We start from the raw sequence: 72089 nt of genomic DNA, 5'->3' as shown, positions 1-72089 counted from the left end.
GGGCTGTGCTATGTTTTGTCGGCGTACGGGCTGAGCTATGATAAAATGTGTAATACCGGCGTATGAGCCGATGATTTTCATGATACACGTATATATGCAAAATGATATGATTGATGTGAAAATTAATGATATGAGATATCCATGTATCACCATTTTAGAATATATTATATGATATCAGAACTTGGTTGGCTTGGTCTCGGCTAGCACTTGTACGGTACAGTTGCTATGTGTCCATGGTCTTCGTGATCATGTTATCTATGTTAACGCCGCTGTACAGAGTGGTGTTAGATTGGATGGTGAATGTGGTTTATAAGAAGTGTGCTGATCGCCCCTGGTGTACGAACCAGGTTTGACAAACCCATCAGACCTACAGACTACTATTTGACTTGGCAGTGGTCGGCCAACCATTGTCAAGTCCCGCCTTCGGGCCACACAACCCAGTCATGTGGGGTAATACATGATAACAACCAGCTAACCTACCAAGATTGTTTTTATGTTATTATTATTATTATATGAGATGAGATATGCTTATGAAATGCAGTATGTTCTGCCATGTTTTGATATACATATGTTTTCCCAAATTTGATAAACAGTACTGAATATGTTATATATGATATATGTAGAACACAGAATACTCATGTTGTCACAGACTGGTATTAGTTTATTTCCCTTGCAAAGAGGTGTCTCACCCCTAAGTCTTATTAACTTTTCAGGAGCCCCAGATAGGAGAGCGAGAAAAGCCATGCTGAGCTAGTATTATATATCTGCCCTCTGCGAAGGGTAAGTTTGTAGGGACAATTAGATTTTGTGGGAAATGTCCCTAGATACGATTTTGGTATGTATTTATAAAGAAATACAGTGGTATATTGACTCTAGTATATTGTAATGCATGTTATGATGAGATGTATATGATTATATGCTTTCTGCTGCTTAGGCTTTTGCTATATATTCTGTTAAAACCCTGGTACCCATGGGTCCAAGTGGATGATGACCTGCTGAGCTGGGATGTATGACGTTGATATTATTATTATAAAAACAAATTTGTGGAAAATTGGCAGGTCGTGAGAGAAGGTGCTAGGATTATGTATAATTATGCATGTATGCTTTGGGTTAGTAATGGATTCTAGTATTGTAATTGTGGATATATTACTTTATGCTTTCCGCTATATAGGTGATTTCAGGGGTATCAGACTAAAATGATTATCAGTATATTTTATATATTATAAAAAAAGTGGTATGGAATTTCAAGTTGTTACGCGCTCTCTCCTTATTTTTTCGATGAATTCTCTGCTGATTGGAGAATGAAAAATACCACCGGGTTCCTATCTCAGCAACCAACATTTTAATCAGAGTGGATTTGTGATTAAGGCATTGTAGGCACCACTCCTGGGATAAGGTAAACCCACACTCTCTCTTTAATTTCTCCCTAATATTCAGCCAAATTGACGATTGGAAACCACCATGTGGTTCTAGGGGCGATTCTCTCCAATATAATCGGAGTGGATTCGTGATTTGGGGTTCCTAGGCACCACCCCAAACTAGGATAAGGAAGTTTTTTTTAAGATTTATTAGCCATTTAATTTATGTGGACTTGGAAATGTTAGGGTATTAACAATTATGAGGTTAAAACTGATTAAGATAGGATTTTTGGAATACATGGTCTCGTTTTTCGTTTGGTATGCGCCTTGCCAGTTGTTGTTAATTAATTAATGAATATATTTTGTATCTACTAAAAACCCTTTTGTCACACACTGTTATAGTTTACTTCTTCCTTACTGAGAGGTGTCTCACCCCCAGCATATTATTATTTTTTTAGGTCCTTCAAGTGATCGAGCTTAGAAAGCTCTTGGGGCAGGGTTTAGAATTTTGGTAATATTAAGCCATTAAAAGAACAATTTACGTTTTAGAATTTCTAGTTATGTAATATATGTGAATGGATACTTCTTTTTGGGCTATATATAGTACTCTGGTCTTTTATTTGGAGTATGTTTAATTATTTTTTGCTACCTGAATGGTATCAGAGACGCACGTGAATTGTCTCATCACACCCCGGGCCCCACCTGGCGGGTTCGGGGCGTGACAATTCAAGTCATCAAATTTACTTCAATATAACCAAATACAAGACATAAAATACCAATTTCTACTATAAACTAACACAAATTTCAACTCAAATTTCAGAATTTCAGCTCAAATTGCAAACAAAAAGAACTAGATTTAAACAACTTAATGTAGGAAAACATACCTCATTTCCATTCCTTATAGTATGTCTTCCCAACGTTCGGATTGTACTTTGTGGCAGAACAATCAAATTGTACAATCCAAACCCAATTTTCACTTGCAAGACCTGTTTCACGTAGGTTGGCACCCCCCTCTCGGCTCTCTCTGCTCTCAGCCTCTTTTGTGAATTACAGACGAAGAGGAAGGAGGAAGAAATGATATAAGCAAACAAAAAATGTTACTTAGGATAATGTTTTTTAACCACCATGTGTTAATGGGTGGTGACTCGCCCAAACAAAATATGCTAGAAAAATCCAATGTTTTTTATTTAAAAAATGTTGGACCATCTAATATCTGTTATTTAAAAAGCACTAACCCATCGAGCATTTTTTTTAATGCATCAATTTTGAAAATAAATCTCACTTTGCCAAATAATTTTAATTAAAATAAATTTAAACTTGGAAAAAGCTAGCAGTTTGGCACCTTTCCATCTTCCTCCATCTCCAACTTTCTACTCTCAGCCTCTTCTGTGAATTGCAGACAAAGAGGAAAGAGGAAGAAATGATTTAAGCGAGCAAAAAATTGTTACTTGGGAATGTTGTAAAACGTGTATATTATACATGTGGATGACTATCTTGAGAATAGGTTATAACTTTTGGTATGCCCATATAATGATTCATTATGGAATTGACCTTTGGGATGCAAATATAATCTTTACCTATATAAGGACATGCTTTACAACCAAAATGAATATAAAAATATGATTAGCAACATCTAGTTCCTGAAGAACTAGACAGCAGAATTTCTACAGCTCCAAATTTCTTTACTTTAATTTTTTTATAATTCTCTTTTTATTTCATTTACAACACGTTATCAACACAATCAAGTCTCCAATGGTATAGCAGAATCTTTTAAGTTTCGTTGGTATTATTCCAAGGTAAGAATCTTGTTTTTTTTTTTTTTTTTACATTTGTTATCTATATTACTTTAGTTTTTTTTTTTTGTCAAACTATATTTATATGTTAACTATATCTCTTATCTTGAATATGTGTACTTAAATATTTTTATGTTGAAATATATGTGAGAATAACATTTTCATTTTAATATTTACCTAACTTTGAATTTTTATTTGTTTTTAAAAATGACTTTATGATGTCAAACCTTAGAAAGCTGAATTCGTTGCCCTTGATATTTCTGGAAGAAATTATCTACCATGGGTACTTGATGCTAAGATTCACCTTAATGCTATGAATCTTGGTAGTACAATTGAAGAAGGAAATCAAGCATCCTTGCAGGATCGTACAAACGCAATGATTTTCCTTCGACACCATTTGCACGAAGAATTGAAAATTGAGTACCTTACTATGAATGACCCATTAGTCCTTTGGAACAACTTGAAGGAGAGATATGAACATCAAAAAACGGTAATTCTTCCAAAAGCTTGATATGATTGGATACACTTGCGATTGCAAGATTTTAGAACTATAAGTGAATATAATTCAGCCTTGTTTAAAATTAGTTCTCAATTGATGTTATGTGGAGAAAAATTACTAATGATGATATGTTAAAAAAAACATATTCGACTTTTTATGCCTCGAATGTGCTCCTACAGCAATCGAGAGCATAGATTTACAAAATATTATAAGCTAATTTCTTTTTTACTAGTGGCTGAACAAAATAATGAGCTTTTGTTGAAAAATCATCAATCTCGTCCAACTGGTTCAACACCATTCCCCGAGGTGAATGTGGCTTTTTCTCAAGGTCGTGGACGAGATCATGGGAGTAAAAGGGGTTGTGGTAGGAAAATTTGTTGGGTCTGTGATGATCATTCTTCAAAGTTTGAAAGCAAAGGTGCTGAAAAGGCTTAAAGGAAATGGGCAAAGAGTAAAGAAAGTTCTGAACAAAATAACAAAGTGCAAAATAATGACAATATTTGCTATAGGTGTGGAACAAAAGGTCATTGGTCTCGAATATGTCGCACTCCTAAACACCTAGTTGATCTTTACAAGGCATCGTTAAAAGGAAAAATGAAAAATGTTGAAGTGAATTTGTCTAAACCCATTGATGCTAAGTATGAGTCTCCTTTGGATGTTGATTTTGATGTTTCTGATTTTTTGGAGGGTCCAAGTGGCAAAATTGATCATTTAATTGGGGATGGAAATGTCTGCTATTAAATTATCTTCACGTTTATGTTATTTTGAAAAAAATAATTTCTGTAATTTTTAAAAGTTTTACATATTATATGCTTGGTAATATTTTGTTATCTTTCTTAAATTCTTAAATTTTATTTTTCATTTACTAGATCATACAATATAAACTTGATAAAATGGAGGATGACATGTGTTTGGTGGACAGTGGCATGACTCACACAATTCTTCATGTTTAAAAATATTTCTTGCAATTAACATTAGCTAAAATTAATGTTAATACAATATTTGGATCTTCAAATGTAATAGAGGGCTCTGGAAGAGTTCATATTATGTTTCCAAATGGGACAAAATTGTATAATGATGATGCGTTGTATTCTAGTAGATCCCAAAGAAATCTACTAAGTTTTAAAGATATACGTCGCAATGGATATCATGTTGAAACAAAAAATGAAGGAGATATGAAATATATTTTAATTACATCTACATTTTCAAACCAGAAGATCATATTGGAAAAATTTTCAAGTTTTTCATCTGGCCTATATTTCACAAAAATAAGGATGGGTGAATCAAATTTTATGCACTGGAAGTGCTTCGAGCCTAGAAGTTTTATACTTTGGCATGATCGTCTTGGCCATCCTGATTCAACTATGATGCGACAAATCATTGAAAATACACATGGATGTCCATTAAAGGATTAGGAAATTCTTTTACCTGGTGATTGTTTTTGTATTTCTTATGCTCAAGGAAGCCTACTTGTTAGACCTTCTTCATCTAAATTACCTTCAGAGTTTCCATCTTTTTTGCAAAGAATACAAAGAGATATTTGTGGCCCAATCCATCTATTTTGCAGACCATTTCGATATTTCATGGTTTTAATGGATGCTTCCACTTGATGGTCACATGTTTGTCTACTTTCAACTCGTAATGTTGCTTTTGCTAAATTTCTTGCTCAAATAATAAAGTTAAGATCAAGTTTTCCTGATTATCCCATTCACACTGTTCGTTTAGATAATGCAAGTGAATTTACTTCAAAATAATTTTATGACTATTGCATGTCAATAGGAATAAGTGTTGAACATTCTATTGCACAAGTTCATACACAAAATGGTTTAGCGAAATCCTTTATTTAGCGTTTACAATTTATTGCTAGACCTATGCTTATGAAATCAAAGCTTCCTACATCTACTTGGGGTCATGCTATAGTGCATGCTGCGTCTTTGATTAGAATTAGACCAACTGCATATCACAAGTTTTTACCTTCACAGCTTGTGCTTAACCACCAACCTAATATATCTTATCTTTGAATTTTTGGTTGCATAGTATATGTTCCTATTGCACTTGCGCAACGAAGAAGATGGGACCACAACGTCGGCTTGGTATTTATGTTGGTTTTGATTTTCCTTATATCATTAGAAATCTTGAACCACTAACAAGTGATCTTTTTAGAGTAAGTGTTGGTTTAGGTGTAATCTCAAGAGGGGGATGAATTGGGTATTTTAAATTCTTTGAACCTATTTACCACTTAATCCCTATTTGTATATTTAACAAATCAATTTCAGGGATTTATGACAGAATTAAAATTATTTTATCAATGAGCTCTTTTTACCCAATAAATTGTGTGTAACATTAATCAACATACACATGCAATATGAACAAATAAAATGTAGTATGGAAAGTACAGAGTTAAGGGAAGACAACTCCCTCCTACTCCGCTGCTTACAAGAGATACGACTCTCCTCTCAAACCCCGGTTCACACACCGAACCATGAATATAATGAAATCTGTAAAACACTCAAAATTGCTTCCAAACAAAGCTGGTGAGTACAATTCAAAATCCTAATACATTACCATTTGATGAAATTTGAAGCTCAGAATGTATGAAATGATACAATTGTTTATGAATGATATGCTTCAACACACAAACCCCTTTTTATCAAATCTCCCAAAAGTTTTTGTATAACTCAATGCTTTGAAAAACTTAGGTTAAATATTTGAATACAAAAACACTTTGAAGATTGCAAAGATGTTAAATACACTTTGTCAAAAACAATATTTCTCTAAATATTTCAATCTCAATGTGATCTTGGTAATATTTGACTTAATGTGTATATATATATATATATATATATATGTATCTATATGATGAGAATACCAAATATCAACACACTTACTATATGATTTTTAGAAAATATCCTTCAATATATATGTAGTTATAAACATTAAGGATCTTCAAATAATTAGATTTATTATATTGAAAATATCAACTCTTTAAATGAAAAACTCACTTGAACAAAAAATATTTAATCAATAACTATAGCTCTTCTCAAGTGGTAATCTTCTCAAAAATGATTTGCTATATGCACACACAAGATCAACCTCTTATCAAATATTCAAAAGTAGATTTTGCAATGATCAGCTCTATGAGAAAATAGATATACTCTTGAATCAAAAACTTATTCAACCAATAACTAAAACCTTTCCCAAGTAATGAACTTGTCAAAATCAATCTTTATATGAATGTGAAAAACTCAATATCAAAGTTCTCTAAAGATGTTCAAAAACAAATGTTGATATGAGAATTTCTTAATAAAACTAAATGGATTAATCAAACCTTAATACCAAGTTGAACAAAAAATGTATGAGTGAGATCCCTTTTGGTTTTCTGAATTGATTTGCCCAAAGAAGATGAATGAAGAATGAAGTGCAGACAATTGTAGAGTCAACAGTTAACTTTAGTCTTCTGAAGTTGCCACTTTAGACGACTGACTATTGACTTCGGTCTTCTGAAGTTCCTAATTTCTGAAATTTTCTTTTCTAATTTAAAAACCTCCTTTGCTCTCTTTCTAGACTCTTTTATAAAAACATTTTCCGTGGTTTTGACATTATTTCAAAGTCCATGAATGTCCCTTAATGATGTTCATGAAATGCATGAGTCCTAAAGTCATTCTAAGATATGATTTGAGCCTCAAATTAAATCATATGAAAATGTAAGTATATGAGGTCTAAGTACCCATTCCCATAACGTTCTTGAACTTTGCCGCTTGCATCTTGATTCTCGTATTCCTTGACTTCCATGTAATGTGCCAAGATATGTAAGCTTTAATCTTCATGGCTTCCATTACTTGTTATCTTTCCGTGCATGCTTAATATTATTCCTGTTCACAATCTCAATTGTACAGATCAAATACCAAGTGATTTGTCATTATCAAAACAGGATTGGACTCGTAGAGTCAACAGTAAGATTTCTAGATTGTCAATTTGATGAATCAATTTTCTCATCATTAGGAGAAGGAAAAGGTAAAGGATTAAAAACACAAGAAATTTGTTAGAACACACCCACTTTGTCTAATCTTGATACATGCACAAATCAATGTGAACTTGAACTGCAAAGAATAATTCATTTGCAGAATGCAACAAATCAATTTCTAGATGTTTTTACAGACACCAAAAGGGTCACTCAATCACATGTTCCGGCCACAAATATGTATGCTAAATTGATTGTTCCTGAAGAACACCCAATGGAAATAGCATCTAATGAATTTAAAATGCGCCAAAAGCGTGGTAGACCAATTGGTGCAATGGATACTGTTCCTCGAATGAAAAAGGAAATGAATAAAAGTGACACTCCAAAATTGGTCATTAACACTCAAGAAGAGGTTAAAAGAAATATAGATCAACAATCTCATATTTCCATAGAAGCAACACCAGAAGTGTTTCCGATACCGAAAAATTATGAGATCTCATTAAAGTTTGGAAATTTGTGGAGAAAAAAAGAACTTGTTGTTGACAATGTGTTTGCATGTGCAATTGCTTCAGAAAATATTAATGATAATGAGCCTGAACCTCAAACGGCAGAAGAATGTCAATATCAAAATGATTGACCAAAATGGAAAGAAGCAATACAGGCTGAGCTAGACTCATTAGCCAAACGTAAGGTATTTGGACCAGTAATACAAACACCTGAGAATGTCAAACCTATTGGGTATAAATGAGTTTTTGTATGTAAAAGAAATGAAATGAATGAAATTGTGAGATACAAGGCGCGTCTTGCAGCAAAAGGTTTGTGATGCCCCAATTTAAATACCATTTTTTCATTAAATAATAAATTAATAATACTCAAACATTGGCCACTTCAGATTCTCTGATACCGTTTAAACATAACTCGACCCTAAGTCAAATACATATAACATCCTATCAATGGAAGTCAATATATACACAAATCATCCAGAATACAAATACCTAGAGTACTAAACATCCATACACATATACATATCTAACACACTCCAAAAAATCAATCAAAACTCTAGGGGATAACATACATCATTGAGTGAGACACATCTCAGTAAGACAGAATAAATTATTTACAATGTGTGACAATATGAGTTTCATTATATTACAATATATTCATTTCGGTGATATTACCTTCTGAGAAAAATATACCAATTCCACATTCATAATCATATAGATATACAACACAAGCTTTTATAAGCTTATTCAATTTCTCAAATTCATTCACATGCAACCCATATTCATCAACGAAGGTTCCCAAGGATAGGGTAGATTACACGCCCATACATGTAACTTCCCTCTACTCTGATATCGTTTGTAACCCTACTCGAATAACTCAGGTACAACTACAACTGATACTTATCACGGCACTCACCTTACTCAGTAAGCCCTCAAGCGGAGAGTTTTATTTCGCACTAATTATTTATGTTATTAAATTCATGCTCTTTCATTTTTCATTTCCTTTTTTCCATTTCGATTTTCATTTCCATTTCACATCTAGCTCATGAGTGTCCTCGATAACCAATACATGTGCGTCTGTAACTCATGGATGCCCTGAGGATATTCTCCATGCCATGCTTCACCCCATGGTCGAGGTTATGCTACCTTGCATATATTCTCCACGCTATGCTTCCCCCCATGGTCGAGGATGTGCGGCCCGAAGGCTGGATCTAACCGCAGTTAGCCTACCTGGTTAGATCAAAATAGAAAATCCATCTATAAGTCTGTAGTACGATTGGCTTGCCATAACCCTGGTCTAGACCCCGGGGTAAAACTACCCTTCTCAATGGCTCAATCAACTACCCACACTACACTCATCACGAGACCGTGTGGTAGCACTAACACCTCACTAGCAACGGTACCGTGCTCAATATCAACAACCATCCATCAGCGTTCTCATTTCCACATTCCATCATTCACATTTCACATTCACATTTTCAGTATTCATATTGCAGTATTCACATTGCAATATTCACATTTCATATTCTAATTTTAGTATTCACATTACAGTATTCTCATTGCAATATTCACATTTCCAGTATTCACATTTCAACTTCCATATTACAGTATTCACATTTTCATATTTATATTCCAGTATTCACATTTTCATTCCAGTATTCACATTTCCACATTCATATTCCTATATTCATATTTTCAGTATTCATATCTCATCATATCAATGATATTTTCAGTATATATATATATATCTCATTTCACTTTATTCAACATTTTTCAATAAAGCATTTCCATATTTCATATTTCATCATTTCTCAGAAGATACTCTTTAGTACATATCACTTTCAATGTTTCTCAATAAAACAATTCTCACATCTTTACAGTTCAATATATAAGCATCACTGGGTTTCTCTTATATTCATTACTACACAAAACATTTCCATATATGTTTTTATCATATTCTCATTATTCTCCGTGCAAATTACACAATCCAATTTCAAACATGTTCTTAGTATAAATCATATGCCACACAATTTCTTCTAATATTCATATCATAATATTCGCAGATAAAACCTCATATTTTTCTTTCTCACATATTCATTCAACCAGTAAGGTCAAAAAATACTGTTATAATTTATTCCCCTTACCTGACTTACTGAGAGGTCCACAACACCCTAAATCTCACGCTCCACGACATTCACAGTTCAAAAGCCTAAAATTGGATTAACCTCAGATTATTCAACTCAACTCCCAAAATATTTATCATTCAGCAATCCCTAGACTCTATATACTCTAAATTAACATCAAAAACTCTAAAATACCCCACTTACCCTAGTATTGGGATGGTGCCCCGGAACCCCAAATTGAAAATCTGCTCTAATTAAGTGTTAGAGAATTCTTCCATGAACCTCATGGTGGTTCCAGATCATCAATCAGGGCTAAAGTCGGAGCGAAATCGTAGAGAGAAGGGAGAGAGAGCCGTAGGTTTTAGAAAGAGAGGAAGAGAGAGAGAGAGAGAGAGAGAGAGAGAGAGAGAGAGAGAGAGCGAGGCAGTGGTTTAAGAAAAGAGAGAGAGGGGAGAGATGGAGCAGAGGAAGAGAGAGAGAGAGAGAGAATTTTGTTTTGTTTAACAAAATCAGCTCGCGAGACTTTCTTATAATCAGCACTGCAGAGAAAACCGTCGCCGGTTTTCTCAGGCTCTCAGGAAACCGTCATTGGTTTTCTCTTTAACTAGTCCAATTTTACCGTTTAACCTGTTACCGACACACGGTAAAACCATATAACTGTCGATAGTTTTCTTAATGCTCCAGAAACTGGTTTTCTATTCACCAACCCAAAAATCCTCTTTCTCAAATTATTTTTTGACTCACTTCTAAAAATGAGTAGCACTAAAGCTATCCCAAGTATAGGAATTATGTCGTGTAATATTCAGCCCAAGGGCTAGATTGTCTCCACCGGGAATGCAGATTAGTTCTAAACTAGCACGAAATAGGAGAAGAAAAAATGAAAACAAATTTTTGTGAACATGGTTCAGATTCGAAATTTTGGGCTTTTGGAGAATTTGTGATAAAATTGAAATGACGCAAAACCTAAACTAAAGATTTAACACGCATAAAATCAACCAAACAACTCACTAACTAAACAAAGATAAACTAAAATTAAACCTCATTAATAACTTAAGATTAAACACCCAACTCAACACAATGATAACTTGACCCCCCCCCCCTCCCCTAAAAAAAAGCAAACAAAACTCATTCAAAAACAAACTAAACTCAATATGATAATAACCTAAATAAAGAAATAAAACAAACAAGATCTTAAACAAAAATAAACTAAGCTATTTGACAAACTTAAACAAATGATTAAATAACAACCTAATAATACTGAAACAAAAAGGCTCACTTCAATAGCTAACCCAAACTAAATATTAAAATAAGTGCGGCAATGATAATGAAGTAAAATGCAGCAAGAAAAACTCAACACATAATCTAAGTTAAATTAAATTTACTGACATTAAATAAAAAGGGAAACAAACTGACTTTAACAATAAGAACAACTCAAATAAAATTTCATTCCAACAAAGATTACAAATAAAGAAACAAACTAAACTTAATAATAAATATGAACTCAACCAAACACTTAAGATTCAAAACAAAAGAGACAATTAAAGTAATTAATATAAATAATTCAATTGAAATTTAAACTCAATGGTGGCATTAAATAAAAAACAACAACTAGATTTAATAGTGCTCCAACATGTATTGAAATAAATAACTCAAAGAGAGAGAGAGAGAGAGAGAGAGATCAATGGAGTTGTGGCAGCAGCAGAGGGCCGGGGCTAGTGTGATGTTGTTCTGGTGTGGGAGTCTGAGGAGGAGAGCTGTTGGAGTTGGTGCTCGGATTGCTGTGGACTTCTCTGCTGCCTGTTGGAGGAGGCTCGGGTGGTTGGTGCTGGCAGCAGGTGGCTGGCCGTGGGTGAAGCTCCGGCTGATCTGGTGGAGGGCTGAGCTCTGCTGGAGTTTCTGGTTTGCAGAGCCGAGGGGAGAGAGGAAAGGGAGAGGGGAGATAAGGGAATAGAGGAAAGGTAGAAGAAAAGGGAAAACAGGGAGGGAGACCAAGAGAGAAGGAACTAGAGAAGAAAGAAAAAAAAAAAGAGAAGAAAAGAAAGAGAAAAAAAACTGGAGGTTGTGCGCAGGGAAGTGGGGTTTTGAAGGGGAGACTTATTGCCTTACCTGGATAGCTTGACCCATTTAGAGGACCCGACCCGGCCATGCATGGTCGGGTCACATCAAACTCTTATTATTTTTTTCTTCTTTTTTTTTTTTCTTATTTTTGTTCTCTGCGAACACGGTCCATTTTGACCTTCTTAGAGTTCGTTTCTCTCAAAACTCAAAACATGGAAATTATAGATAATCCTTTCCTCTTTCTATAAAAATTTGAATCGTATCGATCGAAGCTTGGACAAGAAAGTTATATGTGATTTATGAACTGTTGCTAGTTTTGGTTCCCGAGAATTTTCTTAGCAATAAAAAATTGCCAAAAATTCATAAATTGTTCAATAAAACTCAAAAATGATAAATACGGTACTTTATTAAAATATTTGATATAATTAGACATTTAATTAAAAATAGAAGCCATAATGTCCGGATTATGATGCCCAATTACGCAGTTTTAGCACGTAATCACACCCCCTAACTAACGTTTTGCAAGTCTCTAACAAATGACGTGAATGAATTTCGGGGTAGTGCCCATAACTACGAACTCCAGTGAACATGAAATTAATGCACATGTGACACAACCATACCGTTTCACATACAGGAACATAACTGAATTTCACACTAACCCGTTCATATTCAATGCACACAACTCTGAAGCACGTCACTCATGTAATTTTCATCGTTTATATGTCTTTTAAGAACAGTATACTCACATGAAGTTAAACAGAAGCACAATTTAGAGTTAATGCAGTCATATAAGTTTGAGTATAAACAGGTGAACTCTTGAGGTGTGCGTGATGTGTGTGACTTAGTACACCTAGGATACCAGTGGACACCTACAAAACGGTCGCTTTGATTCGGCCTAACTAGTATACCCTCAAGAAAACTCAAATAAAATGGGTTCACTTGTCATATATGAGGAGGAGTGTCATGATCAACATCTCATATACTGAAAGGACAACGCTAAGTATATGGAGTGGACTAGTTTAAGAAGGATCTAGCCTATCTATGAGGTGTCGGGTCCTTCACCCTTGCATCTTCTCATCTACTCGACATATCCAACCGAGACCACCTTAGATCAACTTATTCACAAATTGGTTGTGAATACATCTGAGGCATTAACTAGTCGAAAAATCTTCATATGTGGAGAATATGTGTCGTGTCCTTGAATTTTTATTGTGGTATTTCTATGGAGCAGGCATTAACATTTCATTTCATGCGCATATTTATTTCTTATTCTTTCTTCTGCTCATTCTTCATTTTCTGTCTTTTCTTGATCAATTAGGACAATCTTTACACTTCTTTTATTATCTTCATACCATCAATGGGAATTGAGCTCGAATAGTGGTCCATGAACTAAGTCTATCTCTAGGGGTGGCTCAGCCTTAACATCTTGAGTAGGCTACAACACCTAGGTTTCTATCTCCCCCCTAGATGTCACCTCTAGGCTAGCAAATCAAAAACAAAGACTAGTGTACGAGGAATCATCCAGAAGAAAAGAGAATTGAGTTCCATGAACTCTGATTTGATGTTAACGCTCAAAAGGACGATAAATAGCTCAAGAATATCTCACAAGGTGTCATAGTCGCCACAGGTGTTCTCTAAATTCTCATAGGAAACCCTAAGTGCAATGAATCACGTGAATGTGTCTATTTAGCTTCATGAGATACCGCGTAGATACAAGAAATTATATAGCCAGATTAACACGAGTGTACTATCAATCAATTCTTCATGGAGTCATAAAATCATATAAAGAGAAACTACACATGATTGACTCAAGTGTGTAATTCTTAAGTTATATGCAAGTACGTGAAGAGTATAAGTCAGTGTTAAGCATGGTATAATGCAGTGTAATTCTTCAATGCTCTTCCTTTCTGTCTCTCTTTCTTTTTTATTTTTTTTAATATAAAACCCAGTACGTATACGTGCACAGTGTCACATGTGAATGCTCACCCTCCAACTAAAGTGGAAGATTGTCCTCAATGTGAAAGCATGGGGGAAGAAAAAAAAAAACTATGCACGGGAAAAGTAGGGCGTACCTGAGTGGCGGGGTAATGGAAAAGAAAAACTGAACTACGAGAAAATGAACCTAAAAATTAACTAAAAGTAAAATAAGATAAAATAAAAAGAAAAGAAAGGAAAGAAAAACATCACAACTGTCTGGCGGAGGCTTAGGAGGAATTTTGTCTGGTGGGTGCAGGTCTATAAATTGCATTGGCGGATCTCCAAATTTGAGCCGCCACAATGGATCAGTCTTCATACCTGCACGAAAATCAGCCTCAAATGAATTAATACTCGTCAATATACCAAACAATACGTGTGCAGATCGACCCTCTTGTGTTGATAAGAAAGGGTCTTTATTCAACATCGTGTCCAGCAAATTTGCTTCTTTACGAACTAGTGTTTGATAGAAAGTTATTGGAACAATTACCTCTAGTTCTTCAAAAGCATTAACATTAAAGGTTTTACCTGATTCCTTGAAAATTAGACATTCACCATTCTGGTCACCCTCTTTATCAGGTGTACATATCATCTAACCACTGTAAGGATTTGTTTTAGCATTGGGTTCTTTGACATCAGATTCAGTTGGGAGTGACGGTTCCACAGTTTCCAAGCTCTGAGTATAAGGTACCATAGGTTGGTACTCCTTATTGGTATCAGTCTCCTCATTAACTAACTGCTCCGCTTCTAGGCCCATTTCCTCTTATTTTTTTATTTGAATTTATCTATTTCAGCCGTAACTTCCGGTGCTGGGACAACTGGTTGTCCTTCGATGAGCATCTCAGGTTGGGAAACTTCTTTCTTGCTTCTTGAAGTAGTAGCGGTTTTTGCTGTTTCAAGAGAAACATCGTGTATTTGTTGTTGTGACTGCTGGTGCTTTTGAGGACTAGGTTGATGTTCCACGAGCAATTCCTTTTTTTCTAAGATGTCCAATTGCATGCTGGTCGCATTAATGGTATCCCTCAATTCATTATGATGATCAACTTGAGTTTGCATGAACTGTTGCATGTTCGCCATTTGTGTCATGCTATCCTCAAGAAGTTCTAACGGCGTATAGCTCTGAGGGATCTGTTGTGGCTAGTATTGAAACAGAGGACTATCTGGATAGTATGTTGGCTCATATGACTCTCTACCACTGATTGTGCTGATAGGGTGTACAGTCATGGGTGCCTGATTGTATCGTGTATTCAACTATGGTACACATTCAGCTAAGTAATAAAAAACGATAGTACCTGATTTGGATCCTTACTGAAGAGTTCTCCATTACACATGGTCTGGACAAAATACTTGCAATCAGGGGTAAGAGCAGTATAAACAATCAATTAACCTCCCTGAGTCAAACCCGTGATATGGACAAGTACTTAACAGATCCTTGAATTGCTCCCAGCAAGCCCGAAATGTCTCATCACCCTGCTGCACAAAATGAATAATCTGTTTCTGCAAAAATTGAGTTTTCTGTGAGGGACAAAACGCATGCAAAAATTCACGCTCCATATCAGTCCAATTAGTGATAGCGTGAGGTCTCAAGGAATGAAACCACATCTGTGCCCCATCTTGTAAAGAAGCAATAAATAATTGCAGTCTAGTAGATTCGTCAGTTCTAGCATGAGAGAAAAACATGTTACAGGTTAACTTAAACTCTGCTAAGTGTTGGTAGGGGCACTAAGATTTCATCCCGTAGAACTCGAGTAGCAGTGACGTCCTCTCGCACTGCATCATGAAAGCAAGTTCTTCATTAGGCAAAATAGTGGAAGAGGATGCAGTGGCATATTCAAGCTGCAAAAAGTCCATTATCGTGTGCGGTGTAGGTGCAACCATATTCATGTGTTTTTTCTTTTTCAAAACTCAATTTTTTCTTTTTTTTTGTTTTGTTTTTTTTTTTTTCATAAAACTAATTAAAATGACGAGAAAAAATGCTAATTTGAGACTAAAACCGACATTTCCCGGCAACGGCGCCAAAAACGTGACTCACTTCTAAAAATGAGTAGCACTAAAGCTATCCTAAGTATAGAAGTTATGTCGTGTAATATTCAGCTCAAGGGCTAGATCGTCTCCATGAGGAATGTTGATTAGTTCTAAACTAGAACGAAATAGGAGAAGAAAATAAGAAAACAAATTTTACTGAACATGATTCAGATTCGAAATTTTGGGTTTTTGGAGAATTTGTGATGAAGTTGAACTGACACAAAACCTAAACTAAAGATTTAACATGCATAAAATCAACCAAACAACTCACTAACTAAACAAGATAAACTATAATTAAACCTCATTAATGACTTAAGATTAAACACCCAACTCAACACAATCATAAATTGACCCCCCCCCCCACAAAAAAAAAAAAAAAGCAAACAAGACTCATTCAAAAACAAACTAAACTCAATATGATAATAACCTAAATAAAGAAATAAAGCAAACAAGATCTTAAACAAAAATAAACTAAGCTATTTGACAAACTTAAACAAAATGATGAAATAATAACCTAATAATACTCAAACAAAAATGCTCAATTCAATAACTAACCCAATCTAAATATTAAAATAAGTGTGGCAATGATAATGAAGTAAAATGCAGTAAGACAAACTCAACACATAATCTAAGTTAAATTAAATTTATTGACATTAAATAAAAAGGGAAACAAACTGACTTTAACAATAAGAACAACTCAAATAAAATTTCATTCCAACAAAGATTACAAATAAAGAAACAAAATAAACTTAATAATAAATATTAACTCAACCAAACACTTAAGATTCAAAACAAAAGAGACAATCAAAGCAATTAATATAAATAATTCAACTGAAATTTAAACTCAATGGTGGCATTAAATAAAAAAAAAAACTAGATTTAATAGTGCTCCAACATGTATTGAAATAAAATAACTCAAAAAGAGAGAGAGAGAGAGGAGAGAGAGAGAAAGAGAGAGAGAGAGAGAGTGAGAGAATGAAGGAGAAATAGAGATCAATGGAGCCGTGGCAGTAGTAGAGGGTCAGGGCTTGGGTGATGCTGTGCTGGTGTGGGAGTCTGAGGAGGAGAGCTGCTGGAGTTGGTGCTCGGATTGTCGTGGACTCCTTTGCTGCCTGCTGGAGGAGGCTCAGGTGGTTGGTGCTGGTAGCAGGTGGCTGGCTGTGGGTGGAGCTCCGGCTGATTTGGTGGAGCGCTGAGCTTTGCTGGAGTTGCTGGTTTGCAGAGCCGAGGGGAGAGAGGACAGGGAGAGGGGAGATAAGGGAACAAAGTAGAGGTAGAAGAGAAGGGAGAAAAGGGAGGGAGACCAAGAGAGAAAAGGAACCAGAGAAGAAAGAAAAAAAAAGGGAAAAAAAACTGGAGGTTGTGCGCAGGGAAGTGGGGTTTTAAAGGGGAGACTTGCTGCCCTACCTAGATAGCTTGACCCATTTAGAGGACCCGACCCGGCCATGCATGATCAGGTCACATCAAACTTTTATTATTTTTTTTTCTTCTTCTTTTTTCTCATTTTTGTTCTCTGCGAACACGGTCCGTTTTGAAATTCTTGGAGCCCGTTTCTCTCAAAACTCAAAATACAGAAGTTGTAGATAATCCTTTCTTGTTTCTCCAAAAATTTGAATCGTCTCGATCAAAGCTTGTACGGGAAAATTATGTGTGATTTATGAACTATTGCCAATTTTGGTTCTTGAGAATTATCCTAAGATAAAAAATTGCCAAAAATTCATAAATTGTTCAATAAAACTCAAAATGATAAATGCGGCACTTTATTAAAATATTGGACATAATTAGACATTTAATTAAAAATAGAAGCCATAATGCCCAGATTACAATGCACAATTACACAGTTTTAGCGCGTAATCATTTTTATTATTATATTTTTCGGGTATCTACATTCTCTCCTCCTTATAAAATTTCAACCTCGAAGTTTGTCATCTATCACATTTCCATTCTTAAGAAGAAATACCACCATTTTATTAATTACCCTCATTTATGGCGAAGGAATACCATGGTTACAAAGGAGTGTTTTGGGAGATTACAACCATTCAAAGAAAATTCTCCCCAAAACCATTTTTATCCTAAAACCAAAAACACTATCTATCCCACACAACATTGTACAAATCAAAATACATACCTTTAACCCTGAGTCCCACTGAACAGGTGTGGGTATCTCTGGCGCATTTGTTCCTTTAATTCCCAAGAAGCTTCCTCTATTGCATGATTGCGCTATAACACCTTTTCCAGTGGAATGCTTTTCGTGCATAGCTCTTGCTCTTTCTGATCCAAAAGCTGCACTGGCACTTCTTCATAAAACAAAGCATCATCAAGCTTCAGTACCTCATAACTGATCATATGGAAGAGATCTGTGATGTATTTCCTCAACATGGAAACGTGAAATACGTCGTGGATTCTAAACAGGACTAGTGGTAAAGCTAACTTGTAGGCAACTGGACCCACTCTTTCAAGAATCTCAAATGGTCCAATATACCTAGGGCTCAACTTACCCTTCCTCCCAAATCTCATAACCCCTTTCATTGGTGTCACCTTCAGAAACACATGATCTCCTACGTCAAACTCCAACTCTCGTCGACGAGTATCTGCATAACTCTTTTGCCAACTCTGTGTTGTTCTGATTTTGTCTCTGATGAGTCTAACTTTATCTTGAGTCTGCTGTATCAGCTCTGACCCCAAAATCAAATTTTCCCTAATCTCATCCCAGTACAACGGAGATTGGCATCTCTTGCCATATAATGCCTCATATAGTGTCATCCCGAAGCTAGCCTGATAGCTGTTATTATAAGCAAACTTGACTAGTGGCAAAAACTTTATCCAACTACCTCCGAAGTCTAATACACAAGCTTGCAGCATATCCTCTAGTATCTGTATAGTCCTCTTCATCTGCCCATCCGTCTGAAGATGAAATGCTGTGCTGAATGACAATTGAGAACCCATGGTCTTCTGCAAACTCCTCGAAAAAGGAGATGTGAACCGTGGGTCTCAGTTCGATACAATGGACACTGGCATGCCATTGAGTTTAATTATCTCCTGAATGTACAACTCTGCTTGTCTACTCAAGGAGTAGTTGACTCTGATAGGCAGGAAATGGGCACTGGCATGCCATTGAGTTTAATTATCTCCTGAATGTACAACTTTTCCAGTCTACTCAAGGAGTAATTGACTCTGATGGGTAGGAAATGGACAGTCTTTGTAAGTCGATCTACAACTACCCAAATGGCATCATGTCCATGTAGTGCCGATGGTAATCTTGTAACAAAATCCATCGCTATATGTTCCCACTTCCACTCAGGAATGTGAAGTGACTGTAATGATCCTACAGGTCTCTGATGCTCAGCTTTTACCTACTGGCATGTCAAATACTGCACTATAAACTCAGCGATCTCTTTTTTCATATTGCTCCACCAAAAAGACTCTTGAAGATTCCTATACATTTTAGTGCTACTAGGGTGTATCGTATACAGGGATCGAAGAGCTTCCTCCAAAAAAACTTTCTTAATCTCAGGGTCAGCAGGTACACACAGTCTGACACGAAACCTCAAGGCTCCATCATCTAAGAAACTGAAATCTATCTCCTAACCATCCTGTACTTTATCTATAAGCTTTACTAACTCTGCATCACTCCTCTAAGCCACTTTAATTCTTTCTTCTAGGGTCGGCTATAAAACCATATTGGAAATAAATGTCTGATGATCGCCCTTTACAAGTTCCACACCGAGCCTTCACTTGAAGCACTATCCTCAGATGTTCCTCGTGCTCCTTTGGGCCCTTTGAATATACCAGTATGTCATCAATGAATACCACCGCAAATTGATATAAATACTAGTGAAATACCCTGTTCATCAAATCCATAAATACTACAGGAGCATTTGTCAGTCTAAATGGCATAACCAAGAATTCATAGTGGCCATACCGAGTCCTGAATACTGTCCGTGGAACATCCTTTATTCTAACCTTTACATGATGATACCCAGACCATAGATCTATCTTTGAGAAAATCGGTGTCCCCTGTAATTGATCAAATAAATCATCAATGCGGGGAAGCAGGTATTTATTCTTGATAGTCACTTTATTAATTTCTTTGTAGTTGATGCACATTCTCATCGACCCATCTTTCTTCTTCACAAACAATATCAGCGCTGCCCAGGGCGACACGCTGGGCCGAATAAACCCCTTATCTAATAGTTGTTGCAACTGTTCCTTTAATTCTTTCAATTTCGCTGGTGCCATTCTGTACGAAGCTTTCGAAATCGGCGTTGTCCCCAAAACTAGATCAATAGCAAACTCTACCTTTCGATCAGAAGGTAGTCCCGACAACTCCTCGGGGAAAACATCAGGAAAATCCCTCACTATCGGGATATCCTCTACCCTCAACTCCCCTTATGATATCTCTTTCATACAAGCCAAGTATCCTTGACAGCCTTCTAGTAACAATCTCCTTGCCTGAATGGTGAATAACAACTGTGGTGGGGTGCTCGCACATGACCCCACGAATCTATACTCTTGTCCTTATATAGGTCTTAATACTACCTCTCTCTGATTGCAATCAATACTAGCATAGTGGGTAGCTAGGCAGTCCATCCCCAAAATTACCTTGAACCCAAGCATCTCTAAAATCACCACATTAGTCGATGAAGACCTCTCCTAAATACCGACTGGACAGCTCTTGAGTACCTTCTTACATATCCTTACAGCTCCTATCGGCGTATCCACTAACAAACTGACATCTAACTGTTAAGTTTCTAACTCACACAACTTAACAAATTCTTGGGCGACAAAATAATGAGTCACCCCTAAATCAAACAAAGTGGTAGCTATATATGATAGAATTGAAACAATACCTGTCACAACATCTCCTGCCGCCTTAGCATCCCCTGGTGTCAGCGCATAGACTTGTGCTGGGGTAGTATTCCTCTGTTGTCCAGCTTGGGGTGCCTAGTGACCTCCACAATATAGTCTAAGAGTAGGTACGACAACTAGCGGTGCTTGACAGTCTCTCGCCATATGTCCAAGCTAATGGCATTGATAACAAACAATCTTCCTAACCTGACACTCTCTCAGGTGTTTCCTAAAGTATATGGTACGAAGAGGGGACATTTGCTTGCCCTGTACTGCCCGATCTCCCACTCCCTATCTCCATCATCCTCTGTTATCCTAGCTCCTCCAAGGCCTTTAGCTAGACCCTGCCTAAAAATCTGGAGGCACGGGCCTCTTTCTTTGGCTCTGCACTGCAGCGCATCTCTATAGGCCACTCTCGATCACTACAGCTCTGTCCACTACCTTTGCAAAAGTCTGGTTCCGCAAACTTATAACCTACTCAAACAAATTTTGTCTCAGGCCCTCTTCGAACTTTCTCGCCTATTTTTCAACAGCTTGATAAATCTAACTGCATATTTTTGTATTGTCATTAGCCCCTGCGTCAAGTGCAAAAACTCTGCTGCCTTCGCACTTCTAACAATAGCTGAAAAGTATCTCTCGAAAAAGATCTCCCTAAAGTGGCTCCATGTCACTGCTACAAGGTCAGGTTTCTGCTCCTCTAGTAGTCTCCCTTATCTCCACTAGCGTTTAGCTTCCCCAGTCAACTTAAATGTCGCAAACAACACCTTCTGCTCATCTGTACACGAGAGAACTACCAGCATGTCCTCTATATCCTGGACCCAATTCTTAGCTACTAGTGGGTCAACTTTTCCAAAGAACAACGGTGGTCTCATACGTGTGAACTGCTCAATCGTGCAGCTCCACTCCCCTGAACCTCTAGCCATCTCTGCCATCACCTGCTGGGTGACGCTACATAGTACTGCATTAGGGTCTCCACCACCCACATTGGAGGGCCCTGCATCATCTCCTCTAGCCTGTGCTCTACTACTCTTTGGATCCATCCTAAAAATGGTATAAAATAATCTTAGAACTCTATCATCTCAACATCACTAATATACCCAACAAACTAATCTCATAAAATATTCTTCTATAGTCATCCATCTCCAATATCTTCAATCCTAATTTAAGATTCAGTCCTACCACTCAGAAACAAGAACCAGCAATAGTATCCATAGTTTTCCTGAAATCGTCACCCCAAGAAAATCATAAAAAAAAACCACAGAACTCCTGCCTTTAGGTCGCAAGATAGAATCCTAAATTCCCAATTTCATCCTTTGATAATAACTGATTCATATCTCAACCAACAAATCCCCTATTCTCCTCAAAATGCATTCCTATACTATGGTATTGTATTCTACTGTTTGCTAAAGTCTGTAGAACCTAGCAACCTAGGCTCTGATACAAAACTGTGATGTCCCAATTTATATAGAATTTTTTTCATTAAATAATAAATCAATAATACTCAAACATCAGCCATGCCAGATTCTCTGATACTGTTTAAACATAACCCGACCCTACGTGGGTATTGAGTAAACAATTATTCTTATATAACAACCCTATTAATGGAAGTCAATATATATACAAATCATCCAGAATACAATATACCAGAGTACTAAACATCCACGCACATATACATATCTAATACACTCCAAAAAATCAATCAAAACTCTAGGGGATAACATACATCCCTAGGTCGAGCACTCACCTTGGCTATCAGGGTACCGACTCCACTCTATCTCAGAGCTTTATCACCTAGTCTTTCTCGATTTCCTAAAATATTTAAATGATTGGGTAAGACACATCTCAGTAAGACAGATTAAATTATTTATAGTGTGTGACAATATGAGTTTCATTATATCATAATAAATTCATTTCAGTGATATTAAACTCACGCTCTTTCATTTTTTATTTCCATGTTTAATTTCCATTTTTCTATTTCCATTCTCATTTCCATTTCACATCTAGCTCATGAGTGTCCTCAATAACCAATACATGCACCTCTGTAACTCATGGCTGCCCAGAGGGTATTCTCCACACCATGCTTCACCCCACGGTTGAGGTTATGCTCCCTTACATATATTCTCCACGCCATGCTTCCCTTCACGGTCGAGTTTGTGCGGCCCAAAGGCTGGATCTAACCGCGGTTGGCCTACCCGATTAGATCAAATAGGAAATCCATCCATATGTTTGTAGTACGATTGACTTGCCGTAACCCTGGTCTGAACCCAGGGGTAAAACTACCCGTCTTAATGGCTCAATCAACTACCCACACCACACTCATCACGAGACCGAGTGGTAGCACTAACACATCATTAGCAACGGTACCATGCTCAAAATCAATAACCATCCATCAGGGTTCTCATTTTCACATTCCATCATTCACATTTCACATTTCATATTCACATTTTTAATATTCATATTGCAGTATTCACGTTGCAATATTCACATTTCATATTCTCATTTCAGTATTCATATTGCGGTATTCTCATTGCAATATTCACATTTCCAGTATTCACATTTCAACTTCCACATTACAGTATTCACATTTTCATATTCATATTCCAGTATTCACATTTTCATTCCAATATTCACATTTTTACATTCATATTCCCATATTCGCATTTTTAGTATTCATATCTCATCATATCAATGATATTTTCATCATTTCAATACACATTTCATCTCATAATAACACACACACACACACACACACACACACACACACACACACACACATATATATATATATATATATATATATCTCATTTCATGTTATTCAATATTTTTCAGTAAAGCATTTCTATATTTCATATTTCATCATTTCTCATAAGATACTTTTTAGTACATATCACTTTCAATATGGAAATGCTTTACTGAAAAATATTGAATAATGTGAAATGAGATATAAAACATTTTTATATTTCATATTTCATCATTTCTCATAAGATACTTTTCAGTACATATCACTTTCAATGTTTCTCAATAAAACAATTCTCACTTCTTTATAGTTCAATTGGGTTTCTCTTATATTCATGATTGCACAAAACATTTCCATATATGTTTTTATCATATTCTCATTATTCTCCGTGCAAATTACCCAACCCAGTTTCAAACATGTTCTCAGTATAAATCATATGCCACACAATTTCATCTAATATTCATATCATAATATTCGCAGATAAAATATCATATTTTCCTTTTTCACATATTCATTCAACTAGTAATTTCAGAAAATACTGTTATAATTTATTCCCCTTATCCGTCATACTGAGAGGTCCACTAACACCCTAAATCTTACGCTCCACGACGTTCACAGCTCAAAAGCCTGAAATTGCATTAACCCCAGATTATTCAACTCAACTCCCAAAATATATATCATTCAGCAGTCCCTAGGCTCTATATATAGGCTCTATATACTCCAAATTAACATTAAAACTCTAAAATACCCCACTTAACCCTGGTTTTGGGATGGTGTTCCGGAACCCCAAATTGAAAATCTGCTCTAGTTAAGTTGTAGAGAATTCTCCCACAAACCTCATGGTGGTTTCGAATTGTCAATCCGGGCTAAAGTTGGAGCAAAATCATAGAGAGAAGAGAAAGAGAGCTGTAGGTTTGAGAGAGAGAGAGAGAGAGAGAATTTTGTTTTGTTTGACAAAATTAGCTAGCAGGACTTTCTTATAATCGGTACTATAGAGAAAATCGTCGCCAATTTTCTCTTTAACTGGACCAGTTTTACCATTTAACCTATTATCGGGCCGCGGTAAAAGCATATAACCGTCGATGATTTTCTTAATGCTCCATAAAATCGTCGTCGGTTTTCTCTTCACCATCCCAAAAATCCTCTTTTTTCAATTATTTTTATTATTATATTTTTCGGGTCTTTACAAGGTTTCTCACAAAGGCCTGGTATAGATTATAATGAGACCTATTCCCTTGTTATGGTTGCAGTTACTTTTAGATTACTGATTAGTTTAACGGTTTCTAAAGGACTTGACATTCGCCTCATGGACGTAGTAACAACTTACCTGTATGACTCATTAACTTGACATTCGCCTTATGGACATAGTAACAACTTACTTGTATGACTCATTGGATAATGACATATATATGAAAATCCTTGAAGGACTTAAAATGCTTGAAGCATATAATCCAAAACAACGGCAAAATGTATTTTGTTAAATTACAAAGATCCTTGTATGGACTGAAGCAATCTGGACGAATGTGGTACAATCGTTCGTCTAAGTGAATATTTGTCGAAAATTAGATATGAAATAATCTTATCTATCCTTGTGTTTTTATTAAGAAGATAAATTCTGAATTTGCTATAGTCGCAGTTTATGTTGATGACATAAACACAGTAGGAATTGCAGAAGAGATCTCAACTACTGCTGATTACTTAATGAAAGAATTTGAAATGAAGGATCTTGGGAAGACAAAATTTTGTCTTGACTTTCAAGTAAAAAATTTAACAAGTGGAATTCTTATTCGTCAATCATCTTATCTAGAAAAAATCTTGAAACAATTTTATATGGATAAATCTTATCCATTAAGCTCCCCGATGGTTGTTCGTTCACTTGATGTGAAAAAGGATTTTTTTCGTCCTCGAGAATATAATGAAGAAATTCTTAGTCCTGAAATACCCAAACTTCCTCTTTTTTCAATTATTTTTATTATTATATTTTTGGGTCTTTACAAGGTTTCTCACAAAGGTCTGGTATAGATTATAATGAGACATATTCCTCTATTATGGATGCAGTTACTTTTAGATTACTGATTAGTTTAACGGTTTCTGAAGGACTTGACATTCGCTTCATGGACGTAGTAACAACTTACTTGTATGACTCATTGGATAATTACATACATACGAAAATCCTTGAAGGATTTAAAATGTTTGAAGCATATAATCCAAAACAACGGCAAAATGTATTCTGTTAAATTACGAAGATCCTTGTATGGACTGAAGCAATCTGGATGAATGTGGTACAATCGTTCGTTTAAGTGAATATTTGTCGAAAATTGGATATGAAATAATCTTATCTGTCCCTGTGTTTTTATCAAGAAGATAAATTCTGGATTTGCTATAGTTGCAGTTTATGTTAATGACATAAACACAGTAGGAACTGCAAAAGAGATCTCAACTACTACTGATTACTGAATGAAAGAGTTTGAAATGAAGGATCTTGGGAAGACAAAATTTTGTCTTGACTTTCAAATAAAACATTTAACAAGTGGAATTCTTATTCATCAATCATTTTATCTAGAAAAAATCTTGAAACAATTTTATATGGATAAATCTTATCCATTAAACTCCCCGATGGTTGTTCGTTCACTTGATGTGAAAAATGATTTTTTTCGTCCTCAAGAATATGAAGAAGAAATTCTTGGTCCTGAAATACCCTATCTTAGTGCAATTTGAGTACTCTTGTATCTTGCAAATTGCACTAAACCAGATATAACTTTTGCGGTAAATTTGCTAACAAGGTTTAATTCTACACCAACACAGAGACATTGGAATGGAGTAAAACATGTTCTTCGTTATCTCCGTGGCATATCTGATATGAATTTGTTTTACCCAAAGGGAGTAAAGTCTATGTTGAAAGGATATGTTGATGCAGGATATATTTATGATCCTCATAAAGCTCAATCACAAACAGACTTTATTTTTACATGTGGTGATACTGTTATCTCATAGCGATTTGTAAAGCAAACGATCATTGCTACCTATTCAAATCATTTAGAAATATTGATAGTTCACGAAAGAAGTCGTGAATGTGTATGGTTAAGAACTATAATCCTACACATTAAAAGGACAAGTGAATTATCATTAGAGAATGATAAGCCAACAATATTGTACGAGAACAACACAACATGTATTACACAAATCAAAGATGGTACATAAAAGGTGATAAAACTAAACATATTTCATCAAAATTCTTTTACACTCGTGAACTTCTGAAGAAAGGAGATATTAATATTTGCAAAATTCGTTTAAATGACAACTCAACACATCTATTCACAAATTTTCTTTACTTTAATTTTATAATTTTAAATTTCTTTATTTTAATTTTTTTATAATTATCTTTTTATTTCATTTACAACCTACATCATGACCCGTCACTAATCCGGACATCAAGGTCAACGTCTTTTATATAAAAAACGCAGATCCATCCCGCTGTCTTTTGTCAAATAATTTTAATTAAAATAAATTTAAATTCGGAAAAAACTCGCAGTTTGGCGGCTTTCCGTCTTGCTCCTCCTCCATCCGCTCTCCCTGGCCTACTCCATAGCCATGCTGCTCTGCGAGTGCAACATGCGAGTTCATTCCGGGTGGCTAACTCATCTTCACTCTCTCATTCTCTTTATCGGGCGGATCTTTCCTCTCTCCTTAAATCTCCATCCTCGTTCTCCTCTCCACATCGACAGGTACTGCCAGCCCTAGCTTTGTGCTGGCTTTCACTACTTAGTCTCTTCAAAGTCAAAAGCACCGTTGGTCGATTTTTGTCGAGGGAAAGAGGCCAACCAGGAGTAGCAGGGAACCCTAGGTAAGTTGGGCACTAGGAAACCCTATATATGCTACACGAAAATTTTCTTGTTGTAGGTTTTGATCATATCTTGTCTCAATTTGATTTGTTATCTTCTCTGTTATCTGATACTGGATTTTGCAATTTTTTTTGTTTCATTTCTTGTGGCAATTTAATTTAACAGCTAGTGAAAATCTTAGTATTGTCTGGTTAGAAATGTAATGGCTGAGTACATTCTAGATTGTTAATTATTAGTGACAAGAAACAACCGTACATAATTTAGTTTAACAGCTAGGGAAAACCTTGGTATTGTTTGGCTAGAAATGTAACTGCTGAGTACATTCTAGATTGTTAATTACTAATGCCAAGAAACAGGCATACATAATTTTATTTAACAGCCAGTGAAAAGCTTTTGAAGTTAGATTTTGTCCATTTGGCTTCATCAGACAGCTGAAATTGGAATTTTATATCTTCTAATAATTCTGCCAAATATAATAACAACTGAACTTGAAGGATCTTTCAAAAAATTTTTGCTAAAATAGATCTTTACCTTTTCACAAGAAAAATATGCGCAGTCTCAAGATTGGATCCATCTAAAGAAAAAATATTGGACTTTCCCTTGTTACTTGAATACCTTCAAGCTTCAAAATGATATTGTTAGATAAATTTCTGGTAGTTGTTGAACGGGGATTTTGTTGGAAAGCCTGCTCTGGAAACTCCCCTTATCTAAAGGCCTCAACTTTTGACCCCAAGAAGAGGTGTGGACTAAGTTTCCCCCAGAAGGATCTAAGGAGAGTCCACCTCTCCAGTTATGTGAATTTAGGTCGAAGGGTTACCGCCAACTGGTTTTTAGGTTAGGCTTTGAAATAAATTTTGTTTGCAATCAATTGAACTCTTTGACTGGCTTACTGTAAAGTACTTGATGTAGGTTTAATCACTGTAGCTCATGATAACTTGTGCGTACATGAAAATGTAGATTGCTTGCTGTAGCTTCCAGATGACTTGAACACTTTGATTTGCTGATTCTTACATGTAAGAAGCACCCTCATATCCATAGGCCAGCAATTATTGTCTGTACAGCAAGGACTGGAAAAATAGTATGGATTGGGGGTTAATTGAAAATATACATTTTTTTTACTGGAATGTTTAAAGGTATTTCGGATTGAAATTTTGCAAATTTACTGAGGTGCTGATTGCTGTAAATGTCTACCCATACCTGCGAAAGGTTGGTGGCAGGAAAATGACAATGGTGAACCTAACAGGTGATGCAGCTGACTTCCAAACATTAGGGCTGGGCATGGTTCAGTTAATCAAACCATACCTCTTGAATGATAACCAAATTGAAATTTTTGTTTTGCTAGAAAATGCTAACCATAGCTGAACCATTTCAAAAGGTTTACTGAAATTCTGTAAACTGGTTTTTGGGCTAATGTCCCACGGTTAACCCAACCGAACCTTTAGGTCCAATTCAAAATTTTAAAGTCACTATAAGTTGATATTTTGTTCCCCCATTATTATCACATGTAAATTTTAAAATTCAAACATTAAAATGCAAGCACCAATAAGATTTAAAATTTTAAATTGGCATCCTACATAGGCTTTAAAAAATAATCCTAGTCAACAAAATCCACAATCCATATTCCAAAGCTAGAAAAATAACATAAAAGTAACCAACTTAAGTTTTAAATTGTTTTTTTTTGGGGGGGTGGGGGGAAGGTAAGAGGAAACTTTATTAGCACAAAGAGGAGGACAAAAGGAAGAATATAGAGAGTCAAAAGAAAGAGAGCCCAAACGTATTGGAAGCATTCTCCATGCAGTTTGTAGCTTACATCTGTAGTGATAGATTGAACAATGCATCTATGTTTATGGCAGTCTTCTCAAAAAGAAGGGCATTATGGGCCTTCCTATTTCCTACTGTGGTATATAACTGCATCCCAGAGGATCTTTATGTCTTTGTTCTTTGCCTTTAAGGAGGAGGTGAAGGAAATTTCTTTAGTCCAATCTGTGAAGCTTCTGGGCATGCTTATGAAAGCAAAAACCTTGCAAGATATGGCTCTGGAGATCTCAAACCTGAAAAAGAGATGGTCTTTGTCTTCATTGTATTTTTTACAAAGAGGGTAGCCAACATATTGAAATTTACCCCCCACTAATGCAGCAGTTTATCCAGAGTGTTTTGTCTGTTGAGAAATGTCAGCTAGCTGATTAAGGAACGTTTTGGAATGTTAGAGCTGAACCAGATGCTAATATGCAATTTACCTTCGGGCTCTTCTCTCTCATGAGATTCCAGGCAGAAAATTTTGTTGGGGGTATGCGCCCGCTGGATAATGCCCTCTTGAGCAGGATTAGGGGAGAAGGAGATATTGATCTTGAGATTTTCCACTCTGCTCGACATTTTTCTTGGCCACTGTCAGTTACCATAGAGAATTAGATCACTGACCTTTGCATCAAGGAGCAGGCCAAGATAGTTTGAGAGATGAGGACCATAATGCTAAATTAGAGGGCTTTCTACATGCCAATTGTCAGAGAGGTGATAAGTGTTCATACCATTTCCTATTTTGTGCTTGATACAAGGTTACATTGCTTCCTGAGCTCTCGTGATTGATTTGCAAGTAGATGGGCACGCTGGGGGAGGATTAACAGCCCACATGATTCTACTTTTCAGCTTGTAATCCAAGATCCACGCGATGACGGTTTTTTGGTAAGGATTGCCCACAACAGCTTCAAGGCATTAGCATCATCCCACTCAGAGGAGTAGATGTTCAAGCCTCCTTCTGAGAAAGGTTTACTGACGTTTGGCCATTTACCCTTGCAGCCTGAGGTCTTTCAGTCATTTCCTTGCCACAGAAAACTCTTCAGTTTTTGGTTTAGCTCTTTGATAACTGATTTGGGTAAGCATAAAACTGAGCTCCAATATGTTTGGATGCTAAGGAAAATTTACTTGTTGAGCTGTAACCTTCCTGCATAGGAAAGATATTTACAAGTCCAGCTATTTATTCTGGCAGAAATCTTCTCTGGTAAGGCCAAGTAATCAAGCTTGTTGATCTTTTTTGTTACCAATGGAAGGCTAAGGTACTTGATTAGGAGCTTCCCTCTTGAACCCCAAGGTTTTGAAGGATTCTGTCCTTCTCAATACCATTGATGCAAATTTCAGATTAGAGCAATTGATATGAAGAACTCACATAGAGTGGAAAAGGGTAAGAGCTTTTTTAATGCTGGCTGATGAGTTGGCATTGCCATATGTGAAAATGAGCAGGTCTTCTGCAAATGAAAGATTAGTGAGATTAAGATTTTTACACTTGGGGTGGTAGCTGAGTTCACCCTTTGAAGCTGCAATTTGGAGAATTCTTGTTAGAGCCCCCATTACCATGACAAACAAGTAAGGAGAAAGAGGGTCTCCCTGCCTGATACCCTTCCTGGCTTTAAAGAAACCTTTAGTGGGAACCATTAATGCAAAGGGAAAAATTGGTAGTGGAGATGCATCTCCTAACCCAAATAATAAAGTTCAGAGGAGTACCAATAGCTTGGTGAACTTTGAAGTTGAAGTCCCAATTTATAGAATCAAAATCTTTTCCGAGGTCCACTTTCAAATCCATTTTCAGGGTTGAGATGGTAGCTGTGCAGGAGCTCCTGAGCAAGAAGGATATTATCCTGTATTGATCTACCTTTGGTGAAAGCAACTTGGTTATTGCTAATAAAGCAAGGGAGGCAGCTTTGGAGTCTATTCACCAAGACCTTGGAGATGATTTTATAAAGATGTTGCAGCAAGAGATGGACCTGGAGTCAGAGGGGCTTGTGAGATTTTTAACTTCTGGAACTAGGATGATAAGAGATGCATTAATCCGCTTGAGGAGCTTAGACTCTCTGAAGAATAAGGGCACAGCTGTTGCTAAGTCATTGACAATAATGCTCCAACAATTCTTGCAGAAGTTAGCATTAAAATGATCCGTTCCAGGAGCTTTATCACCAGAGAATGTAAAGTCAGCTTTTTTTGATTTTTTTTCATTTTGAACAGAGAGAGAGAGAGTCTTCAGGGTGTGGTGCAGAGACAAGAATGGCCCCTGTGGTTGATATTTTTGGGTCATTTATGTTGCACTTTTTTGTTCAAGGTAATTTATGCCTTATGTGTAGCGTATTATTGTTGTAGGGAAAAGCAAAGCACTCAGAAAACAGTAGCAATTGTGGTGGGAGTGGCTGCAGCTGTGGAATTTAGGGTTGGTTTTTGACGTTTGCTAGAACAATGCACTAGATAAAATAATGTAAGCTTGGAAAGACTTGAATCTTGTTCTCTATTTTAAGCTATACTTTTTATTACCAACACTTTTTTTCTATGGAATGCAAATTTTTTCTTATTGCAACTGTGGAAGCCATAAAACTATAAATTTCGGCTGAGTCAGTAAATTTCTACCCTCCCTTCATCATCTTCGTTGCTATTTCCTGATTCCAAAAGCCTGTCAATTTTGGCCAAGTCGGTAAAAGAGTTGGAGCTCCTCCCTTGTTAAGGTTTGGTTTTACAGGTGAGCTTCAATTGCCTGCTGAGGTGTGATTGAAAATTACTTACTAGGGAAGTTTAGAGTGATTTTGTATTTCTCATTTTTCTATGGGTCAAGGTTGATGTTCTGTAGGTTTATACTGGTGTAGGGGTTGAGCTGATTTTGTGAGGCTATTCAAGTGATGGAAACAGTCATTGAGCCACACAATTTATGCTCATTGAAATTGATCTTTTATAACTTTATGCTTGTTATAGCTTTCTTACAGTCATTAAATTCACTGTATTCTTTTGTTTCGCTTTTTATTTTTCTTATTTAATATCTTGGCCGCACCCCCTCCCAAACAAATGAGTAAATACATAAAGCAATGCTATGTCCAGTCAATCATCAGTCACAACCTCACCTGCAGATTTGGAATGCAATTCGTAATGGGTTGGTGAAATGAGATGTCAAGCCTGATGCTAGTAATCTGTAAGCCATCAATCTGTAATGCATGCAGCTCACTCCCTTAAACAGAGGAAAGAAAAGGGCCTTAGCTTGTGATTTTGTTAATTTCTTGATGTACAAAGAAAAGGGCGCCGAGCTTGTGGTTATGATCACATCAACCAATCACCATTAGAAGGGTTTAATTTGTTTTCTGACTGATGAGTTTTCTTAGTAAGGAAAAAACTTTGTTAATTGGTTAGATGATGATCTCAGAGTTCCCAATTTTAATAACAGTGTTTGCAGAATTCTGGTATATATGTATTTATAAAAATATGTATCAGGTATAAATGCCGCAGAATTTTACCATGTCTGTATTTTTCTGCTGCTGTATTTTTCTATATCTCTATCATCATGCAGCAGAGCTTCAGGCTTTGCTGCTTTATTTTGTCAATACTGAAATCATTACACCAAAACACTCACCAGAAGTCAGTATAATTTTGTTCTATCTACAGGTTGATCTAAGAACCTCTTCCTCCATACTTTTTTTTCATAAAAAAATTTCTTTTATGTTGAAGCCGGCAGAGGGAATGGGGACTTGCTTTGCATGTTTTAGATCTTCTGGCAATCAATCAATAGGCAGGGTTCATGATATAATTTTCTAATCATTTCACAGCAAATGACCGTTTATTTGATTCTCATAGTCGTGTTGTTTTCTTATCATAATAATTACAAATTACAATGTCCCATGGTTTTGAAATCGTTCAATAGAAATTTAAAAGTGAAAAAGATAAACTTAGTTAACTAATTATATGCAGATTGTAGGAAATAACATCAAGTTAATTGGTCCATTTATGCCCTTTTGCTACAACCTTTTGTGGTTTATGCAACTTATGTGTGAATAACTCATTTTGAAACTAAATTGTAATTTCACATTTCTTTTTAGGAGAGACCTTGAAGAAACTTGTGGTTTGGGTAAAAATAAAAGATTGTGGGCCAAAGAAGAAGATGAAAAACTAATTGAGGCTTTTCTTGATTTTGCTCAACACTTGAAAGTATAATGCTGGTCACAGCTTCAAATAGGTCATTGTCGAGTGGTGTGAAGCAATAATAAAAATTGGATTAGGTCGCACACTAATTAAACTTTTTTCATCTGTTGCAGATAATTGAAAAAGAAGAATGGGTGAAAATTGTGCTTAATTTTGTGGATGTAAGCTTTATTTGACTCATTGATGAGCTTTTTAATAGATTAGGGGACTTTTTTATGTTTTAATATGCACTTCAGTCATATGATATTTATGAGGGTATGGACAATTAGTTCTTAAATAGCATGATTTGTCTTAAACTAGATTTACCACCACCAAGTGACATTGCTCTATTTTTCACATAGTTATATGAAATTGTTGTCTGAATCCTTGTTAGAATTCTGCATGTGTATCATCAATTAATTTTTTCTTCCTAGCTAAAAATCATACTTGAAAGAGTTGAAACTTTTTTTAGAATTTGATAGATTTATTTATTTTAATGTACTTCTTAAAAAAATAAAGCATTCCATTCTGTTATTATATATCAAACATGGGAATCGAAATGAGAATGGAAATGTCCATTCCATTCTAGTCTCATTCTATGTTTGCAACCAAACGATGGATGGGATGGTCATTCAAATTCCATTTTCCATTTTCCATTTCATTCCATTCTCTGTCCATTCCATTTCTGTTCCATTCTATTCCTGTGTATCAAACATGGCCTAAATGATGTTGCTTTAAAGAAATGCAGGAGTGTAGAATTGCAATTTCGGTGTTGGGGTAGCAGCCAAGACTGGAAGGGGAAAGAAGCAAAGACGAGCTGTGCATATGAATTAGGCCTCTTGTTGGGTTTTTGGAGAAGCCATGTCAAGGGGTATATGGTCCAGTAGATCACTTTCCTATTGGTTGCGATTCACTCGACGCTTATCTTCTTATTCTGGATTTGAATCCCTCCATCCGCCTCCTCCCCTTCCTCATCGAAGAGTGGTCATCACAGGTGCTTTCTCTCGCTCTCTCTCTACCCCTCTCTCTCTCTTGCACGCACAGATGGAAATTCAAGTTCTATCTGAGCTTGGAATTGTATTATTTCCAACTGAATCCTTCCAATTTATCAGTGTCAAGGTTCAATTTTAGCTTTATTTGCATTGTTGCAACTTCTCTCTCTCTCTCCCACACACACACACACAGAATACACACATTTTTGCATTCTTGCATATTGAGTTCTATGGTTCTATTCATGATGCAGGTCTAGGAATTGTGAGTCCACTAGGTTGTGGGATGGCAACAACATGGAGGCATTTGATAGAGGGGAAATGTGGAATTAGGGCTATATCTCCTGAAGATCTCAAGATGAACAGGTTTGATAGGGAGACACAGCTATATACGTTTGATCAACTGACATCAAAAGTTGCAGCAATAGTGCCATGTGGAACCAAGCCTGGTGATTTCAATGAGGATTTGTGGCTTAACTCCAAGGTAATTGTCCTGCAATATTCTGAGGTATTTGTGCTACTATGGACTGTTGCCTTATTGGTATTTCATAATTAGGTGATTTTTTTTTTTTTGTTTTCTTCTGGACAATTATGTGGATGCTTACCTTTGAAATGTTTCTTTTTATGGATGTATTCTGCAGTTCCTGATGCTTTCTTATGGTAACATTGTGATCTAGTGATTTATGATATTTGCATCTAGGAGCATAGGTCAATCTCAAGGTTCATAGGCTATGCTCTATGTGCAGCTGATGAAGCTCTCAGAGATGCAAATTGGCTGCCTGCTGAGCAGGACCAGAAGGAAAGGACGGTAATACTCTATTTTGCAGCCATTGAATGGAATTTATTTTACTCTGCTTTAGAGGTGGCCAGGGGAAGTTTTCAATTCTTTGGTGTTATCTTCTTTTCTAACTTGAAAGCCATCAGGGTGTCTCCATTGGTGGGGGAGCTGGAAATATTACTGATATAGTGGATGCTGCACAAATGATTTGTGAAAAGGTTCATTGCTGCTCCATTAGATCTTTGATATATCTTATTAATAGCGCTCCATCATTGCCATGAATAAAGTTTCTTTTTCTTTGTCATTTTCTCCTGATGCTTTCAGCTTCAGGCTTGAATTTGGCTTTAGAAAGAAAGTAATAATTCCTCGCTTTGTTAATGCAGCGGCTTCGTCGGCTTAGTCCATTTTTCATCCCACGGATCCTGGTCAACATGGCAGCTGGGCATGTGAGCATGAAATATGGATTTCAGGTACATAGATAACATCTGTAAATTTATTTGTATGGGAAATATATGACAAGTTTGCTTGGACCATGGGCTATGTTTGTAATTACGTCCCTCATCTGGCCTCACAGAATGATTTGTAGTGCTGGGATGCTGTTTCTTCTCCCTTAGTGATCCTTAATTGGTAAGATTGTTGTGGAAAACATCTGCTAAGTAAGCTAGGAATGTGGAGCAAACATTCCAAAGAGCTAGATGGCTGAAAACCTTGTTAGTCTTCTCCTACATCATACTTATGCCACATTAAAGATAGGTCTAAACTAGCTAAACTATAGCAGGGGGAAGGAACTGTTCAGTCAAATTAAGTATCAAGTGTTGATCATTGATTTGAGATTTGAATGTGGAACAAACATTCTAAATAGCTAGATGGCTGAAAACCTTGTTAGTCTACTCCCATAGTCATACTTATGCCACATTAAAGATAGGTCTAAACTACCTAAACCATAGCAGGGGGAAGGGGCTGTTTAGTTAAATTAAATGTTAAGTGTTGATCATTGAATTGAGATTTGAAGTGTGAACTGTTCCATGAACTAATAAGAAGTGCATTAAGTGAGATGGTAATTTCTTAGCAATTTAGAGTTATTTAGATGTGCAATTAAACACCTACAGTGAATTGGTTCAAAAATTAAGCGACCAGTGTCTAAATGGCAATTTAAGTTCATACGAAGACCCTCCTTAGTCTATCTAACACAGGTGTTTTTTTTTTGGGTAAATGAAGGGGGTTTATTGAAAAGGCATCAAGGGGATCGTGGCTCAAGTTACAAAAAATCCCACCCAAAAGGGTGTCACAAAGATCAAAGATTACATTAAAATACAAACAAAACATTTCCACTATGCCAGCTAGGAACTGCCTTTATCCACTGCTCTTTGCTTGTCTGAAGCGCTGTGGTTGAATTATTAATTGCTCTCTTGTTACTGTCTTTCCAAACACACCAGAAAATTGCAAGGGGAATGAGAGACAAAGCCTTTGTCTTCCCTTTTGGTGGTGACCCAACCTTGTCCAATCAAATCTGTTCAACTGATTCAGCATTGGCCATGCAAAGGGGATATCTATTGCCGGCGGATAGGCCATTTCTCTGCAAGTTATCCAAAGTCAGGATCTTACTTTGAGTTGCCTCCCAAGCGAGGAAGACAACTTTTGTGGGGGCATCTGGCTTCCAAATTTAAGTCTGAAAAAAACGAATACTGTTAGACTCCGAAGGTCATAGTTTCCTGTAAAAGGATCTAACAGTGAAGAACCCCTTCCTGTCCAAACTGGCTGATTTGTGCTATTATGATGCTGGAAATTGTAAAGATAGCTGTAGAAGTCTGTGAGCTGGCGGAGTTCCCAATCTTCCACATTTCTAAGGAAGGGTATGTTCCAAAATAGCTGTGGATCTGAGGTTTGGAGGTTCTGGCTAATGCAGGCATCTTTGTCACGAGTGAGGTTATAAATGACTGGAAACAAGACGCTAAGGGCCTCCTGGTCGTGCTACATCATGCCAAAAATAAATGTTGTCCTTGTTTCCCACATGGAATCTAATGCAGGAAAAGAAATCATCCCAACCTTTTCTGGTGGAGTTCCACACCCCTACATCTTCCTTTGCCAGCCTGGGAGGTCCAATCATTATGATCAAGCTTGTATTTCGTGGAGATGAATGAGGAGAAAATTTCTAGTCTGTCCAGGCTTATGTTGTTCTTTACAATGACATTTGCAAAGGAGTGCACAAAACCAGGCGTGTGTCCCATTCCAAGAGATTCTTGCAGCCGATCTGCTCTTGGGATCAGAAGAAGGGTTTGCCACAGTTGGGGAAGGCGCAATGAGAGCAAGGCTGAGCTAATGCAGGCTTTGGAAGGGTCATCGAGGTTGTGGCAGGGGCTGAGGTTTGCAAACCCTCCAACTCAACATTGGAGGGTAAGGGTCTGTGTGCACATTGGTAAGGGGCTTCCAAAAAAGGTAGGAGCAGATGTTGACCCAGTTCAGCTGCAGATTCAGATATTTTGAGTCAACCATTTGAGTCATAGCCCTTTGAAAACCAAGTGCCTCTAGCCATCACTGTGGTTTCCAAAAGGGAGATGTATCTGCCATGCTTGTTCCATTTCAAGAGAAGTGACAAAGCCTTCTCCTTGTTTCTCATCCTGCGAGGCCATGAAGGTTAGGGGGTTGTTCTTTTCGAGCTCTAGAAATCTTTTCAGGCTCAAAAGAACCAGGCAAGGTCTTCGATCTCCAAAAAAATCGACGCGCGACGTCCCTTGTGGAGTTCCATGAGCGTCAGGATGTCGGTGTTCTCACCTATGGACAAAGTGAAAGATTTCCTCTCTATCCACATTGAATGCTTTGCGTCTGCCATGGATGAAGGCAGGAAGTTGATGGTGAGGGAACAGCCACGATTGCAGAAAACGAAGAAAGGAGCAGAAGGCAGAAAGGGGCAACAAGGTTAGGTTTAGGGTTTTTGGCAAGAGGAAGGGGTGAGGGCAGGAGATAAAAAAGAGGTTTAAGGGCTTTCAGTTGGGAAAAATTGGGGTTTTCGGGGTCGCGAGAGGCTGTGAAGAGCTGACCTTCATTGTTGCACAGCAGGGGGAGGGGTTGGTGAGGGAAGACAAAGGGGAGAGACATTGCACAAAAAAGCTTTCATGTGCACATTATAAAAGTAACACTGATTTAAGAGTGGTGTGCGCCATACTGTTGCAGAGCTAACTGCCTTCAATTGGATTAGATTTTGATTCGTGATATATTTCTCTCATTGCTATTGCCTTAATGGTGTTATCTTTGGTGATTTGAAGGACTTGCTTATCAGTTATTTTGAATTATACAATATTGTTGCATAGTCTAGTCTTGTTTTTGAATCTAGGGACCAAACCATGCTGCGGCGACAGCCTGTGCCACTGGGGCTCATTCTATTGGTGATGCTGCAAGGATGATTCAATTTGGAGATTCAGATGTTATGGTGGCTGGAGGAACAGAATCAAACATTGATGCTTTATCAATAGCAGGGTTTTGCAGGTAATGATCATCAATCAATTTGTTTACCTCATACATGTGCAATCTATGTTAGAGGAGGTCTGTTCTGCTGCAGTTTTGTGGCATTGTTGAGATCTAGCAATAGTTTTGAGAAAAAAATTATAAGAAACAGATTGAAAAGGAAAAGATCTAGTCAAGCAATTACTTGAGAAAGGAATTGATAGTATCATACACCATTTTAAGTTTAAATTGATTGTTTTACGTTAATCTCTCTCTTTTTTCTTGGAGACAAGATTTAGGAACTTCAGAATTTTGTAGAATACATATTTAACTGCATATGTCAGGCTGCGCAGAACTGAAGGGTGTTGAGTGTTTCTTGTTGAGGGGTGTGCTTATTTTTCTCTTTTCTGATTTTCTACACTGTTTGGCATTGATTTTTCTATATGTAGGTCAAGGGCTTTGACTACAAAGTACAATGCCACGCCAGAAGAAGCTTCACGACCTTTTGATTGTGAACGCGACGGATTTGTGTACGTAAATAATTGTAGTGTGTTGATCATTTATATGCTACCCTCGTGTCTGAATCTCTTTGTTGTTGCTTTCAACTCAGGATAGGTGAAGGCTCTGGTGTATTGGTGTTGGAGGTGAGTTGTGAGGTGTTATGTCTTTCCTTTAGAGTATCTGAATTTCTGATCCAAATATGGAGGAATCCAGTTCCCTTGTCAAATTTTTTTTTTGTTTTTTGTTTTTTTTTTTTCTCACTACATTTTTCAAACTGAAGATGTTGGTCATGCAATTGGTATGAGTAGCTGATTGTAATTATGTTGTTTATAGAGCATGCCATAGTTGAATAACATATTAGCAAGCAGCCTACATGTTATCTGGGGACAGATGATTTGATTTTGAAGCAGGACAGCCTACCTCGTGCTTGTTCCTTTCAACTTTCCTTGATCAATGGCTATGGTGATTGTACTAGGCTGTTTGATGTGAGGAAAAATCAAGTATTAAGATGCCGCACGTCTAATTTTAGAAGGAATTTCACAAATAGACAGGCATCTTACTGAATTGTGATGCTACCAACTCATATAGCAGGCTTGCATTTGTGCAGAGCTTGCACCTTTTCCTCGTTGGGGGACACAGGTTGTGTATTGTGGCTTAATATTTGAGGCCCAATTTTTATAATGCCCTAAAATTGCCTGACTGGCCAAAAGGCTATGATACTTGTATCAATTCGGCTTTCATTATTGGAAGGGTCAAGGGTAGAGCTACCTTGCCTCAAAAGGTAGGCCACAAGTATACCTGCTGCTGAATTGCATAGGAATCTTTCCTTCAAGAACTAAATACCTCATTGTGTCGTTATGGGGTGAGGGTGACATATTGTGCATTTGTAAATAATATATTATAAATTGAAAATTTTGATACTTATGTACCAACATGGTCAGTTCATCTACTTTGTGTGTATGTTATGCCAAAAGAGCTATTCAATCATTTCCTTTGTGGTTTTAGCATCCCATATGCTAGGGCTATTCTATGGGAATCACCTAAACATACTTTTTTTTTTTTAATTATAGAAAAAGAAAATTATATTAATGAGAGAAGAATTTATAAGAGGGAGAATTAGACATCTCCCAAAGAAGATCTGGAACAAACCACAAAAAACAACTTAAATCTACATAAGGAGAAAATCAACAGGCCATCACATTCCTCCAATCTCTTTGAATCTCCTGGAAACTATTTCCTCTGAAAAACCCATATCCAACACATCACAAAGATGCTAAATACTGGATTTTATCCTAGATCAGCTCCTAAATTAATCTTTTCCTGGAGAATATTTGTGCATTGCATTCCATCCATATCCCCCATGAAACTGCAAATAAACAACACCTCCATATGGGTGCCCCATCCTTTGTTTTACCAAAACCTGTAAAAGAAATGGCTAGTGAGTCTTCACCGATACCCAACTCTCCCCGACAATACTAAACAGCTTAATCTGAGTCCTTAAAGCTAAATTGCAGTGTAAAAGGAGATGAGAAGCTATCTCAAGTTCTTGAAACAGAGCACACAGACATCAGGAGAAAGAGCCTTCAAAGGTCTTCTGATTTGCAACAAGCTTTTTGTATTTATTTTATTAAGCATAACCAACCAAGTCAAAGTCTTACTTTTTGAGGGAGCTTTGGCCTTCCATATAATAGGAAAGAGCGGAAATGAAGAATTAGAATAGATCAAGAATTAAAAAGAAAAATATTTTCTAGAATACACTCCTTACTTATCCAAGGACCAAGATCGAACAGCCCTCTCGACGAAAAGATTACTTCTGTACAATAAAGATAACAAAGAAGACGACTCCTTGATCTCCCTATCATTAAGAGGTCTCCTAAAATAGAGATTCCAAGAAATTAAAGGACTACATAGATCCCCAACAAAAAAAAGATATGGCTATATTTTGTTCAGCATTCAATCGAAAGAGACGAGGGAAATAAGTGGACAAAACAACATTACTCAGCCAAGGGTCTTTCCTGAAGTGGATATGTGACCCCCTCCCCAACACAAGTTTGGTGTGAGGGGTAAAGGAATGATAAATCTGAGGAATGGACCTCCACAGACTCCCCAAAAAACATCTTAAATTAATAGTGGTATCCCACCCATTTTCATCCAACCCATACTTTTTATAGCTCTATGCTAAAGGGAAGATTCTTCTAGAGGGAAGTGCCATAGCCATTTAGCTAAAAGGGCAGTGTTTTTAGACACCAACTTACCTACACCCAGCCCTCCCTCCTTTGGCCGACAGACCTCATCCCATCTAACTAAGTGATCCCTATGACCCCCTGTGCCAGACCGCAAAAAATCTGTCATAATTTTCGATCCCCATTAGAATATTAAAAAAAGACTGAAAATAGAGTGAGATGCAAAAATAGAGTGAGATGCTAGAAAGACAAGCCTGATTAAGTAATTCCTTCCCCTAAAGAGAAGAGAGCCCCCTTCCATCCATCTACATCTTCAATCACCCTTTCCACCATTGGATTCCAAAACTCTGCTGCTCTAGGATTCCCCCACCCCCCAATGGAACTCCTAAGTAGGTCAATGGCCAATATAGAATGCCACACCCCACTTCTGAAGTTTTTGTGGGTCTATGCTATCTCTCTCACTGCCCTCAAAGCTTAAACCACAACACTCCATTCTATTAGAGTCTTCCCTTTGGCATACAGTTTCCGAAGAAAGAATATGTTGATTAGGAAGAGGAAGGATTCCTTTACAAATAAAAGATGTACCAGGATCCTCCGTGAGCGAATCACCCTTCCCAGATTCATCCACCCCAACGCCAATAGAAGAAATGACTGGATTTTTTTTTTTTTTATCAGTAAGGGTAAAACTATATTGACCAAAATGGTTATGTACAGAATACACTGGGCATACCCAGGCAGAGGGGACCCAACTCCCCATCCAAGATGCAGAACAAATCAACAAGATACATCAAAAGCCTTTATCAAGGCCAAGTCAATAATCTAAATGACAGATCATCTGAAAGAAAATTATCTTCCAGTAATATCAATCAATAGTATGAAGGCCAAACCTGTCAAAGACCTCTCTGTAAGTGTGTCTCTGAACCACCTGGATCAGCTCATCGGCGGAAATAGATTTGCCTTTGAACCTCCTCTTGTTCCTGAAGTGCCATATAAAGTACACCGTGGTTGCCATGCAGATTCGCTTTCCCACAGAATGAATCCCAGATCCCTTTGCCTCTTTATGTAGCCATTTCAGAGCAGCTTTCAAGGTTGTCATATCTCTCCTCAAACCCAGCCACACTCTAATCTGATCCCATACACAAGAAAAGTTGCATTTAAAAAAGAGATGATCTATAGTCTCCGATTCCATGCCACATAGAACACACGTTTGATCAATGTCATCACCATAAATCTTGTCACTAGTGAGCAACTTGCCTTTGATGCCTAACCACAAGATGAAGGCATACTTAGGAGTACAACTGCTCTTCCAAACCTCTTTGAACCAGGGAACTTTGACTTCTTTATTTCTCCAGAAATCATATCCCACGGAGGGCTTTCCCCCATTTTCTCTCAACAGTCTATCTGCTTCTGATTGATTCCCACAACTCTGCAATATCTGGTTTTTAATCTCAATCATCTTTTTAAAAAGGGGGGAGTCTTCGTGTTTAGAAGATACCGCCCACAGTAGATCCCTTCAAGTAATAGTGATGTACCCATTTAGACCATAATGAGTCCTTATCATGAATATTCCATAAAGCACAAGAAAGAAGTGCCTTCTTCCAAGCTTTAATATCAAGTACTCCCAGCCCACCTTCAGTTTTAGGAAGACATACCTCCCTCCATGCAACAAGAGGCTTTTTCCTACCACCCCAAAGAAAGGTCTTGCAAAGTTTCACAACATGCTCAAAGACATTGTTCGGGATCGGGAAAATTGCAAGCCAAAAGCACTCCACCCCTTGGATAACTGAATTGATAAGTTCCAATCTACCTGCATAAGATAAAGTATGACCAGGCCATCCAGAAAACAAGTTGGCAATTTTATCAATAAGTGGAGAGTAATGCATAGCATTTAACCGAGAAGCTGCAAGAGGTATACCAAGATACCGGAATGGGAACTCCCCAATATTGAAACCAGTTGTTTGTTTGATACCTTCCAATTCATAATCCTTAACTCCAGCATAGAACAAATTGTAGGAGAAATAGAAATGACTGGATTACTTTTAGGAGTAATATTCAGCCCAAGGCCAAGGTCAGTAGACAAATGCTCCTCATTATTTAAAGCTATCACATGATCAATATTATGATTAGTAAAATATATGCCTGCTTGCGAATTCTCAGGATCCAGCTGAAGACAATCTCTGTCCAATTCTTGTGAGATTGTTTCTGAACTATCGCTTTCACGCTGCCTTTGCCTCTCTAACTCTCCATTGTTGCTTTGGAAGAGCTGTTTTAATCCCTCCTCATCTGCATATTCAAGGTCAGCTCTCACCTGATCAACTAGTAATTCTATTTCGGATTCAGTTTATACTTCCCAAATCTTCTCCAGGTCGTAAGATAAATCATCTTCAATGTCCCTTCTTGTCCCATCATCATCTCCTCTCTCGGCACTAAGAACAAAGGAGGGAACTGGTTGCTGTTTTCAGTTTGGTCCCTTCTGGTTTCAATTTGATCCCTGCTGTTCGCGGGGATCTCTACTCCATTGTAAGCACCCTTTTGGCCTTCACCATCTGTTGAACTTCCTTGATCTCCTGAGCTCTGCCCAACCGAATTACATGAGCAGCTCCTGTTCTGGCTCTTTCCACTTCCACCAGAGGCCCATCATGCTGAAGTTGAATTCTTATCAGCTTCCCCAACTGGGCCGGTGCTTTGTTTTTTGATAACCCAGATTGCCTTATGTTTTTAAGCCCATTTGAATTGGGCCTTTGAGTGACTGACCCAGCCATGTCCATTTGACAGTGATTCCTTACTTCCCTGCCACCTTTTTGCATGAATTCGGAATTCCTATAAGGAAAAGAACTTCCCAATTCCTGGAACTTTGAATGATTGCCTTTCCTGATTCATACCTCATCACTGGAGCTGCTCTGGTAACCTCGGCAAAGGAGATATTCAGAACGATTCTCTGGAAAACACTTCTCTCTACACTCTGACATAACATTCGTTGAGCCACAATCAGACATATCCAGCTGCCAAAGTTAGTTTTTCTGGATTCGTTTGTGGGTGACGAGAGTTCCAGCAGTGCAGCGAGAAAAGCCCTTCATCAGTTTCTCCGGACTCCTTTGGGGATACTCACTGCATTGATTCTTCCTTTGTTTTCCTTCCTCAAACAAACATATCTGCCTCTGACATTTTCTAGAATCTGAAAATTAACTCTGTTGCCTGATTTGCTGAAAGAAAGTCCCCTTCTATCCCCTTCGGTCTGTCTGCTATTTTCACATGTTACGCCTGTCAGTTTTGTAGCCCACACAAACTCCTCTTTCTCTATCTCAACAAAAGATGCATGTTTCCCTGCAAATTCTGTGATAGAGTATGTAGAGGAAGCCAAAATATTTAGAGAGACTACCTTCCTTTCAATTTTGAAAGCAGCATAGCCTCCCATCTTTGCTGCAATAGCAGGTCGGGCAACCAGGGTTCAGGCTGTGAGAACCTTCGAAGGTCATTTTTAAAGGACTAAGTTGTTTTGGTGGGGGAAAGAGATGTGGAAAAGGGTACAGTTGATGTGTGACCCTTCAGAAGGACGAAGGTGAAGAGAAATGAGGTTTGGGGTTTGGTATTTAATGGACGAGTTTGTCAAGGTGTTTATCAAAGCTTCCCAAGGTACTCGATGGTGCGTGAAGGTCACCTCTGACTTCGGGATTCTGTGCTTGAAGGACGAAGCTTTTGTGGAGCTCTTCAAGGGTTCTGAGGGTGCACGAGGGTTCGTGAAGGTCACATCTGAATGTTGTGAGTTTCCAAAGGACAGACAAAGGAGGATGACGATGCTCAGAAGGTTGTGGGTGAATCGCGAAGTGAAGGGAAGTTTTGCAATTGTTCGTTTCGGTTCCTGGTCGATGGTGAAGTTAACAACTGATTGAATTGGTAGCCACTTGTTCTGCAATGCTAGATAATCATTTTGGCCAAATAAATTTTATTTCTCCATTAAAAAAAAGATGATTATCATTATGAAGAAAAGGAGAGACCCTAAAACACATAAATCAACACAAACTGCTGAACCAGAGATCATATATTTGAACCTTTTTACCTAAATGTATTTAGTTTACCTTTTTATATTGGTTGTTGGCTAGAAATAGTTATTTTCCTGCCTCCACTAAATCTTTTTTTTTTTTTTTAATTCAAAAGGAGGGTTCTCATTTTAGATAACGTGTAAAGAAAATAAGAACTTTTTTGGACAGAGGACTTCGTGCCAACTGTATGTCTTAAAACCCTGAGTCCTCACCCACAATCATCATTGTAGTTTTCTTTTTTATTTTTGTGAATTATTTTTGTTAACCAATATTTCCAATAAAATCTTTTCTTTTCTTTATGGCATTTTGTATTTTGTGATTTTTTTTTATTAGAATTTGGAACATGTTAATAATTAATCTGTTACTTATTATTATTATTATTATTTAATGCTGATCTTTTGGTCGTTATGTGGGTGTAATTTTCTTTAGTCCTCATTTTTAAGTTGTCATGAAGGAACTTGAACATGCCAAAAGAAGAGGAGCAAAAATATATGCAGAGCTTCGCGGCTATGGGATGTCAGGTAAGATTTAGTGATTTTGTTTGTGCATTGCACTGCTGTGCTTTGGTTTCTCATATTTTTAGGATATGACTTTGTTTAGGGGATGCTTATCACATTACTCAGCCACATGGTGATGGGATGGGTGCCATTTTGGCCATGAAACGTGCTTTAAAACAGGTAACTGATTGGTGATGGCTTGGAACTTCTGTTGTTTGTTCTGTAATAAGGCATTAGCATGCATACAACATTTGGAAATTTTTTTTTCCTACAAGATTGTGATAAAAAAATTATGAGGATGAAATTATTAGTTCCAGGGAAATGGTTTTTTGACTAAATTCTGATAATATACTGGCTGGCTTTTGTCCAGGATGGTGCAACAGCTGTTCTTGGTTCTCATCCAAGTTTAATCTTAAACTTGAATTTGATTGTCTGAATTGTTAATCATGATATCGTTTGATCATATATATACTGCATATAATAAAAACACATATAGTTAGGAGGCTTATACACTTTAATTGGACAAAATTACACTTCTCATGTCCAGGATGGTGCAGCGGCTGTTCTTGGTTCTCATCTAAGTTTAACCTTAAACTTGAATTGATTGTCTGAATTGTTAACCATGATATCATTTGATCATATCTATACTGCATATAAAAACATATATATGCACTTTAATTGGACAAAAATACTCTTCTTAATTTACCAAAAATTCAACTCTCTCTCTCTCTCTCTCTCTCTCTCTCTCTCTCTTGCGTGCATGCATGCGCTTGCTCGCTCTCATGATTTGGAATTATGGTTCAACAAGAAATCTCTCCAAAATGGACTCCTAATTGAAGGATACAAAAAAAATTAGAAAGCTTTCCAAATTCCGTCTCTTTTTTTTCTTTCCCTTGAATGTATGCCACGCTCTCTGTTTCTCTCTCTGTTTGATCACTAAACCAAATTTAACCAAACTTTGTATCCTAGCTCCATATCAAATTAAAATAAGAAATCCAATGCAATCACCAACAAAAAAGTGCCAAATTTATATCCTGTATGCAACAACTACAACAGCACAGTTAAATGCTATGAAGTCCACCAAGACTCTTGTGAATAATCTGATCTTTGTTACAAAAACATGACATAGAGTTCTTGAATTTGGATTATGAGTATTTTTTTATTCATAATTTCATATTGTGTAATATGCAACTCCATGTGCAGCACACTTGGCTTACTCTATTATAAATAATTGTGGGGCATAAATAAGATAATTGGTGGGCATATGGTCGTGGTTTAACTTTTATTTTTTGGTGGCATTTTAGTTCTGTTGTTCTGCTCTTCATGTGCTGTCTCTGTTCTGGTTTGACACTGAGAGGTGCTAAATTCTGTGTAATAGGCAGTCCTGAACTAAGTTTTGTAAATTGTTATTTATTTTTAACGTCAATATTCATTTGAAATTGCTTGTTATAAAATATTAATACGTGCTTACTTCTCTATTATTTGCAGTCTGGTCTTTATCACAATGAAGTGAATTATGTAAATGCTCATGCTACATCTACACCGTTGGGTAAAGAATTTGGAATCTAACTAATTATTGAACTCAAATATTATGAGCTTGTGATGTGTGGAATGTTAGGAACTGTTGTAACTGATGTGCATGAGGTCCATGATATCACGATATCTAATTAGGTGATGCAATTGAAGCCAATGCTATCAAATCCGTGTTCTCTGACCATGCAACATCAGGTGCATTGGCTTTATCCTCCACAAAGGTAAACAAAGTATTTTTATTTAGACAGTTGAAAAAAATAAGATGTAAAAAATATGGCGTGTTCATGTACCCAATGAGTGTTTGTTCTCTCTTTTAGTCATGTTGGCTCACCTTCATAATGTTGCTTTTTGCCCTTCCACCAATGGCATCACTGCTGATATATATATATTTTTGGTGTTCCACCTTTGGTGTGGAGTGTTGTTTTCTGCTATTTTGAAGTCAAATGATTTTGCAAGTGCTCATTAAATTTCAGGGTGCTATTGGTCATCTTCTTGGAGCAGCTGGAGCTGTGGAAGCAATTTTTGCTGTTTTAGCCATACACCAAGTAAGGATATCCATGCACTTCCAGAAGTTTCCAATGTGTAGTTAGTGGGAAGCATGGCTGTTTTGCTGTGTAGATATTAGATTGTATGTTCTATGGATGTTAATTGCTTTTCTCACTCATTCCTCATTTTCTCATCAATTGTGTGACCCTTTTTTTTTTCCTTTGGGAAAAGTAGAAATATGATTTAGCAACAAGTTGGCCCCAATACCCTCAAGGTTTAAAAGGGAATTTTCAAATCAAGGCACCAAAAAAAAAAGAACTTTCTAATTTGGGGTGTAGGTCCCAGGCATTACTCATATCTAATGGTGGATTCATTGTAGCATATGTGCTTTTGAACATTTCACAAATTGCAGTCAAAGCTTAGTCAAACAATCTTTGGCTCTTTGTTTTGAACAATGAATGTAATTGGAGCACATTTAGCTTCATCCAACACAAAATAGGAATAAATTAAAAACTTGTATTCAGGCATTAGAACATGAAGGCTCGAGGCAAATTATGATGAGAAGGTATCAAGAGATATAGTTCTAATCCTATCAATTTGGACTACACATTGGAGGCTAGGACTAGAAGAAAGGAAGTTGCTCAACAAGTTAGGACAGTTCAAACACCCCTTTATTGCAAAAAAAAAAAAAAAAATGCTAGGACAATTCAAACTGGCTAATGTTGAAGAGGTCAATGACCCTATTAGGAGTGGGTGGCCAACCACCAATGGATTGGCATGGTTCAAGTCGGAGAGTACTCATAAGTGATGATAATCAAAGCCTACCATGTGGTGGTGGTGATGATGGTGATGTGATTATGAGCAAGTAGAAGGGTATGCCATTGGGCCTCAATTATTAGGGACATATCAATTTGGTCATTATCTATTACTTGATGAGTTAGACCATATGTTTTGACCAAGCTAGGACAAGAAGCACAATGTGCTGTTTGCAAGGAGAATCTTATTGTAGGTGACAGTATGCAAGAGTTGCCTTGCAAGCACATGTTTCACCATCCATGTCTAAAGCCATGAATGGGTGAGCACTTATCCAATCTGCCGACATGAGCTGTAAGATGATCATGCATATGAGAGCTGGAAGGAGCGGGAAAAGGAGTCTCTCTCTCTCTCTCCCTCTACAGGCGTTTCACATTTATGCATCGTTATTGCTTTGATACCATGTTAGATTACTGCTTTACCTAAAAGCTTAAGCTATTAGTTTGTGGGCCAATAGTGTATATCAAGCTCTAACATGCTCCAAGAGGGAAGGTGGTTAGGTTGAATTGTGGGAAAAGCAAGATGGAAAAGGGGGTACAGAAGTTAGCTAATTCAAAATGTTTATAAATGATAATGGGGTGAAAAGAGGCTTTTTGAATTAATTGTGTGAGGTTCACTTTTTTTAAAAAAATTTTTTTTGGAGGCATCCTGCCCTCTCGTAGATTGCATTTCTCTCCTCTTTTCCTTGACAAAAAAAATCTTTTGTTATCTTAAAATGAATAATTATAATTGGGCACTTATGGAAACAAATGGTTCCTTAACAAAAAATTCTTCTGTTATCTCAAAATAAATAATTATAATTGGTCACGTATGGAAACAATTGGTTACATACAATCATGCCTCTGGTACGTTTGCATCCTCAGGCCCTAATTACAAAATTTTACTATTTTAGTGACTTTATTAGAAAACTTTCTTTTATTGGGACCAAGTTAGAACAGCCTCAAAGAGTACAAGGACCAACTCATCACTTTACTCAAGTACGCATTACTAAGAAGGAAGATTACAAGTAATGGTGGACAAAGTATCCACTTAGTGAGAAGAAATGTAAACAGAAAAAGAACACAACAGGCCCTTGTCTCTCTTTGCTTATCAACCAACATAATGTTTGGTATACAAAAATGGAATGGATTTGGAGTGGGATGAAATGAAAATTTATGTGACAAAATGTAAAATTATAAAGACTAATTCCATTCCATTCTTGCGAACCAAACAAATAGGTGTGCTATTGGAAAAGACAACTTTGAAACAATTTTTTTATATTTATTTTTATTTTTTAAAGTTTGATTCCACACCAAATCAGTGGAGTCAAGTTTAAAAAAGAAAAGATGAGTCACTAGCTTTTTAACTTGTATATTCCTACTATTTCCAAAATGAATCCTCAACCAACTCCTAATGTACATTCTTTATTTTACACACTTTGACAATTTGCTTTGGTGATAAACTGATTCATGTTTCTATCGAACACACACATGAAGAGTTGGACTCTACTGCATGAAACTGATACATGCTCTGGGCAGCCTTATGTTGTCCCTAAGATCCATAGCTGAGCTGTAACAATTTTTTTTCTTGCAGTATCGACTTTTTCAATCTCATACCTGCAACATTTTAACTGTGTAAAGTTTAACCTTGCAACTGATTGGCTGCTGTTGTCTCCTCTTGCAGGGAATTGCCCCATTGACACTTAATCTCAGTAAACCGGATCCTATTTTTAGTGACGGTTTCATGCCTTTGAGCGCAACAAAGAAGATGCCAATAAGAGCAGCATTATCAAATTCTTTTGGCTTTGGAGGAACAAATGCATCCCTGCTGTTTGCAGCTGCTCCTTAAAGCAGATGGATGGATTGGCTGCTAATATCATGGTGTGAATTGTTTGCATCATAATGCAGATGCAGTCAGCAACCTTCAATGGTTGCTTTCAGGGAAGGAGAAATTGTTCCATGAGATGATCCTACAGCATATTTTGTTGTGTTTTTTATTTTTGGTTTCTCATTTATGTTGCATATTTAGGATTTTAGAGCATAGCCACATTTGGGATAATTTTATTTTGATTGATTGAATGTTTTATTAGCAGCGGCTGTCCAGATTGGGTGGTAAAGAATGCGGGTGGTTTTGCTTGTAACGTGGTGGTTCCAGCCTTCCAGATTACTAACCCTAGGCAAGATAATGTAATCTATAGAGGGTGATGTTTGCCCCATAAGTTTTAATCAAATGAATTTTTAAGTTATTTGTTAAAAAGGATTTTGTAAGACGTTATGTAATTTATGATCATTGGCTTAATACATCTGCAGTTGGGCAATCCAAGGTCATGAAATTCAATTATATTGATTCATCTCTCTCTCATTTTGAATGAATCATTTTGCAATTTTGACGCCCAGTAGAGTGAAATGTGCATATAATCATCTGTTCGGCACTAATGACACCAGAGGCCACATCTAAGTAAAGGCTGGAAACATGCAATTAGATGGGGCCAAATAATTTCAACATCAACCATCAATTGATTACAGATGACTGACTACAATTATCAACAGGCACGCAAACAAAATTGGACCCTTCACATCTGAGAGTACTTGGACTTGAAGCCTTCTGTTAAGGCAACAACTTTGGCAGACACTTTGGACTGCAACCTTGAGACACCTTTACGAATGTCCTACATTGACAAAGAAAGGTAATATCAGGACTTAATGAAAGGGGATGAGATGAGATCCTGCATGGGAAAATAAATAAATAAAGCTTGCTTTCTCATGTAAGTGAATTTTTCCCTCTTATTTTAAAAGTCATCTGATAAGACCAGACGGGGGCCTTTCACAGAAAACTGAAATTGGCAACACCTTCAACACTTGCAGGCAGTGCAAAAGCGGAAAACAATAAAAATTCCTTAAGACTTTGAATTTGAGTACTCAAAACATTTATAATCACTTTAAATCTCGGGCAAAATTTTTCAAAGTAATTTGACCAAGCTTTCAATAGTCCTCTTTTAAGAGATTACCTGGTAAACCACAGGATCAACCTAGGTCACCTGGCTCGACTTTGTTTTTTGGGTCACCATTATTTTGAAAATGGATCAGTAAAGCATTCAATTTGGGGGCAGGGGGAATGTTGGATAGAGTTAGAAAATTTCCAACTAACTAAAAACCTCAGTGATAAAAAAATTAGTACTGGCCCACCAAGAAAAATTATAAATATTTTGTAACCCCCACCCCCCCCCCCCCTCTCTCTTAGATGATTCCTAGATCTGTTCTTGTTGATTCCTAAGATCTGTTCGTGTTGGACATTGTCTATTTTAACAGAAGATATAAAATAACTACCTCAAGATCATAGCGGGATGAGAAGTGAGTTAACAAAATAGCTTTGTTTCGAATCCACTGAGCATGTTCTATGAGCTGCACTTCAAACAATTTCCTACTTCAGAATCACATAAATAGCATGATATAATATCTCAAGATGTGATTTGAAAAACATTGTGTGGGAATAGAAAATTGCTACAGCCATCTTCTGTATCTGTAGTACAAGGATTGTAGAAATAGCAAGAGTAATATAAGTCAAGCTCCATTGTTCGGATAATCTAACATTTTCCCCTTACTCAGGGTCATTTCAATCATTCTACAGTCATCAGAAAGTATGCAGCAGATTAAATGATGCACATGTGATGGTATCCTTTTTTGCCAGAGTAAACTCTAAAACACTCCATCAAGGTACAGACATTAGCACACTGGATGATTAAAACAAAAAAGAAGAAACAAATTTCTTTGACCTCCACTATATGGCAAAAATACGTTGTTTCGTATGTGCAAAGAAGGGCGGGATAAGAAAGCCTGATGGTGAAGTCTAACAACGAGATATTATTTACAAATTCAACAGTTGAAATACCTCAAATAAATGAGTGTGACCATGCTGTCGTGCATGCTCAATGCTAAACCCTTCATCAAGAAAAGTTGCCTGTTGAAAGATAAGATTTGCCAATTAGAAAGGAGGTAACAGTATACAACAGGTCCTCAATCACATTGAATCCAGAACAACATAACATTTTTCGTATCTTCATGTTAATATCATAAGAATAAGTGGGGCGTTTTCCACAGAAGATATTAAATTATTTCTGAATTTTTCCCTACATCTTGGGTGTAAACTTTTTAAAGTTGGCATGGGTATCCATTTCTTTTTTGTTGTCTGTGTCCATCTGTTTTTATTTTTGTTATTTGGTCCTGCTTTTATATGTTGTGAAAAAACCATAGGAATAGGTGGAGCATTTTCCCTAGAAAAGATTAAATTATTTCTCAACTTTCACCCCATTATGGTTCTAAATTTTTCAAATTTGAAAGTAATCCATTTTTTTCCCCTTTTTTTTTGGGGGGGTGGGTTTGCGGCCTGCTCAATTGTTGAACCTGGTCATCTGGAAGAATCAGTATCTAACTAAATTAAAAACCCTAATTTTTCTATGAAAACCCAACTTGTTAGATTAAATTTAGCATTGAAACACTTCATTTATTTATTTATTTATTTATTTTTCCAAAACCCATGTAATATTTAAAAGAGAACTTCAATTTAAAAAATCCTAAAGCATGCTAAGTAAAGGTTGGGCATGCGGCATGCTGTTTGATTGCCCTTAATGGGACAATAGCTACTCTCATTTGGTTTGGTATTGTAAAATGGCTGCTTGAATCTTGCAAGTGGGAGGAAACGAAAACCACAAATTGTGGGGATCTCACCACTGAGTGCATTTGCTTTGTTCAATACAACTCAAGTCACTGGTCACCACTACAGACTTGTACAGTTCAGCGTCACATTGCCAAAGAATGAAGCAACACTCGTGTCCACTATAGGGCCACCATTTTTGTGGCCTATTTTAGATGATATAAAAACAAGCAATCAGCGTGTCACAGATATGCTGAATCAATTACTGAACTTGATGGAAGTCGAGCCGAGTGAAAAGATCAGGGAAAGAGAATCAGTGAAAGGCGTATAGGTTGTGTATGACCCCTTCTTGTCCAGAGTTGAATCATGGGTAGGTTAAGATTGCCCCCAAATATATGGACATCCAAAAGCTGTGCGAGAATCCTCATCCATTACCAAGGCCCATCAACCATCCATGGCCGAGAATGACATGTTAGCATGGGCCTCAAGAGCAGAAGAACAAGTATGAATACAACCAGTCTGTACCCCACCCCAAATGCCCTTCCCAGAGAACAGCACAGGGCCTGAAGCTAACTGGTGCCCCACTTCTCACCAGGGAAAGTGTTGCCAATCAACCAACCAAAACAGCCTTAAGAGGCAAATCTGCAAACCCTTTTGCGCAATAGCCAATCACCAGTTTTATGAACCACCACCACTGCAACCAGGACTGCCAATCTATGATAATCAGCCAGCTCCAGCAGCCCTATACCTAGAAAGACGAATAGGGGCTAGCAGCCATTTTAAATGGATGTAAAACCCCTCGCTCCCCCCCCCCCCCCCCACACACCAAATGGCCCATCTTACATTCCTAGCCCAATTGGGTCGACCACGTCCACCCTCTTCCCCAAGTACGGCTTTTGGGAGGAGAATTAGTCGACAATAGAGCACATCGCCAGAGTCTCGATGCAATGCAAGGATATTGAGACTAATGACTACTTCAAGTTGAGGTCATTCACTAATTCCTTGACCAGGTCAGCCTTCACCTGGTATATGGGCCTACAGCCATCGTCTGGCTGTTCTTGGCAACAATATTACTGATTACTGGTTACTGGTTATTTAGATTTTGATCTCAGTTATTATTAATACTGCTGTCTATTAGTAAGCATGAGTTAGTAACAGTATGATCGTCATTGTACCGTAAATGACATGTTATAAATAGAGGGAGACCCATCACTGTGACCTGGTTTTCCAATTTACTAAACATTTTCATCATGGCATCAGAGCATGATCCTGAGACCTAAACCCCAAGTGCGCAGCCACCACCAAACCAACACTTAAACGTCATAACCCTATGCATGTCTGCCACTGTAGCAGGGTTATTCACACCACCATAGGCCCGAAACAACTCCAACAGTTGCCAGAAAACACAAGTCCTGGACGAAACTGCCAGTTTAGAACCATAAGAACCACTTGAGATTTTGCAACCAGCCTCCAGTTACCCCCAGACAACGCCAATATGTGGACCCCTTAAATCTCATTGCTGGAGGTCCATCCATGCACATGCTGGCCAAAGGCTGACTGCCCCAACTCCATGCATTGGCACATGAGGCTTCATTAAGCCTTGTTTCTAGTTTGATTTATCCCCATTTGAATCCCTCTATAAACCATGATATCAGTTGTGAGTCATGGATTTTGGTCCAAATCCAAAGATCCAACCTTCCTAGTTCTTCACTCATGGTACTTTGTTAATGCAGTTAAAAGGCTGCTTGTGGGTACCTGAGTTCCATAGGGCTGTGGCAGTGCTGTATAAGTGTGTTCATGATTTGTTCCAGTCATTTATCTTGTTTGTCGATTGGTTTGTTTGCGCAGAGATTGGGATTGAGTCCATGAAGCCCAAAAGCATGTTTCCATCATTGCTTTCAGTGGAGCTCGTCTGAAGGCCTGTTTTTTTACCAAAGGATCTCGAGCGTAAGGTTAGGACTATTCTAACACATTCTCCCCAGTTGTTAAACTTAACCTCTTCATTTGTTCATCTCCTTAGCCACTACCTACTATTGGCTTTTGCATCAATTAGATGGGAAGAATGCCTTCTTACATGGTGATTTTCTAGAGGAGGTCCATATGGACCAAACAATAGGGTTTATTATTGAGGGGGAGTCATCATTGGTGGCAATATCCAATAGCATGGTAGGTTCAGTGCAATTGTTGTTGAGGTTGGCCATCAAAATGTGCGATAAATCACTTTGTATCCCATCACCATACTACCACTGGTAGGATTTTGCTTGTGCACATAGATGGCATTGTGATTACTCTTAATGATGATTAGGGTATCCAGAGTTTGAAGAGATTTGTCTAGAAAAAATTTCAAATTAAAGATTTGGCTCTTCCAAAATACTTCTTGGGTATACCAAGAATCCACATCTTGTATGGGACCATCTTGTCACAAAGCAAATATGTTCTAGATATTTTAGAATTGAGATGATACCAAGCTGTTGGGATCCAAACCTGTTAATACACTATGGATCATAACAAAAATTACTAGAGATATAAGTGATTTTGTTGGATGACCCTCAACAATAATAGAAAATTTTGGGGAAGTTAAACTACCCATGGTCACTTGATGAGACCATCTTTCGCCACACATGTTGTGAACCAGTTTCTTGATTATCCCTGAACAAGGGATGGAGTCATTCATATCTTGCAATACCTCAAAGTAGAATGCTAGATCCTAGATCCTCCATGCTTAACTAGTTGATGGGTGTAGATCCTAGATCCCCATGCTTACATAGGTAATGTGTGTAGTTGATGTTAGAGGCATGGTGGGAATTGGAAGATGGTGTATAAGAGACTGGTGCAAAGTTAAACTACCTCACGATCGCTTGATGAAACTACCTTTCGCAACGCATATTGTGGGCTAGTTTCTTGATTATCCTAGACCAATGGATGATGTCATTCATATTTTGCAATACCTCAAAGGTGCACTTACAAGAGGCCATTGGAGTCGCACTTGTGTTAGGGTTATGCAGATGTAGATTAAATTGGGCTAGGTCATCCTATGACACAAAATCCATAATTGAGGTGTTGTGTGTTTGTTAGTAGTAACCTAATTTCCTAGATGAGTAAGAAGCAAATTGTTGTGGCCCAATCAAGTGCTAAGCCGAAATATAGGGCCATCTACATGTGAACTTGAACCTATTTTTTTCAAATTCTCAGCTTGTGGTGTTGATCTGTGATAAACAAACTGTCACTCATATCCCCTCCAACCTAGTCCTCCATGAGCGCACAAAACAATCAAGGCTTTGGAGAAATTTGTGCAGAAGCTCATTACAACCACTCGTGTCCAAACTCCACTCCAACTTACTAATTTATTCACTACAGCTTTGGGAGGTGCTTGAGTTAAGATCTATGCTCCAACTTGTGGGGAAGCATTACTGGTTACTACATGTTACTAGATCACTTTTTGGTTGATAAAGGCGTGTTAGTAAGGGAGTGATGGTCATCATAACGAACATGGCAACATGAAAAAGACAAGGAGACCTATCATTGTAATTGGGATTTCCAATTTAGTAAACATTCCCAACAAGTTAGAAATCCAATTCTATGAGAAATTCTACCTAAAAAAGCCGGAGATGAGAGTGACTTAGCCTAGGTGACCCACATGCCACATGAGTTGATTGAAAAATTCGTTATATGATTGTGTAATTGGCCTTCAACATCTTGAATCATCGTACGAGAATACACTTCAATAGAGTCCCATGCAAAGCTATTTTATTTGCCCTCTCAGGCAGTTTAACAAACAAAGCTAATAAATAGAAAAAAAAACTTCATTCAAGTGGATGTATTAAAAAAGACCTACTTTAGGTGTCTAGTTCTGAAGTTTTATGAGAGGAAGAGGTTTACAAGGCCGAATTTATAGCTAGGCAACCATATGAGTGCCTAGCTTTCTCCAATTGAAATTCAGGAAAAAAAATAAAAATAAAGGAAAGATAAGAGAACCAAAGCTACTACAATTGACATCACCCAACAGTACTTGTTCAAGACCACCAAGGGAGAAAGGATATTTGACTAATTAAAGAGATATGGCCAAATCAAACTGGCCGAGGTACATGTTATTCCTCCAACCATGGAAATGAAGGAAAAGAGGTATTGCAACTCGCATAATTTATGGAATTATACCATGCTAATTGTGACATCCAAAACCACATTCAAAAAGCTTTTGATGAGGGCCACATCGAGTTTCCCAAGAAGAATAAGGTGCCAATGACAAAGGCCAATTTCCGAGGACAGGGTTGTCAATGTGGCAAGGATGAACATTTCCCAACCTAAAAAGACACAAGGCCACAGCCTCTTTGTTTTACTAAGGAAACCTAATTGCCCAAAGCATAGGTTACAAGATCAACAATAGCCCTATATGAAGTGACACACGAATGTGAGTCCCTATGAGAGGATCATTCCATCACTCAAATAATAGGCTCAAAAGGGCAATCTCAATGACAATAATGGTGAGATTGCCAAGGCTTTTCGATCACCTCTTTGGTACTATCATCAACCCCACCTAGAAGGCAATTCATCTTCAAAAGAATGGGCGAAAAGGACTAGGATAACCAAGAAGGGGACAATAAAAAACCTCAAGAGAAAAAAGAGGATGGGTTGCCATGGGTCCAAAGAGGATAAAACAATGGGACAATGACTTAAATGTAAAGTAACACCTTTGCCTATTTCTCTTACAAAAACTCAAAAGAAGTGTCCATAGAGGAGGTAAGTTGAAAGATACTAGAAGTCTCAATTATGTCATCACCACAACATTGGCAGTCCCCAATGCTGCTTAGGCCAAAAAGGGATCAAAGGGTTCTAAGTTGACCAAGGCGACATGACCACATTGAGATTCAACAATCTCCCAACAATACTAATCAACATCGCTTTCACTTTCTAGCTACTTTTAAAGCTTTCCTAAAGAGGATTCTCCAACTCATCGAGGTAGAACACCAAGTCCTCAAGCTAGTGGAATGTAGCTTGCCCAAAAGGGAGGATCCTCAAGAATAGCAAGAAATAATTACTGTCACAAGTGCATTAGGTGATCCTCCCCCTCCTTGGATTTCATTACAACATCATCCATAGTCTTCCATAATATCATGCATCATGCTTTGGACAATAGGAATCAGCCTGCTTGTAGGTTGCTCCTACATTCTTACATGTACAAGGCATAACTGTGTAATATAAATTCTCAACTAGTAGTCCATGCACAGTCTTCTCTACAATCCATCTTTTTTTTTTGTTTGATAACAAATAAATTTCATAGATAGAGAAGAAATGTACAACCAAGAGAGTAAGGTATGGGTTACCCTAGAAAAAAAAAAAAAAAAAAATAGAGACAACCTAAAATAATTAGTAGGCCCTATCATTTCAATAAGGAAAGCAAATCACACTAAATATCCAAAAACGCAGCCCCCTTGAAGTTCCCATTACCCACAAACCAAAGAGAAGCCAAATGGTGAATCCTCTCCCATACTAGCAAAAGAGACAACTTTTTTCTAGAAAAAATGCATGTATTTCGTCCCATCCAAAAACCCTAATATACAGAAAAGAAGCACAATTCCATAACTCCTTATCCTTTTTCCTACCAAAACCAACAAAATGAATTGCCAAAACTCCTCCACTGTGTTTGGAGAAACCCATTCCCCAAAATAGTTAAATAGCTTTTTGAATCCTTCGGGCGAAATTACAATGTAAGAAAAGATGTGGAGCAGTTTCAGAGCAATTAAAACAAAGCACACATATGTCTGGAGAGAGAGACTTTAATAGTCTTCTAATCTGTAACAAGTTACTGGTGTTGATCCTATGAAAAACAACCAGCTAGAGAAAAGCTTTGATTTTAGAGGGAACTTTGACCTTTCAGATAGTCTTATAGGGAGGAAAGGAAAAACCAGAGCTAGTCAAGAACTCACAAAAAGATTTGTAGGAATGAATCCCCAAGGGATCCAAAGACCAAGAATGGCTATTAGCTTCCAATAAGACTTGAAAATTATTCAACAAGACTAACAAGGAGGATAGCTCCTCCATCTCCCTATCATTCAAGGGTCTCCTAAAGAGAAAATCCCAAGAAGGTAAAGGACCACTTGGCTCCACAATGAAAGAAGAAATGGATCCATCCTATCCCAAGCTCAAGTTAAAAAGGCAAGGAAAAGAGGTGGACAAAACAACATTCCCCAACCATAGATCTTTCCAAAAGTGAACATTGCAACCCCTACACAAACCCTAGACAAAATAAATTTAGAATGGGCAGTAAAGGGGGAATAAATCTAAGAGATGACTTTCCATGGACTTGCCTTAGTTGCCTAAGAACATCTAAGACCCGAATTGGTATCCTGCCTGTTCCCATCAAGTTCAAATTTACCAAGTCCAAATTTACTTTTTATAACTTTATGCCACAAGGAAGAGATCTCTAAAGGAAACCACCAAAGCCATTTGGCCAAGACAGTGGTGGTTTTAGACACAAAATTACCAAGACCCAAGACGCCCTCCCCTTTAGGCCTACAAACCACCTCCCAACTTAGAAAACGTTCCCTCACACCCCCCACCCCTGACCAAAGGAAATCTCTCATAATCAGAAATCTCTCATAATCCTCACAATCCATCTCGATTTTTAAAGAGCTCAATTAGGAAGTTTCTTGCTTACGAACAATGATATAAGATTTGGAAATTTTTTATGCATTTGTCTTTCTATTTTGTTGATCTTTGTGTCTCTTGGGGCAAGTAGTAGGTCTTGAATTCAAGGCAATTCGGAAGGAATGGAATCCTTCTCTTGGGAGTACAGTGTACTTGAGAACTCATACCCAAAGAGGGATCTTACCCCACTCCTTTCAACTCCTTCATAACTAATACACCTTATGTGTATGGTTCAATGTTCACCTCAGCAGTCTTCCACGTCCTCAAGATAAGAATTTCCCCCTTTTCTCTTTCCCACATCTTTTCCATTTCTCCTTTGATGTCCCCTCCATCTCCTCCAATGAAAGAATGGGTACACCAATAATGGCTGTCTCATTGTCCCGTGCAATCTAATTAAAATGTTCGACTTAACCAAGTAAGACTCTTGGTGCTCAAAAGGAGCCTTTTTTGTAGGAAAAAATACATCCTTTACGTTCCACCTTCCCTTGATGCACTAATGAAAATTATAAAAATAAAAAAAAGTGAAGTTGTGGTCATATGGTTATTTTCTACCATGAGTAAGATGGTGGATGTTAGGAGCATCAATCACATGAAACACAGTAGAAACTCAAATTGACTCCATCTAGAAATCGACATTCAGATATTCCATAGAGGAACGACTAAACCTTTGGATTGCTCTGATTGCTTCATCAATATTCTTGAATATATGGAGTGTTAAGGTGGAGCAGCATAATGTTTATGCATGACTTGTTAAAAATCCTACGCTAAATAGGATAGTCATTCGCCATTCTCTGTGTACAAAGGGCAATTGTTTGACAGACTAGGCACACATATCCACCTTTGTAAAAACGACAACGTTACCATATTAACAAGTCATGCATAAATGGAAGCCATGGATACATCTCTCTTGGACCCTATTGACAATCCCAAGTGATCAAAGAAATTCTTGAAACTAGCATCTTCATAAAAGCATATATTGCTACATCATCCTCAATCACTTCTGTTAGGGCTCCCAATGGTTGGACATCCCAGCTACAAAAGTAGGCTAAGTGTTAGGAGTTTTCAATGAGAATCCCAAACAAAGCATTATCGAAAACATTCATTCACCCCCGCCCCCCAATGAAGTGATTATCATGCAAGGCAAAAGGCTAACCCCCCCCCCCCCCCCCCCCCCCAAAACAAACCAAGAGCTCACTATTACAATCTTGTATCTAGAAAATCATCTTCAATGCTCTACAATCTTTGTAGGATGGCTAACAATTCCATGAAATTAATAGCACTTCGAATTGCCCTTTTGTTCTTTGGTAAAATGTACCTTTTTAATACGAAGGAAAAGCTAGTGGGGATCTAGTCTCCCAATAGGTCTACCATTCCTAGGATATCATTGACTTTGTCTTGGCTTGGATGGCATTCACATTGAGACCCTCTGCCCAAAGAAGGCATGGTCATCCATTTGCCTCTAGATGAAATTATTAGGCATGGTCATACATGCATTCCCCCCCAAAGTTGCAAAAGATGACAACACTTGGTCTTTCGATGAACAATCCCCAATTGCAAACCTTCACAAGCTCCTACTCTCCAATGTTGATATTTAACACCCACTTGCAGAAGTGTTTCACATAGTCCATCAAATCCTCCATAAACTTTGGACGTTGCCTCCTAGGATCCATCAAGAGTTGCCTTCTCTTTAGTAGATAAGAACTTCTCACAAAAAAGATGATATATCCAAGTTTCACAATTTGACCAATCTACGTTTAAAGTAGAAATACCACATATACGCCTTCTTAGTTAAAGATTTAGGAATTCCTTGAGCTTGAAATCATTATCCAACTCATAAGTGTTGAACGACTCCACAAACTTCATATGCTCCTTGGCATTACCCGGCTTACAATTGAAGGGCTTGAATTTGGAGCTCGAGTAATCCTAGAGATAAGGTTTAGAAATGGCCCGAGTTGTACAACAAAATTGAAATTCAACCTAGAGATAATAGATTTGTTTTGCTTTCTCACTAAAATTTTATCCACTTCCTCCTTAGTGATCACTGATGACGTAGGAGGTAGAATGGGACATAATGAGAGTTGAAGGCACAAGAGTGAGGTTTAGAGCAAGCAAAGTAGATCCTAGATTCCTCATGCTTAACTAGTGGATGGATGTGGTAGATTTTAGAGGCATGGTGGGAACTAGAAGGTGGAATATGAGTAGTATGAGAGAATAGTGTAAAGTTAGAGGTAGAAGAATCTCCTTGGGTTGGTGGCATGCTCTTATCATGTCCCCAAAATCTAGGAGGAATATAACAAAAATTGTGCCCACTTGAAGCCAGGTTAACTTGAGACTGAAGTAGTCGCTTGAGGTTCCAAAACTAAGCTAGTGTGGCAATATGGTGGCCATTGCTTGATGAAGTATTTTTGTTTCTCCCAAAGAATGCCAAATACTTTCTCTTGGGAAGATTGGAGCAATTGCATAATTTGGATAGTGTAGGTGGTAAATGAACTCTTGGGATTCTTAGCGATCAATAGGATGATCACTTGAGGCCATCAATTCTCAATGTCTTGGGTATGTTTGGTGTCGGAAGCTTTTCTTCAATACCAGACCTTCTTTTAACCACTAGCCTATACAATCACTCTCTCTCCACCAATACGAGAATGCTATGCCAAGTCTCAGCCATTTGGAGAGGAGTACATTGTTGGACTAATTAGGTGGCGACAAATGGTAAGGTGACTGAAAAAAAGGGATACAATTCACAAATGACGCAAAGCAAATGCTTAAGTAGCATAGGAAAATGCTAAGATGGTTATGACTCCCTTTAACAAAACCAAACATGACCAAACTGAGTGATGACTCTTTAAAACACCCTAGAATTGAATTTAGTAGGGAGACCCTGCCATGTGTCTCCGTAGCCAATCTCAGATACATGCATTCCTAGTTTTGACCTCCTGCAAAAGTGCAAATATAAATAGTTAATGATTAATTCATAATTGGGCGTGAGCAAGTTCAATGTAGTCCAATTTAATAGTCTAGGGAAAAACAACAATCTCACACATTTACATACGTGTACAGTACTAATGGGCTAAAGTAGCTCGAATCAAGGAAGGTGGGCAAGTAAGCGAGCAAAAGCAACTGCAGGTAGAAAATCTAACATAAATTTAGTACAAACACGAAAGGATGTGGACATAAGTTGTTATGTTGCTTTGAGTAAATGCTTGAAAGCTATAGCAATGAGATACTTGATAAGAACTGGTTATACAGGCAGTTCTATTTGAATTTTGAGGTGGTGCAATGGATCAAGGTTACCCCTAGGGTAGTGAAAGCGACACGTCTACGTAACTGCTAGATAGCTAGGGGCCATGTTCATGTATGGTTTTAAATAACATAAGTGGTAGCATAGCGTAACTGTAGTAAGTGTAGAAATAAGTGGGAGTGGCAAATGTTACATAGCGAGATGTGGGTTTAACGACTGTGGATTTTTTTAAAGCATGCACAACCTTGCATATATTCGTATATTTACATGGTCTAAACCCTTAGCTTTTCTTTAGAAAAAACATATTTAAAATTTATTTTGGATCCTCTAGTTCAGCTTACTAATATTGTTTAGTAAAGGTAATAAATTTTAGTATTTTACATTAGTTTTAAAATGCGCTATAGAATGAATGTTTGCAGGTTATTATTCCCAAAAGACTGAAACAATATCAAGAAAAATAGCCCGTAAGGCCTTAGTTTTTGCTTTTATATTAAAGAGAATAAGCCAATATGGCTTGTCATTGCCAACTAGATAGATGCTGGACATCCTATTTGTCAGATGTTGAAAGCACCATTACATGTATCTAGACAGGAACATTCCAGGCATCAAGGAAAAGGATGATGCAATCAACCCAATACCAGCATTACTTTCATTATCAAGGGCACTAAAATAGATAAATTACATAATTTTGAATTCAAATCTTCATAAAAAAGATATAACACATAGCTGAGAATAGGTTGTAAAGGAAAACGATATCATTTTGACATACCAACCTTCGTATAGACTGTGTGCCAATTTTGTTTGATGGATTACTGTCACTGTAATACTCACATTTCTATTATGCTTTTGACCCTACGACAGTTACAATTTTACAGTGATTTGATTTCCCATTAACCCTTAGAATGGTTATCATAAATTATAAAGTAATTTTGCCTGGATGAAGAAGACTCTTACATCTCCATGTGGAAACCATGTCACATAAACTTAACTTACATTAATCCAACAATAAGCAACTTCACATGGAAATAAGACTCTTTACCTCAGTTATAAGAATCTTTGCCCTCAAGGCATCAGCATTGCGTGGATTGAACATAAAATCTGACATAGTATCTCCTGTGAAAGCTACTTCTGGATGCAACACTATGTCTGTGATCTGAAAAGCAAATAGAAAATCATAATAGAAAATCATGAAGGCATTGCGCAACAGAGGATTTAACGTAACTAGAATGCAAAAATTAGAAACCTCAACACCGGACTTCTTTAATTTCTCAATTTGCTTTCCTTTCAAATGAATATACTTCTTCTTCAGCTTCTTTCTCACAGAGTATACAACATAACCCTGAGCAAAACAAAACGAGCATGCATATTGAATTGAGAACGATACTATTTTGCAAATATCTAATAAACAATGACACTGTTGATTGTTAACAATCTGTAATCTGTATAATACTTAAGCATGGGTCCCCTGGACAGATGCAATGCAAATCAAACATGTTTAGTGAGAATTTTTAGAAATATAATGGAGTGATTTTGAGGCAGCTGATTTATCATTATCCATACATTGATTACAGGAAAAATTATCTAGTCTCAAATTATGTGACAACTTTAACCATACAGTACCACAACATATTTTTCTACAATATAGTAAAAACTGAGATACCTATTCCTTACCACATAAAAAATTTTCCACACATTTTTTGATGCCTAATACTAATGCATACAGAGGCATAACCATAACCAGTTTTCACAATAGTCAACGGTCAAAAATTTGAAGAAAATGACTTGATGGAGCATACCTGGCTGGGTATAACATGACTAGTTTTAAATGGTCGTACAACAAGATCATTTCGCATTTCATATGTTTCTCCTGAAATTAAAAGTCAAATTAATGTACACATAAAATCATAAGACCTCATCAAATGAAGTAACTGGAATTACATACCCACATCCAATGCAACCAAATCAAGCTTCAGTTCCACTTGACTCATGGCCCTATGAATGTCAAACAACTTCTCCACATCCTCCTTAATGCAAGGAGGCACAAATACTGTAGGAGGTTTTAAGTCATACAAACCACGTGTTGCCACATACATTGGCAATCCACCCTGAATCAGTTTGGTGAAGGAATATTATACTAATGCAAAACTTTTATGAAGCAAACGACTATAAGCACAAAGGAATTAGTGATCCACCCTGAATCAGTTTGGTGAAGGCATATTATAACTAATGCAGAACTTTTATGAGGCAAATGACTATAAGCACAAAGGAATTAAGGTCAACCAAAACAATTAAGAAGTACCACGACTCAAACCATATGAAAATTCCATGCTCTGATCCGACTATTGTAGGAGTTTTTCCTCATTCTTTCATGCTAATCATATTCTAATCCCTGCTGATCTAAGCAACATCAAAACTTGAAATTCTGTTCAACCTTGACTTAGCCACATACAAGAACTAATTACCACAAAATTCAAAATCTAATAGCCTCAATCCACAGCCCAGAAACCAAACGTGCTCACAGAAAATTTTGGCCTTAGCAATGACATATAATGTTCAAACTTCAAAACAATTGTTAATCCATCCTATAGGCACTTCCAATTTTTTTTTTTTTTTCCTTCATACGATGTCATGCCTTAATAATAATAATAATAAAATTTTCGTCCTACACCACTGACGGCATGCCTTGGTAACAAGAAATAATAATCCGCATGTTAACTAATTCGTGCGAAAAAAGAAAAAAAAAAGACTTACAATGTGATCAAGATGAGCATGAGTGAGGAACAAGAAGTTCTGATGAATAGCCCGTGACGGGCACCTCCCGATATCGAAAGCGGACTTCAACTCGGGCACAATGACACATGTTTCATGGCCTCCAATAGACACTCCCTCAATTGAATACCCTTCAACGTCAATCCCTTTACGTTGTACCTCAGCCCTGGCCTTCCTGTACTCTTCTTCTTCAATTGCACGGCCAATTGCCGACAAAACCCCCGACCCTTTACCAGCACCAACACGAGTAACGTGTGTCGTCACTGAAAGCTTGTGGCTTGCCGGCGGTCTTTGAACCGCAGGAGGGGGTTGATGAATAGGGTGTGAGATGGGTTCGTGAAATGGAGGGAGAGAAGGGAAGGTGGAGGTGGAGATGGAGATGGTTAGAGAGATTTGCATCTTTTGGAGGGAAAATACAAGAAAGAAGAACACATAAAAAGCTCTGCCTCAGCCTCAGTTCGTGGATAGACTCGGGCAGAGGGTTTTGGAGAGGTTTTTCTTTTTCTACGCGCTGTCGATCCAATAGTACTCTCCAATGTCCAATCCACTTTTCCAGGTTGCTGGAAGTGGACATCCGTTAAAACGGTGCGTTTTAGCCCCAAAAACCGAATCAGCTTTCGGGAAAAATAGCAGCAACGTAAGCCCACCGACGCATGAGGTGGAATCATTGTGTTGGGGTGCCACTTGTCTTCATCAAAACGGTGCGTTTTAGTCACTAAATTTAATAATAATAATAATAATATAAAACTTATTTTTCATTTTTTAAAAAAAATTTTAGATTTATATTTGTGTGTCCACGCTTAACCATGTAGATCCATTTTGATTGTCAATATATTTGGTGATGTTTTAAAAATAAGTAAATGAGACAACCAAACTATTAGTTCTTGAACTTACCATTTTGTTCTAGAAAATGAAGTTGTCGCTTTAATTCAAATTTGAAAAGATAAAATAAATGATTTTTTTTAAAAAAAAGAGATTAAATTTGGAAGTACCATTGTGAATAGAGAAGGTGATTTTTTTAATTTCCTTTAAATGAAGTTTAAATATTTAACACCTTAAAGCACCAATTCCAACAATGATAATCGTAAATATCTTATGTATGTGTCTCTTTCATATTGAAGACTATAAAAGAAAATGACAAGAAAAATGCAAAAAATAAAATAAAATGAAATAAATAAAATTAAGCTACAACAATGCTCGGTCAACCACTTCGCACAACTTTTATTTTCTTTGTTTGTTTTATAGAAAAAAGAACTTTCAAATCTTTAACTTATTTTGAAATACTTTCATAAAGACTATGCAGAGGACTTAACCTCATAAAAAATCTGCTACTTTATGTTCATTCAAAACAACTCATATTCATGTTCAAAAAAGGATAAGAAATGAATCATGCAACCCGGGGGGGGGGGGGGGAATCCTTTTTCTAGCATATTTCCTAACCAATTCCTAAACCAAAAAAATATTCTCAACCATCAATCTTTCTTCAATAAAAGCAAATTGAGCCTTATTAATAATCACTTCAAGGCAGGATTTAATCCCATTGGCAAGAATCTTGGCAAAGATCTTATACACCACATTGCAACAAGAGATTGGCATGAAGTCTTGGACTAAATTAGCATGCTAATTTTTGGGGATCGACACAATAGAAGTCCTATTAACTTGCTTGGGGAGCTTTCCATTCTTGAAGAACTCCAGAACAGCCAAGGTGAACTCCTTACCAATAATATCCCAAGCTTTCTTGAAGAACCCCGAAGAGAAACTGTCAGGACCTGGAGATTTGTCATCTCCAATACTAAACAAGGCATTCTTGACTTCAGCCTCAGAAACTTCTTCCACCATCTTACCTTTCTTCTTCGTCAGCTAGTGCATTTGGATTTCCCTACAACTTTGGTGGGTTGGGTTATGCAGTGTGTCTCTACTACTGCATATTCTATTTCTGTAAATGGTGACCTATATGGTTTTTTTTAGGGTAAGAAGGGACTTCGACAGGGCGACCCCTTATCCCCAATATTGTTTGTCCTATACATAGAATACCTCTCAAGACTCCTTAAGAATCTAGAGAATTGTTCAGAGTTCAGATTTCTTCCTAAACGTGGTGAGCTCAAAATCTCTCATCTTGCCTTTGCTGATGATTTGATCCTCTTTGCAAGGGTTGATTACTCCTCTATTAAGAAGCTGATGGAATGCCTTAATGTTTTTGCTGACCGTTTTGGGCTGAAGGCTAGTGTACAGAAATCAAACATGTACTGTGCAAGTGTTTTTAATTGCAATTTAGAAGATTTAAAGACTTTAATAGGATTTCCTTTGGGAGAGTTTCCCTTTAGGTATCTTGGTATCCCCCTGGCCTCCACAAGACTTAACTCAGCTCACTATTCCCCTCTCATAAACAAAATAGTTGGTTTGATTGAGTCCTGGCCTGGGCATACTTTGTCATATGCTGGTAAGCTTGAGCTCATCAATTCAATGATCCAGGGAGTTGAATGTTTTTGGCTCTCCATTTTCCCTATCCCTTTTACAGTTTTCGCTCATGTAATCAAGCTATGTAGGACCTTTCTATTTTTTTTGGGGGGGAGAGGGGGGGGGGGGGGAGAAGAAGACCACTAGTTGCTTGGAAGGAGGTTTGCACGCTGAAAAGGGAGAAGGGGGGGGGGGGGCTTGGTGTAATGGATCTTAAATTCTGGAACAGAGCACTACTCGCTAAAACCCTCTGGAATATACATATAAAAAAGGATACTTTTTAGTCCAAATGGGTGAGTCATGCCTATCTTAAAGGAGACAATATATAGGAGGCCTCATTTAAGCATGATGACTCCCCCCTCTTCAAGAAGCTGGTTGAGATTAGAAACTTGTTACTTGTCCAATGTGGTGATTGCAACAAAGCAGATATACAACTGAAGCAATGGGATGCAGAGAAGAAATTTAAGTGCTTGGATGCTTATCAGTTTTGGAGAACCAAGGGTAACAAAGTTCTTTGGCACAACCTGGTATGGAAGAATAGCTGCCCTCCAAAACATTCCTTCATCTACGATAGGGAAGCTGCTTACTTGTGATAAGTATAGTGGGGAGGGGCTTGACAAAGACTGTGTTTTCTGTGGCGTGGATCTAGAAACAATTGACCATCTGTTCTTTAGTTGTAGTGTGTCTGCTAATGTTTGGAACCAGATTAAGGACTGGCTAGAAATAACCCGAAGGATGTCAACAATCAAGGCGAGCCTAAAATGGCTTTATAAAGAGGCCAAAGGCATTGGGATTCAAGCGATAGCAAAGAAAGCTGGATTAGTCACAATAGTGTGCTGCCTTTGGCATTTTCAAAACAAGAGGAAGTTTGAAGCAGTGGTCACCCATTCAAATGCTATTGTTAAAGTTATTCAAATTCACATTTATAGATTGGTGTATGACAAATATCCATCCCTCTACATGTGAGTAGCTTTTTGATAGTTATTGAGTTGTAGTTATGTTGGCCTCCTAGCCCCTGGGCATGCCCAAGTTTGATGTATTTTGAGCTTGTTGGACTGTTTTTGAATAGGAGCTTGGTCTCCTAAATGTACTTGTACATATCCACTTTGATCTAATATAATTATAATTTTCAGTTAAAAAGAAAGATAATAAATGAAAAAAAGGAGAAGAAAACAAAGGATTTTATATTTTTGGTTATTATGGCTAAGTTTTATATGTAGATTGCTTACATAATAAATCATCAGTAGTTCGTCTAAATATTTTCAAAATTGATTTTAGAAAATATTTTGATGGAACCCTTGAAATCACTTGAAAACATTTGAAGTGTTGATTGAAAAACTTTCATTTTTTGTTTTTGTTTTAAAACTCTGATTTTTCAATAAATCCTCTGTAAAACAGAGAGTTGTAATCAAGTTCAGAAAACACAATATTTTTTCACCCTCAAGCTGCTTCACAAGTGATTTCTTTGAAAAATGGTATTTTACTTCCCTAATCTTAAAAAAATATGAATTTTTGGCAAGAGAACCACAAACTCACCTTAAGAACTTTTTTTTTTTGAAAGCTTGACAACTTTAAAGAGTGCCCAAAAGTCACATCTTGAATATTCACTTCAAGATTTCGGTTTGAAAACTCGAAGACACTTGAAATTGTTTGAAAAACTCACTTTTAAGATAAAATCTTGATTTTTAATGAAAACAATTATGAAACCACATATGAAATCAACATTTAAACTCAACCATACTCTCTAGAGAGTGTTTTAACGTGTAAACATTGCAAAAAACCTAAGAAAATTTAGAGAAAATGGGCAAATAGTTGTCCTTTGGATAAGTCTGTTGATTGCCTATAGATGTCGATTGACTATTGACTTATAGTCAATGACTATTTTTAAAAGCCTAGGGGGACGATCGACCATGTTTGCAAGCTAGTTGATCATCTACATGCTTTTTTGGGGGGGAAAATGTAACTTTTTTATGCAATTTTGAACTACTTTTTTTTTTTTTGCAAGTTTAAATCATAACTTCACTTTAACATCCCTAAATTACATTATCCATTCAAAGAAATGTAGATTACATATGTAGATTACATGTAAAGAAACAAATATCAACATCCTATGAAACACGTGCTCACATTATATATATGCGAAACTAGAAACTAAACACGAAAACAATAAGGAAGAAGGATAAAGGATTGATCTTATGAATGCTGCAAGTATAGATAAGCTGGGATATTCTCAAAACAAATATAGACAATCCCACAAATCCAATTTGAAAGAACCAAATCAGATGAAGATTCTTCCAAAATCTTAAGAAATAGTGAACTTTCTCTCCCACCCTAGCTTAAGGAATTCAAACCCCTTTTATCCTTTGCAAAAAATCTCTCCCTTACCCGCACTTTTTCATGCTTCAAAAGCTCACCAAAGGGGCTTATTTATAGACCACCCAAGAGTTGGAGGGACACAACAATTTGAATTTGTTGGTTGACCAAGGTTGTTGGTAATTGTTGGTTGATGATTGTTAGTTTGAATTTGAATTTTTACCTTGGTCATTATTTGACATGTGATAACTTCTAGGACACTTGGCAATGAATAGATCTAATAACTAATCAGATTAAATAACTCAAAATTTTGAAATTTCATAAGGTCGATTGATTGCCTGCAGAGGTTAATTGATTGTCAATAAGTGGCTAGTTGACCGCCCCATGCTACAATTTTTTTTTTTTTTTGGTTTTTAACTTAATTTTGCTTATATTAAGTTAGGTATCGTTATTTTTTTAAAGAGGTATTAATTTAGGTCTTGTTATTACATTGGGTAAAAAATAACTATCGACATATATAGGCTCCTTTTACTAACATTTTAAGATAAAATGATAAAAAAAAAGAAAAGAAAAAAGATAGAGATGTCATTTTTAACTACTTCTTGAAGAAATATATTTATTAAGTTATCCCATGTTTTTCTTTAACTACTATATGTATTGAGCTATTTTATTTTGTCCCATTCATTACCCAAGCTAGAACTTAGCTGCAATTATCAAATCCTTTATGAATTTCTTCATTGACGTTTCTCTATTTTGAAATTTGCACTTTTATAACAATTTGTTGAACAAGTTACATCTTTGGTTTTGATTTGAAAATGAATTGGAAGGCTTGCTATCAAGAATAAATAAAGTAACGTCAATGTTGATTGTATTGAAAATATTTTTTCTTTCTTTCGTGATAAGAAATAAGGAATCTCAACTACATGGGTTATTTTTAGGAGAAGTAGACTTTAGAACTTTTTCAAAAACTGCCCCAATATTAATATGTTTAAAACACCTTCAAAAACTACCCAAATGTTAATTGACTCAACCCATCCAAAGAATGATTATCTCAAGTCTTGGTTAACCTAAAACCTTTGCCTTTTATATTGCTCTAAGAAACCTGGATTTGTGATTGTTTGGACCGAATCTATCATT

The 72089-nt window shown here is 37.1% G+C and overlaps 2 protein-coding genes across 9 annotated transcripts; one reads left to right on the top strand and one right to left on the bottom strand.

The window, feature by feature from the left end:
- Positions 1-27362: 27362 nt before the first annotated feature.
- Positions 27363-51197, top strand: LOC131148550 (3-oxoacyl-[acyl-carrier-protein] synthase, mitochondrial). Of its 8 annotated transcripts, XM_058098325.1 has the most exons (16): positions 27414-27723; positions 34389-34634; positions 34884-35113; positions 35271-35289; positions 35376-35437; positions 35554-35625; positions 35791-35877; positions 38739-38890; positions 39298-39378; positions 39459-39492; positions 46027-46093; positions 46173-46249; positions 47558-47618; positions 47741-47823; positions 48076-48147; positions 50564-51197. In XM_058098325.1, the coding sequence occupies exons 2-16, from the start codon at positions 34502-34504 to the stop codon at positions 50726-50728; spliced, it is 1395 nt and encodes a 464-aa protein (XP_057954308.1). In that variant the 5' UTR covers positions 27414-27723; positions 34389-34501; the 3' UTR covers positions 50729-51197. The 8 variants fall into 8 exon arrangements, with proteins under 8 accessions (XP_057954304.1, XP_057954305.1, XP_057954310.1 ...); XM_058098321.1 differs by lacking the exon at positions 35271-35289 and having other exon boundaries at positions 27363-27723; positions 35330-35437; XM_058098322.1 differs by lacking the exon at positions 35271-35289 and having other exon boundaries at positions 27363-27723; positions 34381-34634; positions 35330-35437.
- An 81-nt stretch (positions 51198-51278) lies between these two features.
- On the bottom strand, positions 51279-66786 carry LOC131148552 (tRNase Z TRZ2, chloroplastic). The gene is made up of 8 exons (XM_058098329.1): positions 66165-66786; positions 65356-65518; positions 65210-65280; positions 64657-64752; positions 64453-64566; positions 52769-52837; positions 52207-52281; positions 51279-51548 (listed from the first exon to the last, which is right to left on the bottom strand). Exons 1-8 carry the CDS (start codon positions 66579-66581, stop codon positions 51453-51455), a joined length of 1101 nt encoding a protein of 366 aa, XP_057954312.1. The 5' UTR covers positions 66582-66786; the 3' UTR covers positions 51279-51452.
- Positions 66787-72089: the final 5303 nt, after the last annotated feature.

Source organism: Malania oleifera, chromosome 2 (genome assembly GCF_029873635.1).
Source record: "Malania oleifera isolate guangnan ecotype guangnan chromosome 2, ASM2987363v1, whole genome shotgun sequence".
Taxonomy (NCBI): domain Eukaryota; kingdom Viridiplantae; phylum Streptophyta; class Magnoliopsida; order Santalales; family Ximeniaceae; genus Malania; species Malania oleifera.
The sequence above is the reverse complement of the archived record's forward strand: the minus strand, read 5'-3'. Positions and strand labels throughout refer to the sequence as shown.

Excerpts from the sequence above, each read along its gene's own strand:
- LOC131148550 (XM_058098321.1), top strand. The coding sequence starts at position 34,502 with ATGTCAAGGGGTATATGGTCCAGTAGATCACTTTCCTATTGGTTGCGA. Across the intron at positions 34,635-34,883 it reads TCGAAGAGTGGTCATCACAG|GTCTAGGAATTGTGAGTCCA; the intron begins GTGCTTTCTCTC and ends TTCATGATGCAG. Across the intron at positions 46,094-46,172 it reads TCGCGGCTATGGGATGTCAG|GGGATGCTTATCACATTACT; the intron begins GTAAGATTTAGT and ends GACTTTGTTTAG.
- LOC131148552 (XM_058098329.1), bottom strand. The coding sequence starts at position 66,581 with ATGCAAATCTCTCTAACCATCTCCATCTCCACCTCCACCTTCCCTTCT. Across the intron at positions 65,519-66,164 it reads ATGCTCATCTTGATCACATT|GGTGGATTGCCAATGTATGT; the intron begins GTAAGTCTTTTT and ends AAACTGATTCAG. Across the intron at positions 65,281-65,355 it reads TTTGGTTGCATTGGATGTGG|GAGAAACATATGAAATGCGA; the intron begins GTATGTAATTCC and ends TTTTAATTTCAG.